The following is a 58364-nucleotide window of genomic DNA, read 5'->3' as shown; positions in this document are numbered from 1 at the left end:
TTTTAGCCCAGCGTCAGACTGATGACCTGTCACGGTGTGTCCCACCTCTCAGCACTTAGTCACAGGCTATATTATAAAATGTTACTGTGACGCTATAGCCTTCATTGTTAATTATAAATACATGCACAGAATTTCTCTGAGATCTGTTGAACATTTGTTCAGATATAGTCTGAAGCAAAACGGGGGGCTGACCAATATGCATGTGTTCAAATCAGTCTAAAGGGCTAACGTATCATTCCCAGTACATTCAGAGTACACAGAAAGGCTCGTCCTTCACAATTAAAAAGAACTGGGAAATATGATTTCTTCAGTCAATCAAATAGTAATAGTTTGTAATGAAGTGAAAGCAGAATGGTAATTCACTCTCATAACGTGCCTGCTAGTCACCTCTAAAGGCCATAATATAAAACATATTCCATCAAACTTCCCACCTCATCCCAGTCTCTTCCCCATCATCCTCTTGCCTCACACCCCCGTCTTAACCAATCAGACCAGAGGGAAGCTGCAGAGAGAGCAGCTGTACAGCAGAGGAGCGGGTCATAAAACACAGAGGGCCGAAAGAGGAAGTAAAGGGACCTGATGAGTTATTGCCCTACAAACGTACACACCGGGTCCTGGGAACCGGGAACTTCTCACAGGGGGTCAGCGTGGACCTGCTGGGCCCACTCTCCATTCCGTGTATGCTTTACCACCTTATTGTAGACCAATGACGAGCTCTCACATCCTCCCTACGATAATACTCCACGTCCATTTAGAAAAAGAGCAAACCTGTAAAAGAGTCATAAATTCTCTTTTGAGAGCACAAAATATTTATCCTGAGTGCTAAAACTGCCTTTAAGGTTTATAAAAATACGGCTTAAACAAAGACGGGAGTGGGGGGTTAAAAAAGAGGAAGTTCAGCCATGTTAAATTTAATGTCAATTAATTATTCTAGCGATCAAAAATGATTTATGATGATGTGCTGTGAGGTACACAGGTATCTCAGTCCCTTCTTGACTCTCATTCATCTCTCGGATATTATTGTCGCATGTATGCAGTCCTGAGCTGTGACTGTGAGAAAGCGATGGCCGAACTGTGAATTCCAGCCGTGCCTGCTTTTTGCCTTTTTCTTTATGCTTGCTTGTGATGCTTTATGATGCAGTTAACACTGGAAGATATGCCACACACACTCAGTTTTGCACTCACTATAACTTTCAGCATGCCACTTCAACTCAAAAATAATATGGTCTGTGCATATTTTGTACACTCAGTGTGGAGAAAATGCCCTACAAAAAAACCCCACGTTTCTTGTGAACATATGCTGTCGCAGAGTATGAGTTGGTTACTTCAGCCCGTTAGTTGGATATTAGATTAGTTTGACCCACACGCACCCCTGGGCCTGGATGACCGGGACGTGACGGATGAGGTTTGAGATTTAGGTGCCTGTGTGTTTATGTGTTCCTTCTGACATTACTGTGTGTGTCTGCGTGTCCCTGTGTGCTACTTGTTAATGCATTAGGCGACCTTGGGTGGGAGTTGCTCGGACTCAGTTTGCCCTCCCTGAGACCTCTCTCAGATCAACTTATCATCAGCAGCATAACGGGTGCAGTTGTTACAGAGACTTGGTTGCAGAGGTCCAAACTTTAACTTTTAACTTCAGTTTGTTTCTGGCATTTAAAATACTTTGATATTTATAAAGGTTTCACAGTTATGTTACATAAAAGTGATATGGTGATATCATTATTTTGGTTCAATCCAAGTGCTTCAGCGTGAGCTTAATGCAGTGTCACACAGCATTTTTATATTTTTTCCACAGCAGTCGTACTTCCATCCGTTGCCTTTCTGAAGTGCAAACTGTAGGAGGTGTCAAAATTAACACCAACCTACACAAATACTAACATTTCAAATATTATTCCAATCTGTGCTTCTTTGTGGCTAAGATGTTAGATCCTTGCAGTTGCTCCGTGATTGCCTGCTTTTGTTTAACTCTTACTTTCTGCAGCTGACAGTAAAACTATATTCATCCCAGAAGCCCCGTTTTAGAAGACTGAGGGCTGTTTGCTTTCCACAAGTGAGAATTCATGTGCATGTGCGGTGTGTCCGGGGATGTATTTAAAATCCTATCAAAGTGCTCTAAATTTGTGTCCTACTAGTATTTCTCAAATGCATTGCAAACCCTCGTCTTTGTGAACTTGTTTCGCTGCACTAAAGAAACAGAAAAACTGTCCTTCGTGAGTTGAGTTAAATCAACTCAATAATGCTTACATATAGGGCTAATATGCCAGTTTGTCTCCGCTCTTTGTGACTTGGGGAGTTGGGAAGAATGGTGTTATATACGTGTACTTCTGGGCAGGCAATATAAACCTTGCAGGGCCCAGATGACACTGCTGGGGCTGTTATTTTCCCACAGTGCAATATAAATAGCCTGCTAGTGTGGGGTGACGGTGGGCACGCTGGGACGCTCAAGGGAGGATCCCATCCACAGGCAACAGCACATTCCTGTTCACCTGGTCCTGCCAGAGCCCCAGGTCAATTTACAAGATGTGTTCTCATACGCGTGCATGCATCCTTCCTCCTCACACCTTTCCTTCATCACCTGTTTCCTCACCTCTCTGCCAGCAAAGCCTCTTCCTCTCATCGGGGACTGAAGTTTCTGCCCACATCATGCTTGGCCATATTGTGACTTCGCACTCTCTGACTCTCCACCTTTGACCGCTGTGGAACGCTGTGACGCACACATTTGATCATACACACTATCTTAGTTTCTCACACAAAGCTGATCACAGAATAGCAGGTCAGCCACTGCCAAACGCTGCACTAGTATAACTTGTTCTTCGAGACCAAAGCCGAAGACTGCTAACAGCTAAGCTGCGTGTGCTCACTAACTGATTCATCAGCTCAATGAGAAAAAATGTGAAGCCTCAGCTTTATCTTGATGAGTGGTTTAGTCATAATAAATCGGTTTTGAGTGATTACGAGTGTTTGTGAAATTACACTTAGTATGTTGAGCTTGTCAAGATGTCCCCATCTTAAAATTTTACAACAAAATGAAGCCAGTAAAAAAACAAAAACAACTTCCACTGGTATGTTTACTTTCTCTAGGCTATCCCATGTCTCACCAAGTAAATGATTACACTGATTCCATGCTGATCTGAGACCCTTTTCGACTTACGTGGGCATTATCTGCCTCTTTGTTGACATTTCGATCATATAACCTCAAGTTCACACAGTAAAATTATTTACAATGTTTAAATATTTTGAATCCCTTCTATCAGATTTATATCTCTCTGTAAATAAGATACCATGTGGAGTCTTATCTTGTTGACCTGACGAGTGGCCAATCTCTGTCAAGGAGATCTGAAATCTGAAGGATCGCTCTCATGGCTGACGATTTCATTGTAACCTTTAAGACAATATATCCACAGGTCTTTTATCCTCTGGAGGCACGCATGTCACACACGTAAAGCTGTCTGCAGGCTGTCTCTTTTATGGCAGTCAAAGTGGGTCAGTCAGGTGATAATCAACCTTAAATATACCCCCTCAGCTTCCTGTCCGCTAGATCTGCTTACACTGTAAAGATGGCATTAGATAAATGATGCTTCCTGTGCAAATGTGCACGTGTCTTAACAAAGGCACAGAGGTCACGAGAGCTTCATACCTACATTCAGGCTCATCTCAGCAAAGCCTGCACAAAATGCCAGCTTGTCAACACTCTCAGCTAAGCTTACGGACTGCACTGAGGTTTAAGAGTGCTGTTCTCAATAGTGTAATTACACAGTAAGTATGAAGCATATAGAAGCATCCAGAACTGACATGCAGCAACCACTTCAGCTATGCACAACTGTTGATGCAAGCAAATCAGCTGCCACAGCCGGGTAATGAAAAGCGTATCGATGCCTGCCTCTACTAATTATAGAAAGGCATCATATACACACTTCATACTATCTGCCACCATCAAACATAAAGGCAGTGTAACACTCTTCTTGAATAACAGGCACCGATTTGGTTTCACATGGCTGTCACGCTCGGGAAAGATGGCATGTTTATGGTTAAGGGGAGTGGACAAGATCACGCACAGGCTGTCCCTGGAATAATCAGTCATGACTATCTGTCCCCTGTGTGCAGCACAGCTTTACAAGCCGACAGCTGGAGTCACCCTTGACGGATGAGTTTCAAATCGGCGTGAAGAGCCCAAACACTGATGAAAGTGGCTCTCACCAGCATGGCAGGGCCTCGTGGCTCTGAGCCAGGCCAAGGGTAGTTAAAATACAAAAGACTAATACTCACAAAGTTGGTCCGAAATGTGCTGCATGAAAGCTGAAGCGGTGGCAAAGTAACTACAGTCTTTTGTTGCCTGGTAAACTCTTGATAAACAAGTGACCTGAGGCTGGAGCTGCTGATTAGTTTCAGAAAATGTGGTTTAAAACATCAGGGTGGCTAAGCTTTCTTTCGCTTCTTACTGCTTTCTCTGAAATCATGCCAAACTTGTGTGTTAACGCATTCTTTTCTCAGAGTAATGGCAAGGGGGAACTAATCAGTGTTTTCTGCTTATGAGGCACAGCCACACCCTTTCTCACTCCATCCTTCCTAAATTACAGAAGCCCACATCTGGGGTGACGTCATTAGGACAACAGAGCTGCAGACAAAGTGAACCTTTCATGTGATTTATATCACTGCTGGCTTTAATGTGAAATATGATATTTATAAGAAATTCTGGATTTCACTAATCACCTTTAGTGACATAATGAAAGAAATGCGAATGTAGAAGAACCAGCAAACATGAGACGGGGGTTTGTCAATAAAAACAGCTTCTGACCAAATGGCGTGTTGTCGTGCCAACACCTGACAGCCAACCACGCATGGAGAGCAAGAGCTTGACATTGGCCGCAGCAGCAAAGGCATTGTCAGTACGGACGCCTGAGGAGATCAATTTGCTCTCCTCTGGTTCCAGGCCTTTCAGCAGAGTTGAATAGAGGACAAAGGGCCGCTGGTGGCAGCAGGAGGCTCGGCAATGTTTCTCTAATGGGGTGTAAAGACAAACAAATCATTGGGATGAGACACTGCTTTGTTATTGTGATGAGCCTGTGATTTACACCTGGATCATTCCTCCTGATAGGGGATAATGAGTTGGGATTTCTGTGATCACTAACAGGTTATAAAGCAAGTGTGATGGGCCTGTCTGAGCACGGAGGAGTGATGAAGCTTCCAAGAAAAACAAAGCAACAGTTTGAAATCCCCAAAGCATTTATTGCCTTTCAAATGTTTTCCTTCTGGTAGGTAAACATGTAGGCTCCTGGCTACCCATGTACCTGTAAAACTTGTAGCTTCTTATGCAGCTCTTTCTGTCCAATGATACTGATTTTAAATGAGCTTTAAAATTAAAATCATTTTAAACAGGCTCGTATATTTCTTTAAAAAAATCACTTACATTTTATGACACACATTATTAAAAGGAGGGGGTGGGTGGCGTGCAACAAAAAGTGTTTTTGGAGCTCACTAGAAGTCACTGTTGATCCACATTCAGTCTCCGATGTTTTACCTTTAAAGTCGAGATTTCTGTTCCCCCAAAACACCTGAAAAGCGCGGAGGAGCTGAGCCCCGGCACAACCGCAACGGTAACGAAGAGCGCTGCTTAAGTGTGGGCGTTCACAGACGTACCTGGAAAAAACGTGCAGCACCCGGGGAGGAGAAAGAAAAGAGAAGAAATCATTGAACGGGTTAATTTTGAGTCATAGCAGACTTCGAGAGAAGTAGAAAAATGAGAAAAAAAATTCCTCCGCCGCGGCGACACTGAGAGCGAAAAACATCTAAACCCTCCTCCCGTCTCGTTCCCGGGATAAAACAAATATCAAGCGACACGGTTTTTCTCCCCGTGCTATAAGGAAGCTAAATTTGGATTTAAGCTCCGTGTTTTAAACGTGTTTTAGTGTTTTTTTAAAGCTCCGCGATAGATCCTCGCGGCGTCCGGCGGAAGGATACGTGCTGCGCTTCTTCAGCGGCCGTGCCTTGAGTGAGCGCAGAGAGGTGGAGGAGCGAGCCGCTGCCGTGTGCGACAACACAACTTTAACTTTATGCGAGTTTAAAGGGTTTTAATGAGACGGCTCGTTAAACACGTACAGGGGAAAAAAACGTGACATGTTCAGAGTCCGCGGCTGATCTCGAAAGTCTGCTTTTTCCCGCCTGAGCCATCTCCTGCCAAACTTTCTGAGAAGTGACGAACCGTCCGGGGAGACAGCTCAGCTTCGGGCTGGCGACCTTATGTGGATTTTACAGAGAAAATGGAGCAGATACCCGTGTTCTCCCCGGGGAAGTCGCTGGCCTTTGTCTTCTGCTTCATCCAGGTCTCTTTAGGTAAGTTTGGTGCTGTAGCGAAACCGTGGTGTGTTTTAGTCACCGGTCGCTTGTCATCACGTTTCGTTGCCTCTGCATCTGCGGACACACTTAGCATCTCTTTACACTAGCTAGTTGGGTTAGGTGAGGTCAGTTTTAACCTGTTAACTCTTTAAAAAATAAACAAACAAAAATAAAGTTTTCCTTCGGCTAGCTTTAGATAGGAGGTGAGTTATGGAAGATGTTTTAATCGAAGTTTGAGGTGACTTGGTGGGGGTTTTCTGGGCTCCTCCGTGGCCTTCTGAGACACACGCTGGATACCTTTTACTTTGAGTGGACTCTCCTGTGCTCACGGCCGCTGACTTTGTATTCGTTAGATTTAAAATAATGAGAACGGCTTCACACCTCCATGTGGACCAACTTCATCCCCTGTGCCTAATTCAGGGCGTTATGGTTTGGTTAATGCGGATACTACAGCCTAACGCACGGCTGTGTCACACCGCTGCCCAGATGTTGAGCAGCGAGCGCTGGAGAAAGAATTCAAAATGGACACTTTATCTTGTTTAGACTGCTCAATTAACAGAGTTGTGTCAGCGCACACTGACGGTAATACGCTTTCTGCGGTGTTGCTTTTCAGCATTTGGGGGTTAAATGTCATGTGAGTGTGCAGTGCGGTTGTGTGTAAGAACTGAAAATGTTAATGAAGTTCGCAGGAATGTGCGTGCAAAATACATCGATGTACATTTTTCCAGTATAAATGGTAATATCAGCATCTCCTACACCTGTCTTTTATTCAGTTTTTCCTAACCAGTAAATTCTTCTTGTTTTTTGGCCACTCGCTTATCTTTAAAAGCAGTTAAAGTCTGTCTTTATTTGGCTTAAAGCAGCAAAAAGACTCTGGCTGGAGGTCTACCACAAAAACAGACAGTGATGCCGTTTTGGTTGAAACGCAGTTACCAAACTTATTACCTGCTGGTTTGGTCAAGGTGATACCCAGGTAACAAAAACATAACAGTATTGGCATCGCCCAGTTTTTTTCAGGTTATATTTTATTTTTTACTGTTGTTTTAGAAAACACTCGCTTTAAATATAACTGAAATGTAGAAAAGTTTGTTGACAATGATTTGTGTATGTAAACACAGCTGCATCGTCTGGTTAAGATAAGATGCAGCTCATTGGTGAACATCACAGGGATGTGGCTGGGGTTAGATGGGTTTACCTTCATTCTGAGCTCTTCTGTGGTTATGTTTTGCATCTGCAGATGACCCTGATCCTTGACGTTTGGTGTTTCTTTTTTTAATGAATGTAGTTTTGTGATCACTGGAGTGTGTTTCTGGGCTTTTACTGTGATGTGTGTGTTCTTTTCTTTTTTCTTTGTTTAGTTAGTTTCAGTGGTGGCTCCGAGAGCCATGAAAATACAAAATAACCTGCCGGCCTTTGTACTCTTTTTACATCCTTTACATAAAGAGAGTACAAAGGCGGGGGAATTGATTTCTGTCCCACATGTTTTTCTAACCTTTCAGCCCAGAGCTCCAACCCTGCTCTTCTCTCTCACGGTTTTTTATGGATTATAGGTGACTTGTGAACAGTTACACAAAAGGAAGACAGACAATGTAAAAGTGCTGCAGGCTGTGCAAGGAGAAGCACAGGAATGTTGTTGGTGTTTGACATTCCTCCCTCCCTCTCTGTTTCTCCCTCCCTCTCTCTCACACGCTGTTTGCACCACAGTCAGTCGTCCTTGTTTTTGATCTCGTTTCTTGCCAGTAATGAAGCTTCATAATGTCTGGATGCTGTCTTTGCCACATCCTTTGATGCGTGCAAGTCAGCTATTCATGTGACAGGATGACACGTTAAAAGATTTTGATCGTCTCGATAGCACAAAGGTGGTTTCAGGTTAGTTAATTCACAATGAAAGCCTGCCAAACGTTTGTGGGTTAAGAGCTTTTAATGAGAAGCGGGAGAGCACGAATCACAGCTCAGTCTGGGGAAAGGCGCAAAGGTTTGACCTTATTCCCAGTCGGGGCCAGAGAGTTCTCATTCTCGAGGAAGCGTAGGTGCCGTTGTTGTGGCACACGACACAGTGTTGCCCCTGTGCTGCGGGCATGTGGATGGTTGCAAATGCTTGCCCAGTGCAAACGGCAGACTGCTACTATGCGTGTGCGTATCTATTTGCGTGTGCGTTTGTATTGTATTGTACATACACGCTGACAAAGAGCAGCGATTGTACCACCCGCGGTTTACTTGCATCTGACCCAAGCTGCCGCCTGGTGTGAAATATGATTTATCTGCAGCAGCCTGTGCCCAGTGCAGGGAAGACAAAGATGTTTATTGAGCAACCCACAGCTTTTCATTATTTGCTAATCTCCAGCCCTACCTACTCACTGTAGTCGTGTTACTAATAAAGTGATTTGAAGCATCCTGTCAATGACACAATCCAACTTTCTCACACAGTCTCAGTAAGCTAAATTTGCTATCGCTTTATTGTGGTCATATTTCAGATTGCATACAGTTAAGTTAGTCATGTAGCTACACAGCTCTTCCTCGTGTGTTTTGCCTCCACGTTATTTGTTTATTGTAGTAGTAAAAAAAATTGGATAACCACACATGTCAGTGGGAACTTCTGAGGGCACTGTCTTCCGCATATATTTGGTTTTGCATTTACATGCACGAATACAGTGAATGTGGCCTCTCTCTCTAGTTACCTTTCCAAAGAATAGATGTAAATCTATAGACTTGGTGTGGTTATGGTCTTGAAGTTGGTTAGCAGTCAAGATGAAAGTCCTAGTTATGGGCTTGACACCATTGTTCTGCGCACTGCTCAAACCACCAATTCCTACTAAACCAGTTTTGTCTGAGTGACTTTGATCCATGCACATTAAATACACTTCAGGCAAAAACCAGAATGAAGCTGTGTGCACGCCCTACATGAACCACATGCACCATTAGTATAGCAGGCAGAGTTTGTGGCTGTGAAGGTCGAGGGGATTACAAAGCGTTGTGTCTGCACTGTTGAGCAGGTTAGCAAATTAACAGGGAATTACTGCGGCCTGCATTCCTTGGCCAACACGGCCCCGTAATCCTGGAGACAGGCAGGCAGGGCGCATGGAGTAATGAACCAAGCGGTGCACATCAGACCGGAGGCAGAGGGAAACTACATGGAAAAGCTCAGAAAGAAATGCTTTGCCGTAACAGGCCACAGCATTAGTTTCAGTCCTGTGTTTAATATTCAGTTAATCAGAAACTTGTTACTGTGATCGCTTCCAGTGTTCAGTTTGTGAATTCTCCACCAGCACGATTGATAGTCTAGCAATGCTGTAGCGAGTCATCAACTGCAGGTACCTGTTATCTTTACACCTATGCACTAATTACATGAAAAAACACAGTTTTACATCTGAAACGGGAGACGGCATTACCCAAAATTCATCTCGAGTTATTGAAAACCAATGGAGTGTTTAGGTCACGGTCTGAGCTAAACATGCACTACAGTTTAAAAAACAAACAAACAAACCTGACGCAAGGAACAGCACCAGCAGAACTGCTCATAACTAATTAAACAGAGCCAGCATCTTTACCACATTACTACACATGGCACGGGTAACTTGTGCGTTAGTGAAGGCACCATTAATGCTGATTGATGTACAGGTTCACCGTACAGCCTGCATCTTTTTTCAGGAAAAGCTTTGCGTGTTTCAGCGAGACGGTGCCAAACCACATCCTTCGAGTTTTCCAGGAGCTTTACTCTGTAGTACTAGAGTCCAGACCCATCACATATTGAAAACATCTGCTACATTAGGAAACCAAAAGTAACAAAGGATGTCTCAAACAGATGAGCGATTTAAGTATGGGAAACATTTTGCTTTCAAACCTTCAGAAATCAGTCTGCTCACTTTGCACTCTCTCAACCTGTTGCTGGAATCACATAGCAAGCAGCGTATATTTAGAAAAATACCTAATTAAACAAAATGCAATTTTCTCATTTAAAGATAAGCTTTAAAATAGCTTAAAATATACATTTACTATAAGATAAGTTTGCACACAGTGGTAGAAGTAGGGAAGCAAGGTCAGATTGTTTTCCATTAGATTCTGAACGATCGAGGGAAAGTCCCTAAATTTGTCTTGTCTGGATTACTCTCCTTGTTTCTTTCTTTCTCTTTTCCCTTCAAAACACACACACACACGCTGAGAAAGCGATCCAGCACTGTATCCTGCTGTCCAGCTGTACAAAAACACCTCGGCCCTGCTCCGTACGCTCAGTTGAGGCTCGTCCAACTTTTCCAGGCAGTAAAAAGCAGCGAGGCAGTTGGTTGGTCAGTGGGATAATTACTGAATCATTTTTCCCCCTATATCTTGACCTCAGTCGGGATTTTTGTCCTCCATCTTAACCTAATTTTCATCAATTAAAGCAAATGACTACTTTAAATGCTTTGTGCTAGTCGGTGGTTCACCCATGCGTTTCTAATGAATGGGTTCATAAAATATTTTCAGTGATTTAACAGACGGCAGTGAAAGTTTTGGAACAGCTGGTGTGGTCAGAGTTGCATTAAACAATGCTCTGGATGTAGTCCTCGGTAGTTTAATACAGATAGCCTTGCGTTTAAATGTGCCGTGATCTCTCCTGATAAAAATACACAAGATCAGCTCCAGACATCCCAGTTAAGCATGTTACTGTGTCTTCCTGTATGACACCACCCTCAGTCTAAAGCGGACCTGGAAGACTTGAGCCTTGAAGCCCATGCTTGGGCTGCGTGCTCGCTATCGCCACTGTTTGTGTGGGCCAGTAAAGCTTCCCTAAGGGTAACAGTGTTTAGTTTGTGCTTTGTCTCCCACCGCACATGCTGAGCTAAGGGTATTTTATTGCACGTTACCATGACAACTGCTTGGCCTGCTGGATATGGAGGCTTGTACAGCAATTCCAGGAAATGGGGTTACTTCCTCACTCGGCGCGAACAACTTCCTGCCCTCGGCTGTATGGGTATTTGCCAGTACTCTGGGACACTCGTTCGTGTGGTGTCTTTGTCTGCAGTTTCATAATTACTTCCCCATATCAATCCACAGCTATTAGCTCAAACTCCGTCTCGTCTCCTCTCCCTCCCTCCGTCTCACTACCTATTCGTCTTCTTTTTCTTCCTTCTTCTCGTACGAGCTCTTTAGGGACCTGTTATGGTGACTTATAAAGTGAGCACCACCAGCCAGACTCCACTCGGACTGTGGTTTCAGGCTTTTCTTTACATAGATTTTTATTACATTTAAGTCTCAACATTTTTAGCTTTTAGGGCTTTCACATGAAAATATAGGAAGCTTAAAAGAACACATCGGTTTGAGAATTTCGAAGTGCGTTCTGAACTCGACAGCCTGCTGGACATAACCACTGAGAAATATCTTGTTTAACATGTTTTAGACATGTGGTATAAGCTGTGCAGAGCATAAAGGTGGATTGTTATTGCTCAGTGTCCTGCTTGTACAGTCTGTCTTACTTTTCTGTCTTTTCCTTATCAGCAGCAGTGTGTCTACAAAGCTCCTCTGTTAGGTTGCCACATAGTGTGTGGTGTGATATGGGGAGAGTGTATCAACCGCACATCACATCAGTGCGAGTGTCACTTTCACCCCTGAACTACATGCTGTCACAGTAATAGACGGGCATTTTGATTTCGACTGTGACTGTCTGCTGTGGGAGTTGCTCAGCTCACTTAAAAAAAAAAAATCCAAAAGTAGTTGTTTTGGAGAATGTCCTGATGGCATTAATATCTGTATATTAATATATTATTATCTTACATTTCTGCTTTTCTAATATATTTGAGACATTGTTCTGTGTTTCAGGCATTTACACTATTTCCAAATCCAGAAGTGAGATTTCTCTCTTGGAGGCTGTGTTACACATTGCCACTATGAGCTGTGGTCACACATTCTCATGTTCAAAAATTTTGTGACACTTCCACCAGAGTCGAGCCAGAGTCACCAATGCTGGTGATTGCTGCCACTGTAATAAGCCCCGATTGTATCACTGCTCCCTCGGCCACTGTTGTGTTTATGTCTGACTCTTCACCATCGTGACTGGTGTCACCGTGACAGAATGCTGCCAGTGCCTGAAAAAGGCTTTTAACAGACTAATTAGTGTCATCTGAAGGTGACAATAATACTAAAAGACGACTGTGTCAGCAATGATGAGCTTGCCTTTTCTCAGCACCCTAAGTACATTGAAAACTCTAAAAGTGCGGTGCAGTTTTAAAGGCAAGAGTTTTCTTATTTTAGAACATAGCAGCACACAGCTTTACTGGTACAGGGCCAACTTTAAAAAACCTGACAGCTGACAGAGTTATATTACATCATGACATCAGGTAATTGTGAAGTCGTTTTTTTTACATCCTGTTTACCACTATAATCACAGCTGGTTCAATTATGGATGAGCTCCTTTCATGGTTGATAAAAGCCTCTAAAATCCACAAACCTGGCTTTTATCTACCCCGTGAAAGGGCACAAGTAGCTGTTTTTCCCAGGTTAAGTGAATTTGTAGTAGTCCGTGTGTATTTATTAGCCTCTCTTTTGACTGTTACTGATGAAAACCGGATGCCTGGATCAACATGCAAATTTTTCGCTGCAGCACTGCATGTGCTCAACTAGAGTGTGCACAAAATACCAAGAGATGATAATTGATTTGCAAAAGGCAACAGGTAAATGATGTTATCGCGTTTTTTGAACCAGTGGAAGAATTACTTAGATTTAGCAAAGCTAAACCAGACCAGAATCCAGGTCTGTTCAAAGAATTCAATTGAATAAGTTTCAGTTCACAGTAACAACATCCAGAGTGCACATTACCCTTTTTTGAGACAGCTGGCACTGCTGTTGAGAAATCAGCTTTGTTCTTTAGGCGGAAATGTTTGAAATGGCTAACACCAAAAACTTAGGAGGCTAACATAATGTAACTGTAGCATTAGCAGGCTACTCTGTAACACGCGCTAACATTTAAGTCTACCTTTTGAAACAACTTTTTAAGAAAGGAGTTTGGATAGTACTGACTACTATTAGGTAATAATACTATATTTCTGGTATTGTGCCATTCCAATAACAGATCCATTTTACAAGTTTAAATAAGGCCGTACTGTGTGCTGCACATAATACAATGAAAGCCAAAATAAATGTTCTCTATGCAACTTTTTTCTGTGCAGCCTCCTACAGTTTTGAGTGTGCAATGATGTTAACATGCTAAAAGCATGAGGACAGTCTGAAGAATAATCTTCACAAAGGCACCTGTACAGAGTCAGCTTCCATCACCAGGGATCACTCACAGCTCTGCTCCCAGTCTTATCACGCTGCACAGTCTATAAATCTGCTTTTGTACTCACTCATGCTTTGCCGTCTTCTTTAAACACTCACTCACACACACGCGCACGCACACACGCACGCACACACACACGCGCACACACACACACACACACAGTTTGAAGATAAGGTAGCAGCAAGTGAGAAAATGAACAAGGGCTTTTGTTCCAAGGATCCAAATAATCACGAGCATTCAGTCAGGTAACTTGTGTGTTCCTTCACAGCTCACCACATCTGGCGGTAGTTTCACTGTTGACTTTGTCGATCGAGTCTTATCAAGGCTCTCATTCCTGGGAAATGTTCCTGTCCATGGATCATTGATAGTAAAGTGTGAGAACGACTAGGTGGAAGGGATACAATGTTACCAGTCTGGATTACAATACACTAATCAGTCATATGAATGTGTGTGAACCAATTGTTTTTATTTTGGAAAAACAGATTGCTAAACTGTTTTCCAACCTTCCCGTCAGGGAATTGGTAACCTGTGTAGCGTCGGGTAATTCAGCTGTGTGTGTGTGTGTGTGTGTGTGTGTGTGTGTGTGTGTGCGCGCTTTTTAAAATGGTGTAATAAGAGGCAGGCTGTCCCAAATCTGGTAAGATCATTGCAGCTGGCATTACGACAGCTTGTATGGGAAGCTCATCAAACCAGTCGGGGGATGAGAGCACAGTTTTCCGGTCTTTGCTCTCATGCTTCCATTCTTTCATTCCATCTGCCTTCATACACCCGTCTTCTCAGCTCATCATCCTCTATTCACTCAACTAAAGAACTAACCAGCAAAACACAGTAAAGCTATCTGCTAGAGGACTAGTATCCGGTGTTAGCAAAGTGGAAATCTTTGTAATCATTTCTATAAAAGCAGATAAAACATGACCTTTACCTCAAATTATGACTTAAAAGTGATCAAAACAGAAAAAACCCTAGGGTCACATGTCTTAACCACATAAGTGTGGATTATCTTCATTGTGTTAATATGTATGCATGATTTTTAACCAGGGCAAGCGCAGACGCTGTGTGTCAACAGAAGAGGTCCCAAAATAGCACGATATAGTCTGTGGTCTGTCATACAGCAGCAGCAGTCTGATATCAACTCACACTGAAGTGCAGTGGATGCCTGTGCAAGTGTGCATATCGTGGGTAGCATGTGTGTGTGCATGCCTGCTGGGATTATAAATTTCACTGTGGTTTATGTACGATATCCCCGTGTCTAATGTGCTATGTCCATCAGCCTCACTCTGAAGCATAAGTCTCCTGGACCAGACAGTGAATGCACAACACTTTTCAAATAAGCTGTGTGCAAATTTATCAATAAAATAATCATAATAAACAGGATTAGCTGTCATTACTGCCCTCGTGGCTGTTTAACTTGAGTGACACTGTGATTAATCTAGACTCAGGAAATAACACCACTGCTGAGCGCACTTCCTGTAATGCAATGACTGTTTTGTGAAGACATTGTTGGCGTTTCTTCTAAATCAGCTGACCTACCCTCAGTTTTGTAAAAAGAGCTCTGTTCTGCAGAGTGGGGATGCATCGTATAACCACCAAACATGTGAGACTATAAATGAAGCAAAGTGCTAAGAAACATTTATACAAGTGCTTCTAATAATTTATGACAGTTCTGCTTAATTAATCACAGATTTTAAACAATGGCCTCCTTGATTTAGCTAGCATATCACATTTACAAATAAAGGCAGAGAACACCACACTTCTGTCTGGCATGTTGGGCTGCCGTGGTGTGTGTGAAGACCTCCTCAGCCATGTATCTCTGGCGGCTCGAAGGCTGCACAATGGCTGATGTGTCTGGTTATGAGTGTCTCACTAGTGTGGAGAGAGATGGTCTTTGTTGTCTTCATCAACGCTCATTTTTGTGTCTGTGACCACTGCCTGATTTCAGACTGCCTCCGCATAGCTGGAGAGATGAGTTGCGAGCCCCCCGCCTTATGTCTCTCTTGCAGGGCAGGAAGGAAAAAATTGCAGTTCTGCTTGGAGGGTTTCCCTCACAGGGGAGAGTGTGCGTCTGTGGTGGTGTTACCATTTAATGGGGAGAAACCTGAACGAGTTTTAAATACTCACTTTTGAATTTCAAAGAGTGCGAGCGAAGCCGGGGCTCCCCACCTTTGAGGAACATTTGAGTCATTTAACAATGCTACTTCTTTGATGTGCATGAAAATATTTTTCACTGTCATGTCATTTATTTATTTCTGTATTTAGACACAGTCATAAACAGGAAGTCATGAATGAAATTATGTACAGCAATCCCATCATTGTACCAACACATTTGACAGACTTATAGCAGTACAGCTAATCGTTAACTTGTTTTTTCTCAAAGTTGTGATAGTTATGGTATTAATGGAAAACTCTTGACACTTTTAGAGTACATCTGGGTCAGCTCCTTAAAAATACCCCCATAGAAGGGGAGTGGACATTCCTCGACGGAGTGGGTTTGCCTCAACCATTAGACGTGGGTGGTTATGGTAAGAGGTGGTGCTGGGACGACCTCAGTGAGTCCAGCCAACGCCTAGTCATGTTTTTGAGTGATTCCTTCCTCAAAAAAAAAGAGACATTAAGTCATTTAAAAAACAAACAAACCAAAAAAAAAACAAAACGCCAAAACGCTGCCATGGTGGCAGGTCATTTATTTAGAACGGTAACATTATATTGTGTTGTCAAGATGAAAACTGAAATGTTAGGATGCTTACTGAGTAGCATGCTAATGTTACAGTTACAGTTACATTATGTTTGTATAAAGGTTTAATGTTAGGCCAAGGTACAAAAGTGATTTCACAGCAGCAGCTGTGCCAGCCTTCTCAAACAAAATGATAACATAAGCAGGATAACGCTTTAGTGTTTTCACTGTGAAATTACTCAATTTGAATTCTTTGAATGGAACCTCTATGTTGATCCTTGCTTCATTTAATTGGAAGAATTGCCTCCCATGGTCCAAAAAAAACACAGTCACATTGTTTTGCAAACCGGTTATTCCTCGGTCACCCCCATCCCCTCACATACAAAGTATTTCTGACTCTCTCATCAATGACTCAGAGGAGAGTTATGAGTGCATATGCTGCCTGGAGCGGCGGTCCCCAACCTTTTTTGTGCCTCAGCTTAATGTCAGGCAATATTTTCACAGACCGGCCTTTAAGGTGTCGCAGATAAATACAACAAAATAAAATGATACAACCAAGACAAAGACTGTGGTATTTTGTAAATATAATAATAAATGCGAATTCACTGTGAAATTGTCTACCCTTATTCACCGCGTCCTCCTGAAATGCGCCAACAACATTGAGAGTAACATCCTCCTCTCTGCCCCATAATGCTCTCTGGATGCTATGGTAACGTGTGAATATTTCTTTCAAAATAAGACACACAACTACAACACAGGAAAAGACTGAGGGGAAACAGAGTTAACGATAAAAAAACGTGAAAACCATAAATTTCGCACCCGAGCCTCAACTCTCGCGGCCCGGAACCAAACGACTCACGGACCGGTACCGATCCATGGCCCGGGGGTTGGGGACCGCTGACCTAGAGTACCAGTACCATATCTGGGGATATGACTGGGGTTTGGGGGAAACTGAGAATTAGACATGTTTCTCCTTTACCTGGCAAGATTTTAGAACATTTATTTTCAGTCTATACAAAAGTTCTCATTTCACTGAGAAAACTGTTACTACTCTTTACTCTTGTAATATGAAGATGTTGCACATGCACGATAGATGACAACACAGATTGGTTTATAAGTGGATGGTCTGGCTTAGCATTGGCATTTATTTAGAAAGTGTTGTGGATATGAAGTGCCTTTCTGGTCTTAAAACTCTGCTCTTGTCTCTTGCAGCCCTGCAGTGTGTGGATGATAAGGCACCTTGTGTAAACAACGCTACATGCCTGAAATTCAGCAATGGCACTGAATACTGCAGGTAAGATCCACTGGCCGGGCCTGCAACCAAACACAGCTACACCTTTAGTTTAAGTCATGCTGCACACACTTTAACAACACTCAACAAAAAGTGTGAGCACAGCAGTAGACATGCTTCATAAGGGGGGACTGTTGGATGTGAAAGCCAAGGCAGGAAAAAAGGGGGTTTTAGATCAACCCCAGCCTATTCATGGGACCATGAGGTTTTGCTCAGACATGACTGGGGGAATAAAAGACCGCTCTGTCTGACAAAGTACTGGGAACAATACCAACACACACATTTCCACCTCCAAGATTTTATTTCTGGGACATTTCAGGGGTTTTGTTACTCTCTCTTGTGTTTCTGTAGAATTGATCGCTCCAGGCTCTGCCAACACATTTTACTGCGCACCTTTCTTTTTTTTTGTTTTTTGATTTGAGTGGGATGTCAAGGTTGGTAACATTTTTATTACAGGAGAATAACGAGGACAAAAAAATTAAACTGAAGCTTGAAACGACCTGTGAATGAGTCTCCTCGTAGCCGTGGTGTAATCAGACCAGAGAAAGGCCCACAGCGTAAAGGAGTCCAATGGGCTGCTTGATCTAAGCCTTCCACTTTCTGACAGCGTAGGGTAGTTTGTAATTAAGACTGTGTAGTCTTTTTAATTGCATTGCCACTCCCAAGCCAAATTCCAAACACACATGCACATTCGCTGGTTCTTGAAACTGATCATATTTCATTAAATGTGATGAGAATCCTGCTGTGCGTCTGTTCCCAGAGTTTGTGGAATTTAAACACTGCTACTTGTGCAAGTAGGGACAACAACAAAAGCAACATTCCTTAATGTGTTTGACCTTTTTTTCCTGTCTGCTTGAAGGACAGATACAGATTATTGCACAGGTGCCAATCTCTGTGTACACTAGTTTGTTAGTGCTTTGTGTTAATGAGAAAAGAGACGCATGCAGAGGGGATGTGAGGAGATATTGCTACATCGAAATAGTATCTAATATCTAAAGGCAGGCTGTTTTTAGTTTTACAGATATTTCTCAGATGGAGGAAGAACATCTAGATAGTGGTGGTCAGTGGATTTTCACAAACTAGGCTTAGAAAACAAAACCAACCAACTTCAGAACTGTCGTCAATATGCACAGAAGTTAATACGGCTTCATTTAATTTGTCCTTTCTGCTGCTTTTCATTGGCATGTGTATCTTAAATCATTTGCAGCCTTTTAAGGCTTGACCACATCCTTTTAGGTTTTATTTTTATGATACTGTTTATTACTTTACTGCTATTTAACTGTGGTTGCAGGTTATAATATTTGCATTTTTACGTTTCTTCTACAACCCGACTAATATTGGACATTTTTGAGAAGCCTGGCTTTATTCACCATTCCTCCTCAGCTAAGTTTCTCCTTTCCTGACCACAGAGTTGGTATTTTTTCCTCTGATTTAAGTGATCCTGACAATAAGATTAAACTGTAGAGAGGAACATTGCCCTGTAGAGACAAAGAGAGAAGTCTCTCAGTTTAGAAAGTCAGCTGACAGAGAACAGGCCTACTGATTAGGTAGTCAGACAGTTTTTCTGCTGTCTGAAGCCAAACATGAACAACACGCACACTTATGTGCACATAAAGGCACACACTTTCCTCTGTCCAGGCTTTCTGGTCGCAACTGCGTTGTATTGTCAGTCAAAAGGCTCATTGTGCAAAAAATCTAATTATGTCCCTATTAGTCTCCTCAGTGTATTAAAGGCAGCCGGTTGTAAGTAAACAGTCACTCTGGCTATTTGGCTTGGACCTGCTTAATTATGTCACATGGATCATGACCGAGGTCAACAGATAATTAATATGACAGACTCATGCTGGGTGCTGCTGAAGGACTTGAAATATTTGTTTTTGTTTCTTCACAGCATGAAAACATTTTTGGAATATGCATTTCCCGTAGTTTCACAAGCAGCATGGACGAGTAGTGGATGGATGTGTGAGTGTGTGGCTCATGAAAAACTCGATCATTTCCTTTCAGCTGTTCTTTTAAGTTCATGCTCTGTGTTAGCTGTGATATTGTAAAATTTCTTATCTGGTTAGTTTCTACAGAAGAGACATAAAGAGTAGCTGTGAACCTGTCTTTAATCGTCATAACTTTATTACTGCTGCGGTAGTACATATAGAGACATTACAAGAGAGAAACACTCAAACAATCCTGAATAGAAATCTGTGGGTGAGTTCCTTAAAGGCAAAGAGGACATTTGGCCTGCACTTGCTCCCAAAGAGCCAATTATCAGCAGAATCCTGATACAAATGACTCAGTCCTGTCTTTGCATGCATACAGTAGAGGTTCAAAAGAGTTTCAGTATTGTAGAAGCAGCCATATCTGTTCATTGTTGTAGTAAAGATGTAGGTAATTATGTGTTATAGTTTTATTTCCCTCACTGTATCCATATCGCGAACCAACTCTACATTTCCTACATCATGATTATAACGTTGTGGACACATTATGTGCAAGTCCTTGGTGGTTTTCATCATGTTATTTATTTATTTCCCATACACTATGGCTTAAAAATACTTCTCTGAATACATGTCCAGAGGTTGTTACGGGAGACTGGCTTCTAGACGTACTTTGGTAAAACACCAAACTTTGAAAAACCCTTCTGTTTAAACTGGGCAAACGAAGCACTCGACTGTTTCTGAAAGGGTCTCATGGTTAACCGTTTTTACTGCAAAAGGAGAGAAACTATAAACTTCATTCAGTGTTGGAAAGGTTACTTTCCATGTATTACTTTGATGTATTCCACTACAGATTACAGAATACATTCCCCAAAATGTAACGCATTCCGTTACGTTACTCAATGAGAGTAACGTATTCTGAATACTTTGGATTACTTAATATATTAATATGCTTTTTACAACTACATGAATGTACTATTGCTCTGTGATTTATTACTATTACTGAAGGTTACTCGCCATACCAATACCAACTAGATTTTAAAATTTTACTATAAAATGAGTTACAGTAAGGTGGATATTAGGTAAAGCTGCACTTTTTGCCGCGATCTCGTATAGAAAACTATTCCGCGCAAAAACTAGCTTTACTTTGTTGTCTGGGTCAACTTTGCTAGCGAGAGACAGAGAGAGGCGGAACTTATTGTTTCAGAGGAAAACACGAACACAGTGTACAGTCGAGTCTTAATAGCTTACTTACAACTGGGCTCGTCAGGCACTCTTTTTGGCTGCAGTGGCTATTATTATGTTTACATGCTTCCATCTCGCGTTTCTGGTCGGTGACAACTCGTACTTTTTGACTCGCATTTTTCTCCCTCCCTCGCCATACATAATGGGTATGGCAGTCCATTCTTCCTGCAGCACGGACTACACTGCCCATGAGGCTACACTCTTTAGGGCTTTGCCTGTAACACTCTGCCTATTGCCTTCATATTAAATACGTTTTTGAATTATAATTTTTAAAAATATTTCTTCACGTCATTATGCGGGCCACAAGTAGGGGTGACATGGGCCTCTTAATGCGTGTTTTGTTTGGGTTTCCACCAGCGTGGAATTACCCAAACAAAAAAGAAAAAGACCACCGTGTAATCCATTCATTTCAATAAAGTAACTATATTCTGAATATCACCTTTTTAAACGGTAACTGTAACGGAATACAGTTACTCATATTTTGAATTTTAAATACGTAACGCCAGTATTCCGTTACTCCTTAACACTGACTTCACCTTATTTGAAAGAGTGAATGTGCATAGAGTGAAACGGTAATACTCAAACCTCCACACCTCCTCTCTGCACGTGCAGTACTTTTTCAGCTTGCTTCATTTCTGCTGAGATCCTGCACATCCTCGTAATTCTGGAAAGTGTAGAACTGCTGCAGTCATGGAAATTCCTTCTGTCCAATATTTTTTGCTTTAAAGAAAAAAAAAAGTGGAGAAAAAATAAAAGAAAGAAAACTACAGTTTTCTTTTTGCTGTACTATAGGAAGTACAGTTTAAAATAATGGTAGTTGCTGAACGCAACATCTGAAAAGTCTTAGGATTTAAAAAAAATTTTTTTTTACCCCCTCTCTCTTTGGATCATGAGTTTTGAACGTGCACATGGTTGTGAGAGTAAGTCAAAGTGGATGGGAGAGGCCCGTTGGCTGGCATGTAGGGCAGGGTGCAAAAAAGCACAGAAGCTGTCTAACCGGTGACACTACAAGCCATCAGCTTGGGCGTGAAAGTCATGAGTAATTCTCTGTGCAGATTTGTGCATGCCAGTGTGCCTGGATAGGCATTTGTAAATGGATGTTACCTGTCAGTATATTTGGTAACAGAACAGAAACCTTGGTCATGTTTGTGGGCCTCAGCGGAGTCATGAGGGTCACATGCCGTCTGACTCACACTCTAGTTATTACCTGAGAGGTTCAAGCAAGATCGAGACTACACAGATCATCGTTATTATGGTATTTTACATCCGCAACACAATCCGTGTCTTCCGCTGGGTCATGCTGCAAACTGATGAACTCTCCCTCCTTTTTAGTCTCTTTTTTTCTCTCTGTTTTTTTCTCCCCCCTTTACATTTTAAACCTTTTCTTAAAGGTGAGGGCAGCGTTACTGTGTTGTGTAGACCTGCTGCCTTTTTGATCTGACAGGTAGAATTAGCCCGCGGGGCAGACGGAGGAAGCGAGAGGGCCAAAACAAAAGAGGATGTCTCTTTTCAGGTAATTTGAGAAGTAGTACCTCGGAGCACAACTCCTTACTAATGATGAGAGAGGGGGGGAAGGGAAGAGTGAAGAGGGGAGTGTAATTTCCCTCTTGCTATGCCTCCTTCATCAAACTGTCACTCATTTATCCCAAGTCCCTCCCACTACTTCAGGGATTTACTAGATGACATTTGGCCTCTTAATCTTTCCATGGCATCAGTGCTGAATATTTTTTTTAGACTATTTTCCAGGATCGTTATTGTTGAGCTCTTCACCCACTGGCTTTATTTAGTAATTCCTGCATCATCTCCCATTTGTGTCTGTGGGCTTGGAGAGCTTTATTAAGGTTTGCTACCTCACATGAACTTTTTTTTTGGGGGGTGAGTACATATCACAGAAAATACAGACAAAGAGAAAATGTGGGAAAGAAGTAATGTTTTAAAACCACTCGGTCCTTCCTGATTCACCCTTACACTCCTCCAAACCACGCTCCTCGATCAGGCGCACACAGATTTTAACTGCGTTAGGCATATGATCCAAACTAAAATCAACAAACCCTCAAGCTGGAGATTGGAACCCACAGCAGTGATTTCCCACTCTTGCTCTCCCAAGACTTATCTCCTTCCCACAGCCGAGCTAACAACACTGTAGATGTGGTTGAGACTGGAGCCATAGTGATAAGAGTTTCTTTGTGTGTGTGTGTGCTTGTACATGTACTCTGTCTGTGTGTCTCAGAAAAGTCTAGGGCACCTTAAGCCCCGGGCAAGTTCACATGCTGGCACCCATGGAAAGGTCTGAAGTTTAGATTTAATATTTGATAGTCAAGATGAAGCTCAGCGCAGCCCTTGAGTGTGTGCTTAGAGGCCCAAAAATGTCACAAGACGTGCTTCAACAAAGCATTGTTTTAACTTATCACAGAGTATGAACCACTGTCATCACATTTTCCTTTATTTCGTCTGGTGTGTGAGCAAGTTGGGGGGGGGGGGGGGGGTAGATAATCAGATTATGATGTGGGCTTTAAAAAGCTGATAGTCCCATGATTTGGGAAGCTGAAATCAAATCAAGAAAGTGTGCAGTCAGTGTGATCAGTGTAAAATATAAACTGCTGCTGCTTGCAAACCGTAAGGAGGTTCAAACCTCTCACTCAGAAAGAGGAAGACTTACAAAGCAGAGGGGAATGTAGCAACCAGACCATAAACCCACATACAGTAGGGTGACAAGTGGCCCTCTGTCGCACATTCATGCAACACCGTGAGGTCAAAACTACCTCAGTTTTGTCATAAGGTTACACGTTGTCCATACGCGCAATATGATGAAAAGGATCTAGCCGGCGTGACTTTCCTCACTTGGTTATTGCGGAAACAAACAGCAGTCAGCAAAGAAAAGCAGCCATTATCATCCGGCGAAATTCAGTCTGACTTTGCTTTTAGTTCAGCGGTCATAAATCACTGACAGACGTTAGTGAAATCCTCTGACTTTTTTATTCCCGGCCTGTGTCCCAGTGGGAAGTTTGAAGCAGATTTCTGAAATTAAGAAATCACAAATACTGTGCTTTTGTTAGTGTTACAGAAGCAATTAAGGGATGACTTCATCTGGAAAATGTACTGGGTTTTTCCTGTGTACAAAAAATCCCCCCCCCCAAAGAGGTTTGGCTTTACCCCAAAGGAAAATCACCAGGATTGTGATAAAATATTTTTAACCAGTTTGGGGTTTTTTTATGGTTTTTTTTAGGTGAGGTTTCATTTACTTGAGTAAATGTTTGGTTTTTATTTATTATTAAATGACAATAAAATGAAATAATTTGTGTTAAGTAGGGTTGCACAGACTCATTCCCTCAGCTTTAACCTGAAGTTACTTTTCCCCTGCTCATTTCTAAACGGACTGTGTGCAGCGTAGATCTAAATATGGACCTTTTTCAGGCCGGCAGAGCTATTGGCGGAGAATACACTTTAAACGACCGCAGAATCAGGATAATGACAGAACAACATAGAGAGATCGGTAAAAGGAGCACTCGGAGACAGAGGGAGTCCTGTTCTGTGTACCGCGGCTGCTCAGATGAGCCTTTTTGGACATGTTTCTAAACACAGCCTGCGATTTTTACCACATGACTCCACCCTGCACCGCACTCCTTTGCTCAGTCCTCGTCTATGTTTTTTGGTCTGGCTGCATGGCCTCCTTCTCCTTCTAGCTCTCTCATTACCTTTGTGTCTTTTACTTCCACCTCGGTGCAGCCTCTTCGTTTAATCCTGCTTCCTCTTTTTAACTTTTACATCTGCCTCACCCCCTCCCCACCCCCGCCCGTGTGGCAAAGACAATTTTGGAGCTATTCATGGTTTCTACTCCCCTCATATTTCAACCTTAATATCTATCTTTAAGCGCATTTTAATTTCCCCTTCAACAACAGGCTCTCTGCTATGTGCAGAGGTTTCTGCTGGAAAGACCTGTCCACACACTGCATTTGCAGAGTGCCAGTGGAAACAAAGTCCTAACAAGACTCATTATCATTCAGTTAGAGGGCAAATGGCCCCTCTAGCATATGTGCTGGAAGCTCACTCAGTATACTACTCATTATACTCCTGGCTGTGTCTGTAGAAGAGCTGTAGAGGCTTCCAGCACAACTTCACCTACTTCCAAGGTACACAGAGCTCCAGCAGCGCTTGCAGCGTATAGAACAACTATAATGTTGAACCGATGAGTTTCGGCTTGCAACCTTCGTCAAGGTCGTGAATAAAGTTTAAATAAAAACCGTTTGCTGTGCTCTAATCACCAGCAGAGTTCATCGGTTCAGTTTTTACTGTATTGTGATGCATGTTGATACAGGAAAACTGTGATAATGTTATCAGATACACTGGCAAGCTTGGACTGTAGTTTCAGCATTTGGATTTACCTTCTTTCAAAACTGTGATAAAGTTGCAGCTCTAGTCTGAATGTCTGATCTGTGTGCCACAAACACCCTCTGTAAGCGTCTGCATAGCTAGCTTGTCTTTTTTTTAATCCCTCAGAAATCTTGCAGCACAGCTTCTTTTGTGAGCTGAGGTATTTTTGCACAGCAGCAGCAGTGAGATCAGTAACATGTTCTGTACTTTACTTGTGACATCCATGCGTGCACACACACGAATAAAGTGCAGTGAATAGGCCACCTATACTCTGCCAAAGCAGGGAGTGATCCAGGGATTGAAATGTGAGCTGGTTTATGTGCTCCATTTTTCTCTCTCACACAGCTTCTCTGCGATGGCCGCGGGGGGAGACCATGATGGAGTTATTAAGTGTAGCTGGGACTAGAATAGTGTCTGGAAGAAGAGGAGGCGGTGGGGTTGTATACTTGAAGGTGGAGAGGTAGGAGAAGGGGAATTACCACAAAAGAAAATAGAATTAGAGCGTGGGCGATTTCAGGACACAGGGATTAGGAGCGAAGGAGGTGGGGGATATTACGTGAGTTTGTGAGAAACAGTCCAGCCTTCATTGCTCACTGAAGTCCTCACGGCTACGGAGGTCAGCGTGAGGTAGAGGAGGAGGAGGAAGAATACGAAGAGGAGTGGAGGGAGCAAGAGCGAGCACAGGATGGGGGTGCTAATGTGAACCAGCTGTGGAAACCTGACACCTCGAGAGTGGGTTAGAAATGAGATCTGGAGGAGTGAGAAAGGCAGGGAAAGAAGGGCTGCAGGAAACTCGGAGAAGTAGGGGAAAGCTGGAGAAAACAGGAGGGACGGAGGCCTTGTGGAGCAAAACAAAGAATCCATTAATGAGCTGCTGCTGTGTTGTTCATGAAAGCAGAGCTCGCCGTGTTAGTAAAGGTGTCCTAATCCCTAACTATGTTCTGTTGTGCGTATGGAAATTTGTCAAAGGCTCACACTGCGGTCTGTGTTTTTAGGGACAGACCCGTTTGTCAGCGCGTTGTTATCTTTTTCTCAGCGAGGCACCACTCCCTGTCAATAATGGGAATCATGCACAGCCTTGTCTGTTTGCCTCAGGCTCAAGTGAAACAGCCAGGGGCTAATAGTGAGCACTCTATGTGGCAGTGAAACCTGAAGGACAGGGTAACGTTTCCTGACGCTATAGCATTTGGTTCTATCAACACTGGTTAGATAGCACCAGTTGAATTTAATAGAACTCACCATGTGTCATCCCTGTTTAGGGATTTTCACAAAAAAGGCAAATCACTTGGGTGGGGGTTAAAAATTTTTCAAACAAATATTGCTTGTGTACTGAAGTAAGAGCCATTTGAAACCTCCACCAATGATGCTGAAGTATGTGGTGCATGATGTCATATTTAAGCCTGTACGCCATCTACACACAACCCTATTTGAGTTTGGAGTGGAAGTTGTAGACCAGCCTTTTGGCCAGAGCTTTAAACCTGGCAGGGCTGGGAATTACATAGCACTCGATAACTTTGGTATCTCAATATAGAAGCTGTGTGATTCTGGATAAATGAAAGAAAAGCATAAAAAACAGGAAATATTGTTTAATCACTAGTTGTGAGTGTGGTATCACATTTCAATCACTTGACTTTTTCAACCATCTAAAACCATTTTGATTAGCTCCATGATGACAAGTCATGAAGTAGTCATGATTGGCATGTTAATCTGCATACTTAGTAAAAATATTCATATTTGGCACATATGTAGTGATGACACGTCACCAAAGACGGTGGTACAATTTTTATTGGCAAATTCACATAATTTTAAAATAAGCTGTTTCCACCATCAGTGTATAAAACAAACCCGTGGTTAACAAAGTTGTTTAAATAAAGCTCAAACTGGGCTACGATTACATTAAAGGAGAAGTGTTGGATTTCCCTGGACCTCATATCACCCCCAAGTTTTAACAGTAAAGATGTGTAAAAAGTTCAGAGTGAAACATAAACCTGGCATTAATCTGGACACGCTTTTCTTTGTGTGACAGCCCGCTAACGTGATGTATGTCCGAGGGCAGACGGCCGTGTCATTACTTTGGGAGAGGTGGGCGGAGAGGTTGTCTGGGAGAAGAAAGAGCGGTCCTAATTCCCAGGACGACCGCTATGTTGTGATATCGCGAGCAGGCCGCGGGGAGGGACGTCTCTTTGTTTGTGTGTTTTTGTGTGTGTTGTTTGAAGGCATGTGTTTTGGAGCGTGTAGGGGTCGCGGTACAAACACACTGATACTGCAGCAGAGACGGAGAGGGTGGCCATGCCTAATTTGTCTACTACTACGCTAATCTATTATCTCATCTGCCCAATTAATAAAACATAAAAAAAACGGAGTGTGTGCAAACAAAAGACAAAAGGGGAATTTGTTCATCTCTCTCTTTCGGTAATAGCCGTATGATACTTACAGCTTTATTCTGACGCTGTTGTTCAGCAAATCACCTGAAAGTTTGTCTCAAATCGAGTGAAAGTTTTATGTTTTGGGCTCATGAGTGCACAGGTATTTTTGTAATGAAGGTACAGGGTGATTATTAGCACTAGGTGGCTCATTGATGTGTTTTTAATAATTCTGGTGGACAGTTCAGGTGTTTGTATTATGTGTAGTTTGGGATTAGTTCAGTTAAAAAAAAAAAAAAGCGTTTTGCTTGATATGTTCAATTTAGTATATTTTTAAAATCTGTGTACACAGCGCACTTATTGTGCGCTGCATTTGTGAACCGTTTAGTGTTTGAGTGGGAACATTTTTTTCAGATGTTGTTTGTCATCTTTGGATGATTCACATGTTATACCAGCCAGAAGTTTCACAGATGCGATTGATCTGTGAGACTTTGTGTGGCATGATTCATGACTCTCCTGTTTTCCCATGCTCTCACAGCCTAATATCTTCAAGCTGCCTTGGGGTGGAGCGGCCAGCAATAAATAAGTCAGACTGTGATACTAAAGTGCAAGTAATTCCCCTCTACACTGTCTCATCCGATCTTTATGTGGGTCACAACACAAATCTGTAGTTCTTCCATTTATATATCATCCTTTAAGTTGAAATTGTCGAGGATGTTTAAGTCTTTCTCTTTTTAAAAAAAAAAACTTTAGTAACACGTTTCTGCATGTGTGGTGTTGGATACTCGGTGGTGTATCTCTGCTGTCCTTTTTGTGTTACCTGAGCCCCTCTGGGGAGGCAGGATTAGAGGCCTCAGTAAGAGGCAGCGGGTTGCTCTGTTCCCCTCAGTCCCCAGGTGGTGTGTCTGTCACACGCAAGACGATGACATGAAAAATAGCATACACAGGAAATTGTCTGACTTTATTTTTCTTCTCAGCAACAGAATAACACTTATGATCAAGTACTGTCACACATGGAGAAGTGCTAAGTGAAAGTGGGTGGGACTGAAAAAAACAGAGGAATAGAAAGTGACGAAGGGAACATTGTCTTTGATAACATGCCTAGCTGACTTATTGCGTAATACTGTAATTTTTTCTCCTCGCTGCTCGGCATGCAGCTGAATCACTTTACTGAAAAAAGGAGAAAACATGAAATCGAAAGAAAGGGGTGGTGAAGAAGAGAGGAAAAAACACACACACACATTTTGCAGACCAAATGTGGTGGTAACTTAAATAAGTCAAGCATTCTTGCCCATACTGTTGCCTGTTTGTCTGTTATGTATCGTTTATCCCTTTGTCCAGGTTATTGCTAGCGCTTTCCACTTGTTGTTTTCAGTTTCTGCCATGCTGCAGTCAACAACTTCCAGATAACTCCACCTCACATCCTTCTGCTTCTGAACTTCTCCTTTGTCATGAATGACCCCAGTTTAACCCTTTGACCAAACCCAGCTTCTGCCTTTTTTCTGAGCGGGGTTTATGGGGAAACAGCTCTGGGGCTAGAGCACTTCCTTTAGTTATCTTAGAGTTAGTCCGTCAAGACACAAACAAACCCCATTCAAAATGGCTTTACATGTCTCCTGGGTTAAAGGCATTAAACATGCACGGTGCATACTAAGTGTTAAAAGTCTGAAGCATCTAAAAAGCTATTTTCTCTTTATGTACAGCCACACATTTTGCTAATACTCCTACTAAGGGATGTGGTTTCCCGCATGCTGTTATGTAGATCATTATACAGAAATGGAAAGACAGTGTATTAGACAGTAGTGTTTACTTGTGCTGGTTTATTTGTTTCTTTGTTGTGTGTGTGTGTGTGTGTGTGTGTGTGTGTGTGTGTGTGTGTGTGTGTGTGTGTGTGTGTGTGTGTGTGCTACATGACTCCTATACAGCTGTTACCCTCAGCGCTCTATCAGTACTCTCAGTAGTAGTCGTCTGATGTGGTGGATTACATCCACCTGAGTGAAACTCGCCCTTTTGTTTTGTTTGTTTGCGCTGTCAGGCTCACATGCTTGTTTGTCTTCTTGTTAAGCTCATCTTTTTGTTGTATTGTCTGTTTGAAGGGCGATAAGCTTTCAGTTTTGAGTGTTTAACCTCTTCCATCACTGATTTGTGTTTTGATGTGTGTCCAGGTGTGCTCCCGGCTTTCTGGGGGAGTACTGCCAGCACAGGGATCCCTGTAAACCCGGCTTCTGCCAGAATGGCGGGAATTGCACTGTGACCATGTCACTTGGTGTGCCTGTACCGGGTAGTGCCACCTGCTCCTGCCCTCTTGGTTTTACTGGACAGCACTGCCAAACTACCCAGAACTCCACGTGTTACCCACACAACCCCTGTGAGAACCAAGGTCGCTGTACGCTGCTGTCGCTTGACAAGTACGAGTGTGAGTGCCCGGTAGGATGGGCAGGTAAGCTCCCATTTGATCGTCTCTGCTCTTTCAAGAGCCTGATGCATTTTTTTTAAACATCCCGTATGACTGTTATAACCAGTTATAACTTTTGGGTCTTTGAAAGATATTAATAATCTCTAATCACGTCACCACCCTCTGAGAGTCATGAGTGTCATAGCTCCGCTGTGCTGAATAGGAAGTGAGATCCAAAGAGCTAAATGTTTGTTGTTCATCCATGCTGCATTCATGAACATCCAACATCATGCTTCGTTTCAAGCAAAACAACAGATTTATTACACATTTCCACTTCAAAGCTTCCTTAATTATATTCATTATCTTGGCTCACACAAATACAGATGTGTTATTATTTTTTTATTATACATTCCACCTGTCACACTTTGCTGTGACATATATGATTAGATCTAACTCTCAATTCCTTTTTTCTTTTTACTCCAGAATAGAGCTGGGCGATATAAGATTTTTTCATATCACGATATGTTTTTTTCATTTCAGGCGATAACGATATATATCACGATATAAGCCAAATAACTATATTTGTAAGATTTAAATGTGCCGTTGCTCACGAGTAAAATGTGAAATAATCTGCAGCTTGTTTTGATTTAAATATTTATTTCCCATAGTAAGTTCAACAGGGTAGATGTACTTAAGGAACATGAGACTTCAGTTTCAGATAAATAAAGGCAAATATTGCAAACTACACAAAAGGCAGCCGCTAAAGCGTTTAAGTTTCAAAATAGAACAAACAAAGCAGACTACTAAATTGTCAATTCCACTTAGAAACAAAATATTAATTCTAAAAATAAATCTTAGTTCGTTTTACAGAAGAACAGACAAAATTGACTAACTTTTGTCAATATCAAATAAACTGAGAACTAAAAGGAAATTGTCAATCTCTCCTTTTTGTATAGCTTAGCTTTTCAAACAGTTTTAACAGTTACTTTAGTCTGACAAAAGCCGAATGACGAATTAGCGCTTTCAGTCAGAGATTGAGCATGCACCGGTTTATTGTAGTTCCAGACTTGCTTTCGGCACAATTTACAGTGCGCGCTACTCTGTTTTTTGTCAGACTTGAAATAACCGAAATACCTTCACACTACGGAACTTCTATGGCCCTTCCGTTCGACAATCTCTCCGGCATTGGAACCATCATCGGTTTTTTCTTCGGTAACCTTCGCTCACGCTCTCGGTTGATTTTTCTCTAGTCGGCAAACTCATTTCCTTCATTACCTGGGCAGCCATGCTGCAAAAACAAAACATGTGCACCTTGGCACTTGTGCTGTACGTAACAAGTCACGTGACGTGACGCTGCGGCTGTGATTGGTTTGGCTCTGCGCTACTTAATTTGGATTGGTTTTTTTTTTTTTGGGTTTTTTTTTTAAGAGGACAAGAGAGATGAAGCCTATCGCAATAGTTTAATTTTTCTATCGAGAAAAAGTTATTTCGCAATACATATCGTTATCGTTCTATCGCCCAGCTCTACTCCAGAAGTACAAACCAAAATACATGTCAACGCAAGTTAGTCCCGACACCCCCAAATCATCTATCAGTGATTTATTTTTATATTCAAGAAATAAAACGATATCAATAAAATTCTGAACCTTAGTTCCTAAACATAGAACATGGAAAGTTTGCACGCTGCTTTTCTTCTGCTTTTTAGGCTGCATTTCTCGATCGGTGACCACTAAATCTCCGCTCTTTGTGCACTCTTGCGTCTTTCAGGAGCACGTTGTGAGTACAAGGACAGCTGTCTCTCTAGTCCATGTGCCAACGATGGAAAGTGCAGCGCTCTCTCCGGTGGCAAATACACGTGTTCCTGTCCTCCTGGTTACAAAGGTCCTAGCTGCCTCAATGACACAGATGAATGTGAAGACACGCCCTCCCTGTGCCAGAAAGCAGGCCGGTGTGTCAACACCCACGGCTCCTACAAGTAAGAGCCTAGTTTTTGATACCAAATTCAAAAATGCTCACCGTCAACAGGAAACGCTGATCAAAATGATGTCGCTCTAATTTCTGCTTAAATTTGTGAAAATGATGTTAAGATGTTACCTGCTCTGCCTTTGATGCAGGTGTTTATGCACTCCTGGGTCTACGGGTCGACATTGTGAAAGCTCGTACTACCCCTGCTCGCCTTCACCATGCCTAAACGGAGGCACCTGTGAGCAAAACTTGGACATGACCTACTCATGCCACTGCCTTCCCGGTAGGATTTCAGTTTCCGAAATTCAAAAAAAAGAAGAAGCATGAAATAAAATCATTAAAAAAAAAAGTGCTACCACAGCTGTTATTTATGTATAAATGAAAGTAGGTTAGTGTTTCTGAATTGTTACACTATGGTGTTTTGGGTACAAATAGTCTGTTGTTGGCTGTGTCATATCTGACACGCAGCACTGTCAGACTGCTACAGTTAGCGGATACATACAACAGATACACACACGTGATGTTTATATAGCACCAGACGTTGTTAGAGGACGCATACTAGAGCATTATGCTTCACTGTCTTCCCAAATCAACACTTCATTAAAACCACTAATAATCAAATGTATTTATTTCATGTACGTCAGGTTTCAATGGCACTAACTGTGAGAACAACATCGACGACTGCCCCAATCACCAGTGTGCCAATGGAGGAACCTGTATGGATGGGGTCAATACCTACAACTGTCAGTGTCCTCCAGAGTGGACTGGTAAGGCACTTTCATGTGCAGTTATTTATGTGTGACTAACATTTTCCATATGTGCCACTCTTATCTGTGGCTGAAGATGACCTGAAGTCTGGAACGTCACCTCTCCATCCATAGCAGATTTAAAAACAGTTTTTTTTGACATTTTGGCTACGTTTGAATTTTTTCTACACACTTCTGAGGACTGCTAACTCTGCTAACACCTTTGCGTGGCATCCACAGCACTTCTGTTTACAAAGTGAATATGCAGGCAGCAGCTTTCTAGGGCTTGTCTCAGTTTTGTAGCACCGATGGTGCTTTAATGATTCAAAATTACAACATTTGAGTCCCTCTATGAGGAAAAATTATGTATTTTGGTTCCCTGTCAGAAGCTCAGCATGTTGTAATGTGGCAGGCAAAGGATTAACCTGTTCATTTTAAATTCCCCCCTCACAGGTCAGCACTGCACAGAGGACGTGGATGAGTGCCGGCTGCAGCCAAACACATGTCAGAACGGAGGTACCTGCAGCAACCTGCCCGGCGGCTACGTCTGTGTATGTGTCAATGGTTGGAGTGGACCTGACTGCTCTGAAAACATTGATGACTGTGCAACAGCTGCATGCAGCCAAGGCTCTACATGCATAGACCGTGTTGCATCCTTCATCTGCGTGTGTCCTCACGGAAAAACAGGTGGGCGTTCATATGAAACCCTGCACAACGTTAACTCTAGTGTAAATAATGGTGCCATGAGTTTGTACTGAAACTATAGATTTCCTTGACCCTTTCCTTGACCCTTTCCTTGGTACTTCAGAGAAATGCTGCTTTCTGTAGAACACGTCTAACCTTAACTGATGTTTTTCTAAGCACATGATGCCTGTTTTTGTTAAAGAATATTGCACACGGAAATGAAACTGAGCTGTTACTCTGTAAAACAGTCTAATTATACCATAGAATATGTTTTTGCATTTTCACCCTGCTGATTAGTCAGGACGGTTTTGGCGTTAGAGTAAGGTAAGCCTCCCCCAAGTAGCAAATTTGCATTGACTTTGTTTTTCTCTGAAACGGGTATATAACCATGCGCAGGAGACTCTCCGGGGACATTTTGTCTCACCATAGTTTGCATTAAAGTCTTTTATTTTTTTCACTCATTCGATTTGATGTAATGTTCCCCTCAGGTCTGCTCTGCCATCTTGATGATGCCTGCATCAGTAATCCCTGCAGAGAGGGCTCTCAGTGTGACACCAATCCCATTACTGGTATGTTCAACTGTAACTGTCCACCTGGATATACTGGGCCCACCTGCAACCACGACAGAGATGAGTGCAGCATAGGTGAGAGTCTTCTCAGTAAATAAGCTTTAATCTCTGCCAGCCTCTGTTCTCTGCTGTTATTTATATACCTCCGCTGTTTACCAGCAGGCACCAACCCCTGTGAGCACGGTGGGCAGTGCGTGAACACTGATGGTTCCTTCACCTGTAACTGTGTTCGAGGCTACGCGGGCCCACGCTGTGAACAAGACATAAACGAGTGTGCGTCAAACCCTTGCGAGAATGACGGCACTTGTCTGGATCGTATCGGGGAGTACACCTGCATTTGCATGCCTGGTAAATTTCTTGTAATTTTTTTAAAATAATGTTATATTTTAACACAAAATGTGATAATTGGCACACTTGAAAATTCAGTTTTATAGTCAGAAACGGGTCATTTTGCATTTAACCACAAACCTTAAAGTAAATAACAGCAGTGTCATCCACTTAAAGTTTGCTCTGTGTCCTTGATCCATGACCTTCAGTGTTTTTGTTGTTGCGAAATTGTATAGTTGTTTCTGTGTACTTGTGCAGGATACGAGGGGAATCATTGTCAGCTCGAGGTGGATGAGTGTATGAGCTCGCCCTGCCTGAACAGAGGCAAATGTCTCGATCAGGTCAGCGGCTTTATCTGCGAGTGCCCAGCAGGTTGGTACACCTTCAGCTGTGTTAGTGCATTCCCCTGACTCATTTCTGCCGACTGAACTGGTTTTTAAAAACTAAACCTTAAATGAATCTTATCAATATATTAATTTTGTTTGTTATGTTTCTAGGCTTCAGTGGGGACATGTGCCAAATAGACATAGACGAGTGTTCCAGCACGCCCTGTTTAAATGGAGCCAAATGCATCGACCGACCTAACGGATACGATTGTGAATGTGCTGAAGGTAAACGGAAATTGCAACATGTTTTTGACCCAGAAAGTAGTCGCTGAAAGTCAATTCACAGAGTAAGAAATTCCCCTCTACTCAGGCTTCACTGGTCTGCTGTGTGAGGAGAACATCAACGACTGCGAGCCAGATCCATGCCACTACGGTGTGTGTCAGGATGGTATTGCCACCTACACCTGTAAGTGCAATCCTGGATACACCGGCTCCATCTGTAATATCCAGCTCAACGAGTGCCACAGCAACCCTTGTCAGAACCAAGGACGATGCATTGACCTCGTTAACACCTACAGTTGTCGCTGTCTACCTGGAACCACAGGTCAGTACTGAGTGTGCTGCAAAGATTCTCCAGAATCTCATTTAATGGTGCAATGTGATAGAAATTGTGTCATGTGATATGTGGAACAAACACTGTGACGTTATTCATTGAGAAAAGCTTGAGAGAAAATGAAGTGTGATGAAAAGTCATTCTGAAACACGATAGTGTGGTCACCAAAGTACAAATGAATGTAATCATTAGAGCGGTTAAAATAGTTGTTAGTCTCTTAATGGCAGTCGTAGTTGCAGCAGTAGCCGTTCACACTGAACAGTTTTAGTTCTCATTCCTCATACAGAATTTTTAGAAGTATAAATAAGCTCTAACTGTGCTTCTGAGCAATTCTAAATAACCTATTTCACAAATGCTGTTTAAGTCCAAAGTTGTGTAATTGAGTCTTCTGGTGACTTGCTTAAATTGAATGAAAAGATCCCGGTCCCTCACATCTAGAGCCTCTCGTGTAGTTTGAAGTCTACAGTACTCTTCAGTGTAGCAGTCACAAGTCTCGGTCAGGCGGTTAAGCCCACGTTGCTTTCTGGATTAGTAAGATCTTCATTGTGTTTTTACCACCCCAAGGCTTGGTACTGAAGTCTTGCATTCAGGCTTCATTCTGTCACTTCCCCTCTTCTCAAAGTGTTTCTGTTATTTTGTTCTCCTTCGCTCTGTTCACATTTAATCATCATTGCTCTAATACTAATCACTGATGTCACACTTTAAAGCATTCCTGTGGTCTAGTAAAAAAAAAAAAAAAAAATATATATATATATATATATATATATATATATATATATATATATATATATATATATATATATATATATATATATATATATATATATATATATATGTATATATATATATATATATATATATATATATATATATATATATATATTTTGGTCATATTTTCTCACATATTGCTAAATTCCTTTTTTTTTTCTTTTTTTTTTTTTGGTCTCTTACGCCCCCTGGTGGTAAATGACATTCTGTCTATCTACATTTGAATGGAAGGAACAAGGTTTTTGGTACTGACCAGTACAGTATCTGTGAAGAGCAAAATGATTGCATTGTCCAAGTTAGTTTTAAAATTTGTCTGTCCTCTACGTGCAAGCAGTCGGTGGTGAAGAAGAGCTTCGCGGAAGAGACTTTGAGCACAACCGAGTTCAGTGTGAGGGGCATATAGAGACCACAAGTAAAAGGACGATAAGCAAACTTACCTGATAGCAGTTTAGCTTTTTAAAATTCATATATACTTGTAATCAAAGGCTGCCGCACAGAACATGAAGTCTGCTGGGTGTGCCGGACGTCCCAAAACTGGTCTCAGGCTAAGTCACGACAGCCAGCTGGTTCAAAGATCGTAGATTTTATAACAGCTGCTCACCAACTTTTCCTCTAATGCAACTCCTTACTCGCATTAATCATCAGATTCTTTTATTGTGCCACTTTTATATATTCTAGTGAAAGGATAAACTCTTAAACCCAACTGTTGTTACACGACATGAATTTATCTTTGTGTACTTTCTGCTCAGGTGTGAACTGTGAGATCAATGAGGACGATTGTGCCAGCAACCCCTGCGTTCATGGAAAGTGCCAGGATGGCATCAACAAGTACAAATGTGTTTGCACCCCGGGATATTCAGGTACGTTTTTGCCTCATGAACATCAACGTGTATAAAAGGCCTCAAAGCTGAGGCAGGATAAAGTGGCCTGAGATCATCACGTGCCCTTTTGATGCTACTAATTACCTTTAACTTGTTCTCTAACAGGAGTAAACTGTGAAGACAACATTAATGAGTGCATGTCAAATCCATGTTTGAGCGGGGGAACCTGCCAAGACAAAGTCAACGGGTTCCACTGCCTTTGCCCACCCGGCACCCACGGCCCTCTGTGCCTCTCTGGTAAAGACCATTGTGCTCATCAGCCTTGTCAGCACGGACACTGTGTCGAACAGCAACACGGGTAAGTTATGTCTATACTGGTGTTTTGTGTTTTACATTATTGGGATAAGATACAGTCATTTTTATTATAGTGGAATTTCATCCAATTAATTTTCTCACTACTGTTAATTTGCGCTTATGATATGCAGATATGCAGGTTTTGTTTTTTCCAGCATGTCAGCATTTTAAATTTAACATCTCTTCAGGAGCTAATGCTGTTACTGTGAGTTTTGTAAGTTCAGATTTTAAACATCTTTCCTTTGTGTGAAGGTACCGCTGTGAGTGTCAGGCTGGCTGGGAAGGACAGCACTGTGAGCTGGAGAAGAATGAGTGTCAGTCAAACCCATGTCTGAATGGTGGCTCCTGTGTGGATCGACACAACGGCTACACCTGTCAGTGCAAACTTGGCTTTGGAGGTAAACGCCACCGCTATCTTTCATTTTATATAAGAAGTATTTTAAAAATCTCCTCCAGTCCTTTCTAAATTGATGCACAGTGCAGAGGTTCCTTTTCGCGCCTGTGTCAAATGCCTGTGCTCAGAGAAATTTCCAGTTTCAGCAGACTCGGTTTCTGTTGAGAAACTTTGCCAATATCAGCGAAACATCAAGTCTGACACGTTATTGTTGACTCCTCTTTGATCAGGTATTAACTGTGAGAAGAACATTGATGAATGTGCATCTGGACCGTGTCTGAACCAAGGCGTTTGTTTAGATCTAAACAACGGCTACACCTGTCAATGTGGTCTGCCGTTCACAGGTCAGTGATGGCACATTTACTCGCATGTAATGTCACAATTTTAAGCTGCTGTCTAGCTATTACTTTGGAGAATATTTCCATATGCATGTTTTGATTATTACAAATCTGTGTGAAAATAGGTAAACACTGTGAGGTGGAACAAGTTCCCTGTGCCTCTCGTCCATGTAAAAGGGGAGGTGTGTGCCATCCAACTCCAGATTACACCTCTTTCACCTGTCGATGTCCTATCGGTTGGGAAGGTATGTGTTCGTCGGGATGCATTTGTGTGTGTGTGCTTGATGATGGCTGTCAGCCGTAATATTAGAACTACATTTCTAATATTACGTATCACCGCTGGAATTATGTCGTTCCAACTGTTTTTGGTTTTTGTATTTTTGTCCACACTTGCGTAGGTGCGCTCTGCGATGATGATGTAAACGAGTGCAAGAACAACCCTTGCAGAAACGGCGGTCGGTGCATAAACAGCCTGGGGAGCTACATGTGTAACTGTCTGTCTGGATACAGTGGACACAACTGTCAGATAAACACTGACGACTGCTCACCGAGTGAGTTTAATTTGGTCACTTTATTGTCTTTGGATCCAATATCATTGTAACTTCCACCAGTCTTTTATTTAATTTAATGACGTTTAAAATAATTAACCATCAGCGGTAATTTAATAATAACTCATAAAAGCCAAAGGTGCTCATACAGTTTGAGCCGTGCTCAGATGTGTGCTTGTTTATTCAGTAACTGGTCTAGTGAGCCTGTTCCACCTCTCGTCTGTGTTCGTCTGTGTTCTGCAGACCCGTGTCTGAATGGAGGCTCTTGTAGGGACGAAGTCGGGAGTTTCTTCTGTGAGTGTCGCCCAGGTTTTGAGGGAAAGCGCTGTGACGTTGAGATTAACGAGTGTGCCAGCCATCCCTGCAGAAACGGCGCCTCCTGCGAGGACTACGTCAACAGCTTTGTATGCAAGTGCCGACCCGGCTTTAACGGCATACTGTGTGAAAACAACATCCCCGAATGTACTGAAAGGTAAGCGCCCTGTTGACACGAGAGCCTAAATATGCTGTCTCCCAATATGTGCGACCTGAGTACGAATCGGTGCATATTTCTGCATCAGTAGATTTTAAAGACTTTCCCCGCTTTTTTTTCCTCCATCCAGCTCGTGCCTCAATAACGGATCTTGCATCGATGACATTGGTAAATTTACCTGCCGTTGTCATCCGGGTTTTTACGGTGAATTCTGCGAGTATGAGAAGAACGAGTGCGACTCTCAGCCCTGCAAGAATGGAGGCACTTGCACTGACGGTCTGGGCACCTACCGCTGCACCTGTCCCATGGCATACAGTGGACAGAACTGCCAGGTAAGTGTGCAGTGTGGGTCTGCATAATTCTGTAATTCCTTTGTACGTACAATGAGAGTTGACACATTTTAAAAGGTTAATGGGGTGTTGTCATCACCCTGCTGGGGTGCGGCGTTGACACCAAGTTTGTGAATGTGATAACTTGAGAACGAAGCTACTTATGAGCTTCAAATTGATACCATTGGTGCATCTACTTGGAGGCTGCTTCATTGCTTTCTGTAGAGCCACGACAGGTGGCCTCGTGCACTCAGATCTCTCATACTTGCTGTCTTGTTTTAAACAGTCGATGTCATCGAAGGCGCTGTGAGTTGTGCTGGTTTGTTTTTATGAAATGATTTTAAAACCTTCTTTTTGTATGCAGAACTATGTGAACCTGTGCAGCCAGGTGCGCTGCCATAATGGTGGCTCCTGCTCACAGAAAGCAACTTCCTGGACCTGCCACTGTCAGCCTGGATGGACTGGACTTTACTGTGATGTGCCCAACCAGTCGTGCCAGGATTTTGCCGCCAGGAAAGGTGAGGAAGTGGTTTTTGGCAGAGATATCGAGAGTGATAATGACCTACTGTTTATATTATTGCAAGGAAAATTTAAATGCTAAATGTAGCCCAAGGATTTTGTTACCTTCCTGCTTACAGTTTAATCACTGTAGTAGGCTGCCTCTGTACACGGTAAACTCATCATATGTGTTTGGCTGCAGGTCTGCAGTTGGAGAATGTATGCAAGAATGCTGGCCGGTGTGAGAATGTGGGAAATTCCCACAAGTGCCACTGCCAACCAGGATACACAGGCAGCTACTGTGAAGACATGGTCGACGAGTGTCAGTCAAACCCTTGTCGCAACGGTGCTACATGCAAGGACTATCAGGGAACGTATGAATGCGTAGTAAGTGCACTCTCAGTTTGATATGTGTGCATGTGTTGGCAGGTTTTATGTTTAGGTTCTATATGCAAACAACTGAGCTAACCTCTGTGTTTTGTTTCATTGTCCCAGTGTAAACCAGGCTACCAGGGGGTGAACTGCGAGTATGATGTGGACGAATGCCACTCTAAGCCCTGTCTAAACGGAGGAACATGCATCAACCTCATCAATCACTTTAAGTGCGCTTGCCCACCTGGAACACACGGTACGTGCACATAATAGGAGATTCGTTTAACAGCTGAGGAAGCTTTAAACTTAAAGTATGGACAGAAAGTGATGCTAATGTTTGAGGATAACCTTTCCTGCTTCTTTAGTTGTTCTTGACGTGGGAAAGGAAATGTTGATTGGACGTTGTACTTTTCAAAAAAGTTTCTCTTGATGGATCTAAAAATAAAACTGAGAGCAAATTAAATGCTGTCTGTTCTCTATGTCGTAGGACTCCAGTGTCAATTTAACGTGGATGACTGTGCCCCCAAGCCTGGCTCTCTGGAGCCTCTCTGTAAGAATGGAGGACAATGTGAAGACGGCGTGGGCGGTTACAAGTGCAACTGCCCGCCGGGGTTCACTGGTGACCACTGCGAGGGGGATCTGAACGAATGCAAGACTCGACCCTGCCACAGTCACGGCAGCCTCGACTGCATCCAGTTGGTCAATGACTACCAGTGCCGCTGTCGCCTTGGATACACGGGTATTTTTACATTAACCTCTGAAAACAACACAACAGCACCACAAGTAATTTTTGCTGGTTTTCTAAAAGGCGACGAATTGTGTTTCCTCAGGTCGTCATTGTGAATCCATGGTGGATCTCTGTCTGTCCAGTCCGTGCCGCAACGGAGGCGTCTGCTCTATGAACATGAGCTCGGTGCATGGCTACAGCTGTTCTTGTCCTCGTGTAAGTTTTCTTTAAAGCTGGCTGTTTTCTAATGTAAGCGATCTCCTCTTTATCCCACATATAGCCTTTACAGCTCTTGTTATTTGCCCATTGTGCTCATCAGTTTTTAATAACTACTGGTTAAGTGCTGGTGATAAAAGTAAATGGAAAAGGGCAGGCAGCCATAAGGCTAGAGAAAGACGAGCCATCTTTGTTTTTAATAAAGAAATCCAGATTATGCAGAAAACAGCAGGGAACAGTAAAAGCAAAACGGCAAAGGTGGTTACCTCCATTCAGCTTCTGAAACTGATCCAGTGTAGAAAATGAATAATGGCATGAATTACTCATGATAATGGTGAGATGCTGTGTTGTAAAGATGACACAACTTCATGTTTCACTCTACATGCTCTTCATTTTACACACCAGCAGGAACATAATACAGCCTGTTTTTCCAGAAATGTAACCACAGGCTACAGATCAGTTATTCTACACATATATACGTATTGCTGTACTTGGATGAGCAGGGTGAGGGATAGCACTGTCACATTTCATAAGCTAGTTTGTCTTAAAAAAAAGCCTATAAAAACGTATAAATGTTAATGATTGTCTTTGATTCTGCTGCCGTGTAGCTACGGCCACGACAACTCTCACATCTGTGGCGTGTAACATAACAGCAGGTTGGCTGTTTGTCGTTCTTCTGCCTGAACGTCAGTGCGTGTTTTTTCTCTGCACTAACCTCTTGCTCCCTGTCTGTTCTCATGCTTGCTTCAGAGGGCCACACCATGGCTCAGGTACAGTAGAGTAGCAACAGTCTTGTAGGAGAAACTAAATGCTTGTTGTAAAAGTTTGCCTGATAAAATAATATCTCCTGCCTTACTATCACACCTAAACAGCATGTTGTGTTTTATAGGGCTATACCGGGTTGGACTGTGGGGAAATGCAGGACTGTGCAGAACAAAGATGCCAGAATGGCGGGCAGTGTTTGAAGATGGCGTCCGGCCATCTGTATTGTCGGTGCAGGTCGGGCTTCAGCGGGCCACACTGTGAGAATGAAGTGGGATGTCGGTTGTCCTGCCAAAATGGAGGAACCTGCATGAAAGACCAGGCATACCCGTCCCAGGTGAGCTGCCGCTGCCCGCTCTACTTCTCCGGACGATACTGCGAGAACAGACAGATGACACCGATGCCCCGGAGTTGTCCATACGAAGACTGTGCAAGGCAAGCAGGAGACAACGTTTGTGACGATCTGTGTAACAACCATGAATGTCAGTGGGACGGAGGGGACTGCTCGCTTAAGAGGGAGCCGTGGAAAAACTGCACGGCCTCTGTTCCCTGCTGGGATCTCTTTAAGAACGGGCACTGTGATAAGGAGTGTGACAACCCCGGCTGCCTCTTTGACAGCTTTGAGTGCCAACTAACCTCAAACTCCTCCTGCAAGTATGTGACTCTCCCCTTGACTCTTCTGTAAACATGTGTTTAAAATCAAATCCTTACCTCTTGTTCTTGATTATGATTTCTGTGTAAGGTACGACCGGTACTGCGCGGACCACTATGGTAATAAAATCTGCGACCAGAGCTGCAATACGGAGGCTTGCGGTTGGGACGGCCTGGACTGTTCTGACATTCCTGCCAATTTTGCGGGCGGCACGCTGGTTCTCGTGGTCCGCCTGCAGCCTAAGGAGCTGCTGGGAGACCTGAGGGGCTTCTTGCGCTACCTAGGAGCTCTGCTGCACACCAACGTTCAGGTGAAGCTGAATGAAAACAACGAACCAATGGTTCTGCCGTACTATGGAGCACCGAAGGGACAGGGACAACATGCCCAGAGAAGCAAGCGGGAGCTGCACAAGGAGGTTATTGGGTAAGGATACGACAGACGCGTAATTTCTTGTCTGTGCATTTCTTTGCCAAATGAATCACAAATTTCTTGCTCACCGGTGACTGAATTTCACTTTTGATTGCACAGCTCCGAGGTGCACCTGGAAATAGATAACCGCAAATGTTCCCAGAGCCCCTCTCACTGTTTTTCAAGCACAGAAGAAGTCGCTTCCTTCATTGCAGCAGCCCACATCAAGGCTGACCTCCCTTACCCTCTAGTGTCTGTTGACAGTAAGTAAATCTGTCATTCAGAAATGAATGGAATATAAGTGCTTTATATGCATTTTCAAACTAAAACCTCTGTATTTACACTTGTCTTTGTACCATTCAGGCATTATTCGAGAACCTCCACCACCACCTCCACCACATCTGATGTATCTGATTGGAGTGGCAGTGGTTATTATTCTGCTCATCCTGGTGCTCGGGATGCTAGCTGCCAAAAGGAAACACAAACACGGCGTCCTGTGGCTGCCTGACGGCTTCATGGCTGCTAAAAATGACAAGAGGAGAGAGCCTGTTGGACAGGATGATTTTGATATGAAGTGAGTTCACGTACAAATGAACACCGTGTGCGTAAAACAAGGTGGAGAGGTTGAATGTGCTCAGGTGAAATACATGCTGTAATGCAAGAAGGTTGTTGTTGAAATGACCGCGATGAACTTTCAGGGGACCGTAGAGTATGACACAGATACAAGCAGGATAAGAGTCATTGTCTTCTAAGCTGCTTTTGTTTCTATATCAGGAATTTTAAGACTGATGGAAGCATGACTGATGGAAGTCAGAGTCAGAGATGGCTGGAAGACGAGGCTCCATCCAAGAAACCGAGAGTAAGTGAACAATAATGACGTTTGGCGCATACGGAAAGGCTTTGGTCTTTGTGAGTTTCACTATGAGATCTGTTGCTTTTTATAGACTGAAGACAAGCCCTTGCTGCCCATCGCTCTGGACGGAGGTGTAGATCGAAGAGAGTGGACCCTGCAGCATCGCAAAGCTGCTGACATCACCCTCACTCCTCCTCAGGCCGACCTGGACACTGATTGTCTGGACGTTAACGTGAAGGGACCCGGTGAGGGGAACAAAAACCTTTAGATTGGATAATTTTTCAAAAATCTGTCTCACTAATGAATCTTCACTCTTTCAGACGGCTTCACGCCGCTGATGCTGGCATCGCTGCGCAGTGCCGCCCCGGACTGCAGCCTGCATGGAGAAGAGGAGGAAGAGAGCGGAGATGAACCGGGACCGAGCGTCATCTCGGACCTGATCTCTCAGGGCGCGTCTTTGATTGCTCAGACTGATCGTACCGGAGAAACCGCTCTTCACCTGGCTGCCCGCTACGCCAGGGCCGACGCCGCTAAGAGGCTGCTGGACGCCGGAGCAGATCCAAATGCCCACGACAACATGGGGAGGACGCCGCTGCACGCTGCTGTGGCGGCTGACGCTCAGGGAGTCTTTCAGGTGAGACGCCTCTGCGATCTGGTGCAGATCAGTGTGACGGCCAGTCGCGTTTTATTCACTGTGTCTTTCCACCCTTTCAGATTCTGATCCGTAACCGTGCAACGGAGCTGGACGCCAGAATGAACGACGGCACGACTCCACTGATCCTGGCGGCCAGGCTGGCTGTGGAGGGCATGGTGGAAGAGCTGATCCACTGCCATGCTGACATCAACGCTGTGGACGACCACGGTCAGAAAACTAATCCTCTTCTTTGTCTGAAGCTTTTCGTATTTAATGTGTGAATAAATTCATTAAAGAATGTGAGTTTTAGTGTAGTATGTTAGCAGGACAAGCATATCCCAACGCAGGGACTTGCTGCGTTTACATTATTAGCTGTAATTTTAGCAGTAATAATAGTTTTCTGGCTAATGCGGCTCTGGTTCTTCTCTCATCTTCCCATCATTTTAGGTAAATCTGCTCTGCACTGGGCAGCTGCAGTCAATAATGTGGAGGCCACACTTGTGCTTTTAAAGAATGGAGCCAATCGTGACATGCAAGACAATAAGGTGAGATGTTTTGTTTTCATGTGCTGATTATAAATCACAACAAACACAAGGACAGTTGTGAGATAGAGCTGTAAAGAAAAAATAGCAGACTTTATTTGCAGAAACATATTTTCTCCCTAAAAGCTGTCAAAGATTTAAAAAGCTGCTCTGTGTTTGTTGTGTCGGCTGTGGGACACACCCTGTATGGGTTAAACTGACCGTGTAAACAAACTGTGGAGCCGGTCCTGCTTTTCCTGTTTGTTCGTATTAAAATAGGAGCTCCTTACGCTGTGCTTACCGCTCCCTTGGCTTCTTTCAGGAGGAGACCCCGTTGTTTCTTGCAGCCCGGGAAGGCAGCTTCGAGGCGGCACAGGTTCTCCTCGACCACTACTCCAACCGCGACATCACTGATCATCTGGATCGGCTTCCCCGCGATACGGCTCAAGAACGCATGCACCACGACATCGTCCGTCTCCTGGATCAGTACAATCTGGTTCACAGTCCCCACAACGGGCCTAATCACATGGGTGGAGGAGGAAACTCATCTGTTATGTGTGGAGCAAATGGAGCAGGCTACATTGGCATGCGCCCTGGACCACAGGGGAAGAAGAGCAGGAGGGGCGGGGGCACAAAAGTAGGAGGTGTTGGTGGAGGGCCCAAAGAAATGAAAGACATGAAGGCAAAGAGAAGGAAGAAGCCTGCAGGAGGAGATGGGGCAGCTGTAAGTGCTGGGGTGGGAGCAGGAAATGGAGGAGGCACGGCAGCAGGAAGCACCAATGGCGTGAAGGCAGCAGGAGGCCTTCCAGAGAGCTCCGTCACCATGTCGCCCGTCGACTCCCTGGAGTCTCCTCACTCCTACGCAGGCGACGTTTCCACTGCTGTCTCCACCACGGCAAACTCCCCGCCCCTGCTAAGCAGCCCCGCCTCCAGACAGATGCTGCCCCCTGTCAGCCACATGTTGGGACAGCAGCAGACCTGGGTGAGCATGAGCAAACACGGATACAGCCCCATGTTCAGCCTGGTTTCTCATCAGATCCCGGGATCCCACCCCAGCATGGCCCAGCACCACGGCCAGGGTTGCGGCGTCGGGCTGACCCCCATGAACGTCACCGTGACCAGGGAGCAGCTGCCGCCCATCGTCACCTTCCAGATGATGACTCCCGGAGCAGGCCAGACCATGCTGAAGCAGCCTCAGCAGGGGCAGGTGCAAGTCACACAGTCCCAGGGTCAGAACCAGACTCAGAGTCACTCCCAGCAGGCTCCGGGGCACCTCCACTGCACCCCGGGGATGATATACCAGATCTCTGATCAGATGGGCATGGCTCACGGGCTCCCTCACACCCTGCAGCACCCACATGCTGTCGGCCACGGAGGCCACGCAGGGATCGAGGGCCAGTCTCGGGCTCTGCCCTCATACCCAACCATGCAGAGCCCGGTGGATAAATACCCAACGCCTCCCTCGCAGCACAGCTACACCACAGCGGGCTCGGAGGGCACCACGCCCAGCCACTCTGCCCACCCGCCCAGCGAGCACCCGTATCTCACCCCCTCGCCGGAATCCCCCGACCCCTGGTCCTCCTCTTCCCCGCACTCCAACTCGGACTGGTCCGACGTCACCACCAGCCCCACCCCTCTGGGGAACTCCCACCACACACTGCCGTCATCACACCACACACACATTCCAGAGCAGGTGCAGCTGCAGCCGCAGTCGCAGCAGATGCCGCAAGCGTCTCAGCAGCCTCAGCTCGGAAACATGCAGGTGTTTGCGTAGGCGGAAGAGGAAGAAAGCAGAAACCGACTGACTTTGGGGCTTCTGTGTACTCATAGTAACACAATCAGTACGTTCTCACGTCTGTCTTTAATCTCTTATTCTTCTATAATAATCAGTCACCTCTTATGTTATCTTCTCTTTGTACTTCAGAAGACTCTGTATAGTTTCTTAAACATTTTTGAGTAAAAGTCTTTTGGAGTTTTTCTCTGATCGGGTTCTTCTAAGTCCAGTGAGGCAGCCTTTGCTCTTTGCTGGCTGGATCGAGACTTTTCATGTTTTGGCACCAAACACATAAACTGATCATCGAGGAACTTCTGACCAGCTGGTGCGGGATTTAAAAAAAGACCGGCGAGAAAAGACTGGGCACTTCCTGCATTGAGATCGTCCGTCTCTGTTCAGTGTAATAAACCTGCCAGTACTAACACCTCATTGAAACCATTCACTTTAATACGATGGGTCATATTCAGTGGATATTTTTACTCTCAAAGGAAAACCACATGTTTGTTGCATTCGTGCTTTCGCTGGGTTAAAGGGGAGCTGCACTGAGAGCCTGCTGTACGATCAGAAAGAACAACAAGTGCATGTAGCAAACGCACGGCGAGGCCTGCTGGGCGGTGCTGCGTGGGTCTGCACTCGTCATGTGAAAGTTTTCAAAGTATTTCAGAGGTTTGATGAAAGTAACACCTGGTAAACATCAAATATCTGCCTGCACACTTCAAAAGGTCAGAAAATGGAGCTCCACCTGCACGCTGTCGCTGCAGTCCTCGGGTGGTGTAATGAGAGTGTGCGGTTGTCTCTCTGCAGGTGGTACAGCTGTATTTGAGTAATTAATACTGAAAAGCGTACATTAGTTTGTCACCAGATTCAGTATGTTGTATATGAAAATGTACAGACACTCCGAGCATCTTCTGCTCGTTATATCTGAGCTTAGCATGTCTTTTGTTTTGTTTTTATATGAATACGGTGCACACTTCCTGTATAATTCTGAATCTCGCGGAGGCAAATCGCCACGTCTTTAAAGTGCCTCTGTTATAAATAGTGTTTCTTCCAAAGTTATATAACCATAGCTACAATCAGTGCGTCTCCGCACCTCTAACGGTCGTAAATCGTGCGTAGAAGGAGAAAGTCATTTGTCTTCTTTCTTAAGGTCGATGTTGAGCTTTTATGTGGCTGCTGTGTTTAAAACAAAAAAGGACAATCGTTCAGCATTCGGAAAAATCTCACATACCAAATTTTGTTTTATTCAGCCAAAAATATGAAACCTGTGTCCAAACTTGTCATTTGTTGTTCTTGTTTGAAAAGTCAGACACACAAAAGCTGCACCTTTCTGCAGAGTTGTATTTGTAGACCCGGCCTGAAAACTTCCCAAATCCACGTTTGTACGAATGTAGGGGCGCTCAGGCATCAGATAACTTTGAATTTTTTGTATGAATCACAGCAGCTCCAGTGCATATGCAAGGTTATGAGGTCATGTCTATATTCTGTATATAAAATGTTTTTTTTAACGTTTACTGTACTCTTCTCTGTTAACCAAATAGCCCATAATATACCTGCAATATGAAGTAGTTGTTACCGTGTTTGTGTGTTGTAGAACTAAAACTGATCAAACCTGTTGGATTAAAAAAACAAAACAAATGATCGAACGAATGCTTTACTGAAATAAAGCCAAGATCTCCACACACGCGTGCACGTACTGTCTTGTCCTGGAGCATCTTCGTGTCTTGGCAGGTTTTTACAGGTGTGTCATTTGCAGGTGGATATTTTTTTAGAGCCTCCATGTTAGATCTGGTAGATGTAGCGTCGTGTTTTTTGCTCGGCCTGGTAAATCTGCCATTTCTGAAGGTTAAACTTGAGTCAGCGGCTTTATTGTTTTGTCCTAATTGATTCAGGCTTCATCTGCATGAATCATCTTGGTAAGCGGTAAATGGATGGTATTCATATAACACATTTCTGTTCCTACTGAGCACTTAAAGCCACGTGTATACAGTGCTTTTCTTTATGCACACATGGATGCTCTTTAATCCCTCCTCAGACGCACAGTGCAGACGTTGTACTGCCAATAAAGCACAAAGGTTTGAACAGTGCCTAGGATTTGGATAGAGTATTTTCATATAATGCACATGTATTTATATACTGTTGCATCACTACATAAATACACCAAAGAAGCCAAACTGAGTCATTTCTGTCCTTTAAATCTGCATTTGAAACTACAGCAGTGTCTCTGGGTACTGCTCCGCAGGTCAAAGGCAGGGAAGTGGACATGCAATCCCTACAGATAATTAAGTTATAATACTGTTGCTTTTTACAGTTACACAGATCGATTGAAAACACGATTGCGTGTAAATGAGGCATTTGTGAAATGCTCATAAACAGGGGCCCAAACATCAGATAATAAACACAAAATACAGCATTTTGAATTTTATTTAACCAGGAAGAACAAAAGGACTTTACGCACAAATCCATGCAACAAGTACAAGATATGAAAATAAAACACAGAAACAATCAAATGTATAAGCTGCACTGTCAATAAAGGATGAATACCTTAAACAAAGGAAATATTAACACAGTCTGAAGTTACTGCATCCCAGTCATCTATAATCACCTCACATTCCTGAAGTTTCTTTAGTTTTAGTTGACTGCAGATTATTCGAGGAAAGCGCTGCAAACCTGAATTCAGTGTGAACCTTTGGGACAGACAGATGAGTGAATCCTGGGACTTTGTAACTTCCAACATTTCTCTGCTGAATGCAAACCAAGAATAGGCTTTTAAATAAGAAGATCTCAGTGGCGGTGACATGATCACTGGTGTAAAGACAGATTTAGAGAGCCTGCTTAGGTCTGTGGACTTCTGTAGGTCACAGTAAAACTTGTAAGATTTTAAGTGTGTATTTCTTTTCCTCTGTGTTATACGTATGAGAGGAAAACACGGTCACCTCACAGAGAGAAGGTCCTGGATTCTCTCCGTGTGGCATTTGCATGTCTGTGTGGGTTCTCTGGCTTCCTCAGACCGACTGCATGTCAGTCCAAAGACGTGCAGTCGGGAGGTTATGTGAAATGGTTATTCTAAATTGCCTATAGGTGTGCATGGTTGTCTGCCGCTGATGTGACATTGTTTAATTATTATTATTCACATCTGCACCATCAGAACATCTGTTTTCAGCACCAAACCTCAGTGTGGGAATGCCGACACACTCGCTTTCTGCATGTTCCTTTATGACTTACAGACACACGCACTAACTCATACCCTACCACACTTAAACACACATCACACACCAAATCTCGTCCAGGAGATACAATACTGTCAGAAGTCTTTTTGCTTCCTAATGTAAGAATCCTTCCAAGGACACTGATTAAATTCTATTTTATGCCTCAGTGTGTTTCTATGTATATACTGTAGTTTATTTCATTGGCAGCCTGTCCAGGATGTACCTGGCCTCTCACCCTATGGCATCTGGGATAGGCTCCAGCCCCCCTCCGCGACCCTGAAATACACTATAAATTATCAGACATTGAGAAAAATGTTCCATCCCATTAACTTCAGAAGTTTAAAACCATAAATCCTTTACTGAAAATGCAAATGCAAATCGTTTAAATGTAAAACAATAATAACAATAGAGTCAGATATTTTCTGTTTGGAGTTTTCTTCTCCCGTTTACCCTGCCGAGGTGCTGCAGTTCCCTGTCAGGCCAGCAGGAGGCAGAGTCTCACACGAACCCGAAAACGACGAGAACACGAAGAAGAGTTGCTAACGCGGAAGTCGTCCGGGATCTTCACCTGGCTGGAGTTTTCTTCCCCGTTGAGACACTCCGTGTAATTTACTCTTTCTTCTGGTTGATGTTTTAAGCGGGATGGCGGGTCGTGATGCATTGGTCGGCGTGAGCGTGCTGAAAAGTTAACGGGCGGTTGATATCCGGTGCGGGTCAATGGACGCCAGGACCTGAGCTGCTGTTTTGACAGCTGTGGTGATCCGACAGCACCGTGTCCATCTGTCCGTGTGAGGAGCCGCAGAGAGCGGACAGCGCAAGACCGAACTGAGCGTCTGCGAAGTTACTGGTGAGCGGACCGAAAGGTGAGACCAACCGTCGGCATTTCCCACCGCCTCGGAGTAAAACACCTGCTTCTGTTCTTGCACCCCCCGGCTCTGTTCTCCTCTGCTCCTCTTCAGTCTCCAGCTGCTCGCCGAAACGTGGCCATGGCTTCTCCCCGGCTCAAGTACCTCTCTCTGGGTGTGCTGGTGTTCCAGACCACCTCCCTGGTGCTCACCATGCGTTACTCCCGCACCCTGCAGGCCGAGGGCCCGCGGTACCTGGCCTCGTCAGCGGTGGTGGTGGCTGAGGTCATGAAGATCCTCACCTGCGTCCTGCTGGTCTTCAAGGAGCACAGTGAGTCCGTGTACACAGCTCCCGGTACCGGCACCGGTCCTGTCATGTGTGATAAACTTTAGGCCACAGTGAAGTGTTATACATGCTCAAGTCCAGCTGGATGTGAGCAGGAACCATCACGGTGCCGTCTGAGGTCTGGCTTCTTTGATCTGTAAAGCACAAATCATGCTGGCCTTGTTGTTTAATCCCAGAACATGAAAGATGATTTAAATGTTAAATATGCCTGTGACTGAGCAGCTCCTGCAGCAGGAAGGCAGTTCAAACTGATCCAGTGATCCAGGACCAGCACTGTGAATGCTTGTGACTAAAGTGATCTTATCTTATTTCAGCTTCAGTTCTGTGTTTGTTTGTTCAGAGTTTACCGATGTTTGCTTCATCAGAGGTCATTTCTTCCCGATTACCTGAGAGGTTCTGTTTGTGAGGTAATCAGGATGAATTCTGAGAACTTTCACTAAAACTACAAAAAACAGGGATCCACACGTCCATGTGAGCTTCCTGATTAGATATCATCAGTCCAAAAAAACAAAACAAAAAACAACCCTCTAGCTGGGCTGTCGTGTCTTGTTATTTTATCTTCCACCCGTGGGTCTTCGTTTCCCTTTACCTTGCTTCGCTCCGGTGCCGTATTTGCTTTGTGTCTGGGTTTTCTGTCATGACTGCCTCACACAGCTGTTGATCTTTGTCTATTTGCAGAGTTACAAACATCTCATGTGCACAGATGGTCACGTGATCGTTTGCAGGCCTCTTATTTCAGACAGAATCTTTTTAACGCGACTGAAACTGAGAGTCCTGCTTTAAATTGGAAATGTGTCAGTGTGCGTGCAGCCTGAGGATTTGCAGTCAGGTTTGGTGGACTGGTCCTGTCGTGCTGAAACTACAGTTGGTGGGTTTTCTGGATCAGTGAGGCTCAGAATTCGTTTTTGGATAATAGCACAGTCTTTTTTTCTGAAAACTGAAAAGTACTTCATTCACTGGTCAGCAAATACAGATGTTTTTAGACACAGTCTCTGTTTTCAGAGGCTCAGAAGTAATTGGACGACTGCCTGAAACTGTTTCATTGCTAGGCTAGGTGAGACGTCTTCCCTCAAAGTATTTCATTAATTTGTAACAAAGTAATTTAATTTTGGTATTTCATTCCAAATGAAGCAGATAAGAGATCTGTAGTTGTTTCCAACTGTTGCACTTGTATTTCATGGCTTTTAACTGGAATACGAGATTGAACAAGATGTTGGTGCGAGGCCATCATCAGGCTGGACGTGACCCGGCCCCAGATAAGGATGGACGATTATATTGAATTAATGTATAATATAAAAATAAAAGCTTGTTGTTTTTGTGATATTTTTTTTTCAGTGACCAGTAAAACTCTGAGCCACTTACCCGGTTCTGTTATTGAATTATTATCATTAACATTAATTATTAACATGTGCTCAGGAAACAGACGTTCATTAACTTGAACTTGAATGACGGGAAGAGAAAAATATGGAGGAGGAGAAAAACGACTCATGATCTGAACAAATAGCACATTGTCTGTCAACCACGGTGGAAGCGGCATTATGACCTGGGCGCGTACGTCCGGGTCTGAGTCACCGGAACCAGCCCACTCACACTTATTGATGATGTGACTGCTGATAGAAGCAGCAGGATGAATTCAGATTCAGCCAAATGCTGCAAAGCAAAACTGTCCGAAGAGCCTGAGTATGCTGCAAAAGCAACCCGAGAGGTTCTCACAGCAAAGAAATGTGATGGTCTTCAACCGCCAGGGCAGTCAGCTGATGTCACTTCAAGCTTTTCAGCTATCAAACACTAAACTGAAGGCAGAAGAAAGTAAAGATGGCTGCCGTACTTGGCTTACGGAACATCTCAAGGAAGGAAACGCAGGATTTGGTGATGGCTGTGACTTTAAAGCTAAAAGTCGGCACTGCAATCATGTCTTGGTTGTTTGATTTAAAATCCAAGTTCCTGGCTCTGACTGTAAAGTTGGATTTCTGAGCCTGGACTAACAGGAGCTCGTCAGGCGATGTGTTTCTTGCAACGGGCCACAGCTTTGGCCAGAGAGACTTCAGCACTGTTTTTACTTTCAAAAAATTAAAAACAGTGACGGGGAGTCTTCAAGAGGCACTGAAGCGCTCAGTCATCTTTGCGTACTTTGATTTCACTCTAAAGCTCCAGGCTTGATTAGAATTTATAATCTATACGTGTGGTTTGTGTCTTCTTTCCACGCTGCAGGTTACAGCATGCGCGCTCTCAACAGCGTCCTCCGTCAGGAAATCATTCACAAACCCGTAGAAACACTGAAGCTGGCGATCCCCTCGGGGATCTACACACTGCAGAACAACCTGCTGTATGTCGCCCTCTCCAACCTGGACGCAGCCACCTACCAGGTAAGCAGCACGGCAGGTTAATCTGCGGGCCTCATGACCGCCGTGACGACCGGAGGATTGATCGCTTGTTTCTTTGTCTCCATCAGGTGACGTACCAGCTGAAGATCCTGACCACGGCCCTGTTCTCGGTGTCCATGCTGGGCCGCAGGCTGGGCGTCTACCAGTGGCTCTCACTGCTGATTCTCATGGCTGGCGTGGCCTTCGTGCAGGTGCCGTGCATCTTTTCTAACTCGAATCACTTTTTCACCATTTCTTGAGACAATCAGCTGATCGTTGCATCTTTTATTTGCTCTCTTAAAAAAGCTAAATGTTTAGAGATAGTCAGACATAAAACGCAGGAATGAAAATGCACCTCTAAGGCTGATGGAGGCGAGCTCAGAAATGTTTTGAGGCTGACAAAAAGACATTCAGGAAGTAAAATGGATTTGTGTATTCAAATCACAGTCAGCTACTTTACTTATGTTCGCTATGCTCAGAGAGAGACTGGAAAAAGCAGTGTGTGCACGCAGCTGACACTTTAGTCCTCTTTGTCTGCTGAGCATTTACTCACTGAGTGTGCTGTTTTTGTATTTGTTCTGATATTTAAAGGCCAAATAAATAATGCGGCTTGTACTAGAAGACTGAGTAAATGTTGGCTGCTGATGAATGATGTGTCAGAGGAGGAATGACTGTTTTCATATCACCTCCTCCTCCTCCTCGGCTAAACAAAGAAAATGACAATCGGTCGGCTTTACACCTAATCTGAGAAATATTTAGCCGCGAACGGATTTCAGTTTGTCCAAGGTGCAGGAGTGACCGTAGCTTATCAGCGGCACTCCGCGAAGGCTCGCACTCACGTCAAATATGTTACTAAAGAGCAACTGTTCTGTTTCCATCTCAGACCCTACAAACACACAGAAAGCAGAGTCTGCAGAGAAACCCTGCTTCTGTTTCGCTGCTCGTTTCCAAGCTAGTGCTGTTACTTTTCACCCAGCGAGGTTTGTTTTGGAGCTGATGGTGCTGATGCTGGAGGAATTTACCAAACAGTAGCCTCACTTTGTCCTGAATCTTCATTTATCCAAAGATTAAAGTGTGAGATTTCTTCCTCTGCACATTCAAAGCTCAGCATCATCTTTTTTGTGCGTTAACGCCTGTGTTTTCCTGCTTACTGCAGCACATCACACAAGAAGTCTCACTCTGCAGCTTTTTCACAACGCAGCAAAGCTGTGACGATGCCGTGTCTGAATATTAGGTACCCGGCATGAGGGATTCAGTGAGACTTCACTGTGAATGATAATCATTACACAAAGTTCCAGTTTACTAAGTACATACGAGTTTCTCTGGAACGCGCATGTTGTATCCGCTGGATGTTTCATTGGATGTAAAATACACAGCCCAGGTTTGTTTGTTTTCTCTGGGCATCATCACGTCGAACCCTGTGACACACTGGATTGTGTAGCACTGAATATTTTTGCAGCATGTACTTTTATCCAGCAGGAGATGTACAAGAGAAGAGAAGTCTGCTCCACGCAGTTATCGTAGACTGTATCTAAATGATGGAGGATAGGTTACCCATTGGCTCCTGTTTGGAAGCTTGGAGTGACTGAATGTGGATGAGAGGTGTAAGTCATGAGCCATTATCATAGACTGTGTGGGTGTAATACACAGGAGCCGATACCTGCTCCTCAACTGTAAGGTAAACAACGCTTTTCGAGCAGCAGGTCCCATTATTTTTAATGTAACTGCATCAGAAATGCTCCAAAAAACACAGTGACTCCAGTTCACTGATAGCTGTGCCTGCCTGTTTTAGGACCCATCTGCTAGTCAAAGTAACCGTGACCTTTAAACGGGTGAACCTGGATAAAGTGTACTTGAACCAATAAAGAAGTTTGTTTCTGCTTCCAAGATGGACGTTTCTCACAGCAGTCTGTAGAGAGTGACTCACGTTTAGAGCCAGAGAGCTGGGGGTGAGATCTGGTCTGGTTCTGTCAAATTAGCCTCTGAGCATCTCTGACGCTGGCCTGTCAGTCTTTTAAAAACTCAAACCTAAAAGCTGCTGTGCTGCAGGACCTCGAAACACACAAAGCACACTTTGGACTGTTTCGTCACATTTTGAGGTGGATAGTCATTCCTTGAAATGTTTGTTGGGTTACGATTTAACTTCCTAATCGTACATGTGGGGAGAAGAAAGCTTGAAAGAGTTTGTTTTTTCACCTGTGAAAATTTAAGGCTCTCCGGTTTGTGCTTGCAGTGGCCTTCTGACTCTGCCTCCGAGAAGGAGGCCCCGTCTGCGGGCTCCCAGTTCGTCGGCCTCGCCGCAGTGCTGGTGGCGTGCTTCTCCAGCGGCTTTGCTGGTGTCTACTTTGAGAAGATCTTGAAAGAGAGCAAACAGAGCGTGTGGGTCCGCAACATCCAGCTGGGTTGGTATCTATCACCAGGCAAATCAGTCGCGAACTGATATACAGCCTGTTTATGTTCTTGAAACGCAGTCCAGCGCAGTAAAAAGTATGAAAAATAATGTGGAGGCCAGAAGAACAATGATCTGAGATGCTGTTGCTTAAAAGTGATAAATGGACCAGGAAGCTCCCATGTGTGCAGCGGTTCCTCGGGTCTTTGCTCAGGGAGCCAGCTGGGCTTTTTACCCTCCGATATGTTTCTGTTAGATGAATGTTCCTGTCTAGTTTATTTTTATCCTGGAACGTGTGAGTATGTGCTGAGTCTCCTGCGATTCCCACTGAGCGTACAGCATCTTCACCTGTGTTAAACCTCAGAGCCTCAGCAGCAGGAACATCAAAGACGATCAAAAACAAGCATTTAATCATTAATTTAGGCCTGATTTTAGTGGAAATATTCTTGGTATATTACTTAATAGAAAACAGCAGTGTTGGGAATGTCACTCTGAAGCGCTCCGTCTCTGCGTTTCAGGGATGTTCGGCCTGGTGTTCGGGCTCTTCGGGATGATGGCCTATGACGGGGAGCGAGTGAGGGAGTCTGGAATGTTTCAGGGATACAACACGGTCACCTGGACTGTTGTAGCACTGCAGGTAACTTTCACTCGCTGTGCTGTCGCGTATATTGTCGAACTTCTGGGCTAACAGACTGTTTAACGCTGGGGCTCGGACTCCCCGTTGGCCCTACAGGTCATGCCTCTGTCCATCTGTGTCTCTGTGTTTGTTTTCTCTTCAGGCCCTGGGTGGTCTGGTCATAGCAGCGGTCATCAAGTACGCAGACAACATCCTCAAGGGCTTCGCTACGTCACTCTCCATCATCCTGTCAACGCTGATATCGTACTTCTTGCTGCAGGACTTTGACCCAACCAGGTAAAGAAAGCAGTCGCTATCTTTTTCTCTGTTTTTTCCTTTTCACTTTTCTTTCTTTGAGCTCAATGAGTTTTCTGCTCTTGCCTGCAGTGTTTTCTTCCTCGGGGCCGTTTTAGTCATCGTGGCCACTTTCCTGTACGGCTACGAAGGCAAGCCTTCCCCCAATCCCAGCAGGGCGTAGGACACACGGCTGAAACTACAGCAGCCGCGGGAGGTCGTGCTGACACGAAGACACGAAGGGAAAGGAGGACTGGAGAAAAAGAAGGGGAAAGGTCTTTGTCATATAGTGTGAAAACATATAGGAGGATGTAAGCAGGTTTGGATCAGAGGAAGGTTTTTGTTTTTTTAATGTTATAACAACGCTGTGATGAGTCTCACACCAAAAGTGCCTCAGCTGAGAAGGAGAAGCAACGAGAGACGAAACCAGGAGGGCGTGTTTTACTTTTCTTCTGCGATTACAACAGCACACATAATCCAGCTGCCACGCCCGGTGAAGGGAAACTGGACCGACTGATTGTCTTTACCAGGAACTAGTCTGACTGCCTGTTAGTGTTACGGCCACGCCAGTCACCCAGTGTAACAAAGGAGCAAAGAACCAGAGGGTGGGCCTTTCTAACTATTCTTCCAAGCCACATTTGCCAAGTAGCCCAGTGACTGCCGCCTTCACCTCGGGGTGTTTAACGCTCTAACAGGTACTCCTGTCCTGTTTAAGCTCAGAGTCTGAATGAGCTTCAGCTCTGAAACTACAGCACCTCAGCGAGCTCTGGGTTAGGCTCATAAAGGCGTGTTTCTATAGGCTCGAGCCTCAGAAGTACAGAAAACACTTGCACTACGGTAGCTACAGTGACCATAACCGGTATTGTTTTCTCACGTTGCATTTTCTTCAGCTATTTTTGAAATATGGAGTGTTTTTGTTGCTAAGCAGCAGTCTGCGGGTCACCTCTGACAAACGTACACATTGAGCGCGAGTGCCAGGACTGTTACGCTGAATCCCTCCCTCAGTTCAAATTTTTAACAGCGAGAAACAAATCGAGCTTCTGTTTTGTGATGCTTTAACAGCTGGTGGTTAATTGAAGCAGTGTTTTTATTTGAGAAGTTACACTGAATATTGGAAATCATGTTAACCTTTAGTGTAAGTATGAGCACTGTTGACATTTAAATCTATAAATTAATGGGCGGTTTAACTTATTCATTAGGCTTAGCTTACTTTTCAGAACCACTGGTGACGGTTAGCGTGTCCTCTGCCTGTGTAACGGTGTCATTTGGTGAATTTTGTGGCGGAATAATCAGAATGTGGTCCAATGAAACTGAAGCTGGTTACATCATTTACAGAGAAAGTAACGTTTGATTGTATGATTTTGGGTTTTTTTTTTTCCTGAAATTACTTTTTTTGGGATAAAGCGGGTATAATTAAGAACTTTATTATTTTAATTACCAATATGTGAATCTTTTATAAAAGAAACATGCTTCCTTTGACTTATGTGCATGTGTCATTGTGTGTTTCCTCTTTGATCATTCTTACTTTACCACAACACACGGCATTTACATTTTCTACTCCAACACATAGACTGTATATAAAAGATGGATATCTGCTTTCAAATCTGATGTCATTGGCCGCATGGATGTCCAAATTATTTGGTTCCTGTGACATCGCTGAGGGTTAAAAAAAGAAGGTCTTTTATCCTCCATAAAACGATGAGTGTGGCTGTTCCCCTCCAGGTGTTAGAATAAAGTTTAATATCCAGGCATCCATGAAAACGAGGATTTACCAGGTGTACTGGAGTTAGA

General features: G+C 43.7%; 2 protein-coding genes across 6 annotated transcripts; both read left to right on the top strand.

The window, feature by feature from the left end:
* The first annotated feature begins 5990 nt into the window (after positions 1 to 5990).
* notch2 (notch receptor 2) lies at positions 5991 to 48671 on the top strand. Of its 3 annotated transcripts, none has more exons than XM_063467444.1 (35): positions 5991 to 6330; positions 17466 to 17547; positions 29614 to 29888; positions 31611 to 31818; positions 31958 to 32091; positions 32453 to 32575; positions 33008 to 33241; positions 33727 to 33882; positions 33970 to 34155; positions 34393 to 34506; positions 34632 to 34745; positions 34831 to 35064; positions 36591 to 36701; positions 36828 to 37020; positions 37269 to 37414; positions 37641 to 37754; positions 37874 to 37993; positions 38147 to 38299; positions 38540 to 38768; positions 38899 to 39100; positions 39462 to 39615; positions 39798 to 39982; positions 40091 to 40223; positions 40455 to 40706; positions 40798 to 40910; positions 41800 to 42326; positions 42415 to 42747; positions 42853 to 42995; positions 43096 to 43306; positions 43507 to 43591; positions 43677 to 43830; positions 43906 to 44219; positions 44300 to 44447; positions 44667 to 44764; positions 45063 to 48671. In XM_063467444.1, exons 1-35 carry the CDS (start codon positions 6258 to 6260, stop codon positions 46512 to 46514), a joined length of 7503 nt encoding a protein of 2500 aa, XP_063323514.1. In that variant the 5' UTR covers positions 5991 to 6257; the 3' UTR covers positions 46515 to 48671. The 3 variants fall into 3 exon arrangements, with proteins under 3 accessions (XP_063323514.1, XP_063323513.1, XP_063323515.1); XM_063467443.1 differs by having other exon boundaries at positions 33967 to 34155; XM_063467445.1 differs by lacking the exons at positions 42415 to 42747; positions 42853 to 42995; positions 43096 to 43306; ... (4 more) ...; positions 44667 to 44764; positions 45063 to 48671 and adding an exon at positions 41661 to 41680 and having other exon boundaries at positions 33967 to 34155; positions 41800 to 41980.
* Positions 48672 to 50244: 1573 nt separating this feature from the next.
* On the top strand, positions 50245 to 58015 carry slc35a3a (solute carrier family 35 member A3a). 3 transcript variants are annotated; one of them, XM_063467447.1, is made up of 8 exons: positions 50245 to 50567; positions 50680 to 50896; positions 53123 to 53277; positions 53364 to 53486; positions 55508 to 55676; positions 56182 to 56300; positions 56443 to 56576; positions 56667 to 58015. In XM_063467447.1, exons 2-8 carry the CDS (start codon positions 50707 to 50709, stop codon positions 56755 to 56757), a joined length of 981 nt encoding a protein of 326 aa, XP_063323517.1. In that variant the 5' UTR covers positions 50245 to 50567; positions 50680 to 50706; the 3' UTR covers positions 56758 to 58015. The 3 variants fall into 3 exon arrangements, with proteins under 3 accessions (XP_063323517.1, XP_063323518.1, XP_063323516.1); XM_063467448.1 differs by having other exon boundaries at positions 50245 to 50583; XM_063467446.1 differs by having other exon boundaries at positions 50245 to 50896.
* Positions 58016 to 58364: the final 349 nt, after the last annotated feature.

This window comes from Pelmatolapia mariae, linkage group LG23, assembly GCF_036321145.2.
Source record: "Pelmatolapia mariae isolate MD_Pm_ZW linkage group LG23, Pm_UMD_F_2, whole genome shotgun sequence".
Classification (NCBI taxonomy): Eukaryota; Metazoa; Chordata; class Actinopteri; order Cichliformes; family Cichlidae; genus Pelmatolapia; species Pelmatolapia mariae.
This window is presented reverse-complemented; position numbering and strand designations above follow the sequence as displayed.

Coding starts and splice junctions, on each gene's coding strand:
- notch2 (XM_063467443.1), top strand. CDS start 6,258: ATGGAGCAGATACCCGTGTTCTCCCCGGGGAAGTCGCTGGCCTTTGTC. Junction 37,021..37,268: donor TGTGTCGAACAGCAACACGG/GTAAGTTATGTC, acceptor CTTTGTGTGAAG/GTACCGCTGTGAGTGTCAGG. Junction 40,707..40,797: donor CTGTCGCCTTGGATACACGG/GTATTTTTACAT, acceptor GTGTTTCCTCAG/GTCGTCATTGTGAATCCATG.
- slc35a3a (XM_063467447.1), top strand. CDS start 50,707: ATGGCTTCTCCCCGGCTCAAGTACCTCTCTCTGGGTGTGCTGGTGTTC. Junction 55,677..56,181: donor GGTCCGCAACATCCAGCTGG/GTTGGTATCTAT, acceptor TCTGCGTTTCAG/GGATGTTCGGCCTGGTGTTC. Junction 56,577..56,666: donor CAGGACTTTGACCCAACCAG/GTAAAGAAAGCA, acceptor TCTTGCCTGCAG/TGTTTTCTTCCTCGGGGCCG.